This window comes from Juglans microcarpa x Juglans regia, chromosome 3S (assembly GCF_004785595.1).
Source record: "Juglans microcarpa x Juglans regia isolate MS1-56 chromosome 3S, Jm3101_v1.0, whole genome shotgun sequence".
NCBI classification, from domain to species: domain Eukaryota; kingdom Viridiplantae; phylum Streptophyta; class Magnoliopsida; order Fagales; family Juglandaceae; genus Juglans; species Juglans microcarpa x Juglans regia.
In genome coordinates, this window is record NC_054599.1 from 8633218 (window position 1) to 8705306 (window position 72089).

Genomic DNA, 72089 nt, shown 5'->3' on the forward strand with positions numbered 1-72089 from the left:
TATACTAGTAATCATTATTATGTAAGTAAATTACAGTGAAATCCTAGGGCTTTTTCTTCGATGCTCATGTTTCATCTGTTCCTAACTTTCCAAGATTTTTTTAATCATTTTTTTCCCTTTTATTGATTAGGTTAATTTAGGTACATCTCCACCACATTCCTCATCATCTTTCATAGCACTCTTATAGCTTTCATTTATAATTTATTAACTTACTTATAAGAACAAATATATATATATATATATATATAAAACACTTCTCCAGAAACAATTGTGCCACTTTTCTCACTCTTCCTTTTTGCTTAACCCAAAAATTAGTTTGCAACAATATCAACCAAAATTATAATGACTTAAAGCTCAAACAAATTGGGATTCTTGGGACCAATTATGAATTTCAGAGACTGTTTTTTGTTTATATGGGAATGTAACATTAAGGTTCTGTTTGGATAGTGAGATAGAATAAGATGATTTTAGATAAAAGTTAAAAATTGAATAAAATATTGTTAGAATATTATTTTTTAATATTATTACTGTTTTGAGATTTTAAAAAGTTGAATTATTTATTATATTTTGTATGGAAATTTGATAAAGTTATAATGATGAGATGAGATGAGATGAAACCATTTATATATCCAAACAGGGCCTAAGTGTAATTTTTTTTTCAAACAGTTTATATCTTGTGGATATATTGTATAATTATGTGGAAAAATCTTGTCCTAATTTGCAAAGACAATTAGTACTTAGACAATAAAGTAGATTTGTTGTAACCTTAATGAACTACATAGGTTTATAAGTCATTGCATGTCTGCGAACAATTTCTAGAAAATATTTTCCTTGGAATAATCTATAAGCTGGCTTGTCTATAACGAAGTGAACTCCCATACTCCCATGCTAAGTCAAAGCGGAGAATTTTGGTAAAATTGATTTAGAAAAATATTAAATTAAATGAGTCTTATAATATTTATTAAATATTTATATTTGTCAAAGGAATCTGTATGTATGAAGAAAAATAAATGAAAAAGGATTTTTTTTTTTTTTTTTAATATCAGGAACCACTTCAAGGCAGAACTTGTTTTGTGTGTGTGTGTATATATATATATATATATAATTCTATATGTAGTCACTTTTACGTATTTTTTACGCATTTCATTAATGTAATTGGCTGTATCATTTTTTTAATATAAAATAAATATTCTGACCAATTATATTAGTAGAGTGCAGAATGAATACGTAAAAATAAATATATGTAGTAGAACTCTATATAATATATCTCATTAACTTCGGATAATATAATCAATCAAAATCATAAAAATTACTAATCCGTAGTTTGTTGTTACCGATCTTTGTAAGGTTTTTAGAGAGCTCACGATATATTGCGAGATTGTCCTTCAAATATATTATCTTTTCTTTATTTTTCTCAAATTATATGTTCCGCTTGTTTGGTTTCATTTTTTTTTTCAATTTTTTCTTTTAAGTTTTTTTAACTTGAGTTCAAACACTTTCTAAATTATCAAAATTATACTTTTGGGAAAAAACATTATGTAATCATTTGTATAGATTTTTGCAATAAAGTTAAGATCTAAAACAACTTTGCACAAAACCTAAAGAATCTTATACAAGCAACCAACTCTTCAAACCTCCATACATACTTTTATAAATCTTAATACAAAGTATATATCAAAATGCTTTGAGTAGTGATACACGTATTACAATTTTACTTATAAAATTTATTTTATCAATTTTCTTTTAAATTAAAATTTGAAATTTGAAATTTTACAATTTTCAATATATCAATAATTGATACGTTATCACGTATTATTATATGAGCAAAAATTGTAAATACAAATATTATTTTCTAAATAATTTTAATAAAATAATCTCCAATCTTTCTATCTATTTCATGATAAAATTTTAATGTGATTTGTTTGTAAAATTAATTTTATTATAAAATAAATTTAATAAATTACATAAAATTACATTAATTTATAAAATTATTTTTATATAATCACTTTGTAATTATAATAATGATAAAAAAAAAAATACGTATCAAAGATTTTTTTTTTAAATAATTTTTTTTGTAAAAGAAAAAAGCCTTCTCAAAAGTGTTAAGACTTTTTCTTCACTCTTTTTGGCGGTGCATGCCTTTCCTGTCGCTTGTCATACAATCACATCGTGTAGACTTGCAGTGGATACAAATGTAGTTGAAGTGCGGAATGATTACTACCGTATAAAGGAATGGTATTCACCCATCCACGAATGTGAGATGCTGTCATACGGCGGCCACCTAATTAAATAAGAGTCAACACTTTTTCCCCCCTTTGATTATTTTTTAAGACCTTTTAATGCCCTTTTTATTATTGATGTGTATGCCTTGGAGATAATTCCCAATAATTTTCAGTTTTAAAGATTTTTTACAATAAAAATTCTAAAGTGAAAGAGGCACAATATATGAAACTCAATCATACTTATAAATGTCATCTAGAAATAATATAAATTAAATAAAGTCTTTTTATTGATATATTAAACATATATATATCACTGATATGATACACTTTTTTATGAATATAAATAGATCTCATGATATACTTTGTGTTAAGACATATTACATTTACAAAATATTTTATAAAAATAAATTTATAAATTGACATAATTTTATATAATACATTAAATTTAAACTACATCAAATTATATATTTACTTTTATAAAATTTTTTTATAATTAAAACATTTCTCAATCTGGACGTGATATAACTAATATAAATGTACGTATTAATAGCAATTAATATATTACAGTTAGACCTGTCAGATTGCAACAAAGTTTCGAATAAGGTCTAATTTGGATAGCAATAGTATCTCATCTCATTTTATCTCATCTCATTTTATTTCAATATCTAAACATCACAAACACAAATACTTTTCAATTTCAATTTTTCACTTTTTCATCTAATCATCATAACTTTTTTTCAAACTTCCAAATAAAATACAAAATATAATTTAAATTTTCAAATCTCAAATAAAAATTATATTAAAAAATTATCTTTTAAAAATATTTTAATTTTATAATATTTTTATTCAATTTTTTTTATCATTTTTTAAAATTTCATAAAACATCGTAACTCAAATCATTTCATAATTATTTATAAATTATTTTATTATTATTTATAAACCTTCTCATTTTACTATTTAACCTCCACATCTGCAACCCTATATATATATATATATATATATATATATATATATATAATAATGAAACTCACCTAGAATTCAAGGTGGATGAATGATTAACAAAGACAAACCAGTACACAACGTGTGGAGTCGTCGGAATTAATTACCAGCCAACAATCTATAGTTCACGTATTGAATGTATGCCTGCCTGACACATTATCAAGCCTGACTCTTTATTCAATGTGATCAGGTTTGGGATCCCAACCCCACTACCTTTTTGGAAAATCATTAACTAATTAATTAAATCTCCTTACTTTATTCACACCAATATGTATTTCTCACTATTACCATCAATTGAATTTGATGGGTCAAAATTTTTTTTTAAAAAAAAAAAAAATATATATATATATATATGCCATAATAAGTAATTAAAAAAATTATTATTTTTTTTAATACTAGTTGTATTAAATTTATATTCATTTTTATTTAAAAAATATGCGAGATATTTCTCGTTTGGTTACGCAGTTAGATGAAATATTTTGTTAAAAGTTAAATAAAATATTATTATAATATAATTTTTATTTAGAGATTTGATAAATTCCATATAAATATATGATATCATGTATTTCTCTCCAAATTGGATGAGTCATAAAAATAATTACATAACATAATTTGATTTGAAAGATAAATTTTTAAATTTAAATCTTACAAATCACATCTTACTATTTAAGTAATATGAATTGTGTGCTTTACGCACAATTTTCAGAATAGAATAACTCTTCAAATTTTGAAATGTAAAACAAGGAAAGAGCCCTTTGCATAACCCAATACTACTGCAATGTAGTAGTAGAGGGCCCTTAATTTGAAGGACTCATAACTTCTTTAAGTATGAAGCAGGCTGGAATAAGGAGGTGAGATGCAGTGATGTTGTTTCTGAAGCTTGGAAGGGTAGAAGTAGGGGGGGTCAGTCATATGCATAGTGTGCTGTTTAAGTTGGAAGCAACCAAGAAGGGACTAAAACAATGGAGTAAAAACATAGTAAGGTACAAAACCAAAACCATTCGGGACAAGACCAAATTGTTAAGCAAGCTGCAGAATGAAGAAGGACGTGGAAATATGACTCAACAAAAAAGGCTATAACAAGAATTAGACTTCCTTTTAGACCAAGAAAACACATGGTGGAGACAAAGAGTAAAGAGACATTGGTTGTTAGGCAGGGATAGAAATACAAAATTTTATTATGCATGTGTGAACCAGATGAGGAAAAAGAACTCGATTAACAGAGTCTTTGATATGAATAGGGCAGTTTTAATTGGGAAACCTGAGATAGCAGATGGCTTTAAGAGATACTTCTTGTCAATTTTTCAGTCTACACAACCAAACTCAGATTGTGTGGATCAGTGCCTTAAGAGGATCAATACAAGGATGTCATCTGAAATGCAACAACAATTGGAGAAGGACTTTACAGAGAAAGAGGTGAAAGAGGACCTAATGCAAATGTCACCCTTTAAGTCTCCTCGGCCTGATAGATTCAGTGCAAGCTTTTACCAAGAACACTGGAAACTAGTGGGGATCGAAGTGACTCAGGCAATTTAAGAATTTCTCAAAATAGGGACGATGCCAAAGGACTTAAACCACACCCATCTAGTGCTAATCCCCAAGGTCAACTCCCCCAACTCAATGCATGAAAATAGGCCTATCTCCCTCTGTAATGTTGTTTATAAATGATTTCCAAAGTCTTGGCAAATAGAATGAAATGTATGTTGGAAAATGTGATATCTTGGAACCAAAGTGCCTTCATCTCCAATAAATTGATTACATATAACATAATGGTGGCTTATGAACTACTCCATACCATGAATTATAAACAGAAAGGCAGGGAAGGCTTTATGGCTATCAAGTTAGATATGTCAAAAGCATACGACAGAGTGGAGTGGGTTTTTCTAGAAAAAATGATGCTCAAGCTTGGGTTTGGAAAGAAATGGACTGATCTAGTGATGGAGTGTATAAAGATAGTCTCTTAAGCTGTCATGACTAATGGGGAACCTGGTGAAATTATTTTACTATCCAGAGGCTTACGTCAAGGTGACCCATTGTCACCTTATTTGTTCTAAATTTGTGTTGAAGGCCTCAACTCTCTATTACACAATGTGAAATCTAAGGGTCTCATCAAGGGGGTGGCAATGACAAGGGGTGGTCAGAGGATAAACAATCTCCTTTTTGCTGATGACTGTGTAATCTTTTGTAGTGCAAGGTTAGTTGAATGGTACCTTATCTGTGACTTACTACTTCTATACGAGAAAGCATCAGGCCAAACTCTAAACAAAGACAAAACTAGTGTCTTTTTTAGCTCGAATACTAGGGTAGAAGCTAAGGAATTTATCTTGCAACAAGTGAATGGATTAAGATGCAATGACTATAACAGATACCTTAGTCTCCCAACTATGGTAGGGAGATCCAAGTATAACACTTTCAGAGTTTTGAAGGAAAAGGTATGGAAAAGGATCAACAGCTAGAAAACCAAACTCTTGTCCTCAGCAGAGAAAGAGATCCTTATAAAGAGTGTGCTACAGGCTATCCCAGCATATACCATGAGTGTATTCAAACTGCCTGGGTTGCTTCTCAAAGAAATAGAAGTTCTCTTGGCTAGATTATGGTGGTGTAATAAATGTGAGGGGAAAGGCATTCATTAGAAATCATGAAGGTCTTTGGGAGAGGTTAAAAAGCAAGGGGGCCTGAGGTTCAGAGACCTGAGTAGTTTCAACAAAGTTCTCATAGCCAAGCAAATATGGAGAATGATCAAAGATCCTAACTCGCTGGTCTCTCTAATTTTTGAGCAGAAATACTTCCAGAGTGTGACCTAATGGAGGCTAAATTGAGAGGTACTTCCTCTTTTATTTGGAGAAGTCTATGGTCAGCCTTGGAGCTGATTAAGCAGGGGGCTGTGTGGAGGGTTGGTAATGGAAATAGCATAAAGATCTAGAAGGATAAATGGCAACCTAGACCTGTGACATATCAGATTCAGTCTCCCATCAATATACTGGACCCTGAGGCCAGAGTAGATGAATTGATAGAAGATGACAACTGTTTTTGGAAGAAAGAATTGGTGGCAGCAGTTTTCAATGAAGGTGAAGCTCAAGTTATTTGCTCCATTCCAATTAGCAGTAGAGGTTCCAGAGATAAGTTGATTTGGGTGGAGTCTGAAAAAGGAATCTTCACTATTAAGAGTGCCTACTTTTTGGAAACTATGATTTTGAATAGGAAAGTAAGAGAAGCCTCGACAAGGGGGGAGAATCAAGTGATGTGGAGAGATGTATGGAATCTAGAAGTACCTAGTAAGGTTAAAATATTTATTTGAAAGTGTCTTAATAATATTCTTCCTACAAAAGACAATCTTTATAGGAAGAACATTATTAAGAACAACCTTTGTCCATGATGTACATGAGAAGTGGAAACAGTAGTACATGTTATGTGGGATTGCCCTGCTACAACAGATGTATGGCGAGGAGAGACTAGCACTTTCTGCAAATGGAAGAGATATCATTTTGATTTCCAGCTACTGTGGGTTGAGATGAGCAAAGAGAGTTTAGAGTTGGCATCAGTCATGTGTTACCAGCTATGGGTAAGAAGAAATGCCTTCATTTTTCAAAATCAGTTTTATGCATCCTGGTATACTGGCTAAAAAGGCTCAAGTTGATTTATCCTTTTTTAAAAAGACCAAACAAAACTGTTTAAAGAGTATAGAAGGGACTCACGAGAGAGGATCAACCCAAAGATGGAAACCACTTGCATGGCCATATGTCAAAGTGAATTTCGATGCAACTTTTGAAAACGCTAATGGCAGGATGGGTATGGTAGTAATCATCAGAGATTCAGAAGGCAAATTGCTAGCTGTGGTGACAGCCTCTAAGGACCACATCTCTTCATAGAGCTATGGACCTTTGCACTGAGCTTGGTCTAAAGCAAGGTTGTTTTGAAGGGGATGCCAAGGTAGTTGTGGATGCAGTGAACTCCAAAAATAAAGATAACTCGTGGCTTGGAAAAATGACGGAGGATTTGCAGCTGCTGATGAAAAGCAACCAAGCATGGAGCCTTAATTTTGTACATAGGTCTGCAAACAAAGCTGCTCACACGGCAGCAAAGCTAGCTATTAGGGATGTTTGTGAAAAAGTCTGGCTAGAGGATGGCCCTCTTGAGGTCTTAAACTCAATCCTGAGGGAGGCAATTATGCATGATGTAATTTTACCTGGTTAATGAAATCATTACCTTTCAAATAAAAAGAAGAAGAAGATAGAGTTGCATCACATGGCGTGCTGGATAAAAAGCATGCAGATGTTGAAAACATTAGCTAGCATCACATGGTAGCTAGTTAATCCGTAAATCAAAATGGCACGTACGAGGTGGGTCTCAACCACTGACAACTAAATTGAAATACTCTTCTAAATACATCAAACCATTGATGCAATATTAAATGTTTATATAAGAGCGACACAAAATCTCTTTATTTTCATAATTAAATTATCTAATCCGATTAAGCAGGTAGATCTCTATTTTAAATGGGTAATGCCAATCTTTCCAAAAGAACTTCATCTACGTGAATTGATTCTAAGAATGCATTTCATATGCTTCTTTGTATTTGCTACAAAGTAATGGCTATAGGTGAAGGGGTCAAATCAGCAGCTTACAATTTAATTTTGAGATAAAACTCAAAATCAAGCTAAGAGATAAAATCATGAAAATATAGAATAAGTTGACTCAAACTCCTAAGAGGAAAGACATATAGACTCCTAAAAGGAAAGAGACTCTAAAAGAAAAATGTTTCACGAGGCAAGTTAGATTTAATCACTCAAAGGAAATAGACATCTATATATATGAGGAGATCTCCCATAAAACGAATACACTCTCCACAAGCTCTCTACACAAAAGCTCCTTACGCCCAAACTCCACCACATACAACGACTCCAAAGGATCTTCTCTAAATTTCTCTATTATATTGTGAGATATGTTAGGCCATGAGAGATTCTAAAACCACCCATTATAATGGATTTCTCCCCCAAACAACCCGTGAATGTAGGTATTATGCTGAACCACGTAGATTCATGTGTCTCTCTTTATTTACTTTTATTCTCTTATTTATTATTTATCATATGGATAAATGCGGAGAGCATCGTATTAAAGCTCGAATCACTGTTGTGAGTTAGGATGATTCCTTCCTCCCTTCCAGTCTGTTGTACAATTTTTGACATTAACAGTGGCAACATCTGTGGGATTCGACTTTTTCATTATTTTCGGTAATGGTTGGAGGATGATTCTCCGGCTGAAGAGATATTCTCTCGAAAATATCAGATAAGTTCCTCAAACTTGAACTTATTATTTTATTTCGTCAATACTATTACTCTATTAGAATAGATATAAATATATACATATGGAAGGACCCAAGAAAAGGGGGCGTGCACTGTGAACGTGCACTGTGAAGGACGTCCATGACGTATGCCATACAAGCACATAATGTGCATGGTCTCAAGTGCCAGCTCGCGAAAGACAAGACATGATCCCTCACTATGCATGGTGGGCTTGTTGCCCACGACCTCTGTGAGTAGCGCGGCACATTTCCGGCCACTAAGCCAAGCATTAGAATTGAGCCGATGAGGGTCTCCTCGTAGATATCTCGCTGCTAGGAACCCAGGAGCATGGGGAAAACCACCCATCAGCCGCCCCAAGGACTTTCAAAGACCACCGATGCCCACAATTGAGCCCATCGATGTTTTTTGTCTTGGGGAGGTGATTCCCGCTAGGTGGTATGGCCGAATCTGAAAAACAGAGGCATGGATCAGTACACACTACGGGCAGTGCCACCCGCCTGCAACTCGCTAGCCAGCGAGCCAGTCAGCAACTACCACACTGCTCGCCAATGGCCTCTGTCCCTAGCACAGTGGCTCTCTTCCACGTAGCTCCAGCCGCCATGTCACCCCACAAGTTGTCATTGACCGCACCATGCATGCTGCCAAAAGTGAGAAGCCAAGTGTTTGTGTGCTAGCAGAACCGTCGCTAGCCATGACCTGAGATGCCGGCTTCTTCTATCTTTGACATGGTGGTTCTCGACCACAGCGATGTTCCTCGCCACTGATCCTCACTACAGTAGCACATTGTGCACGCTGTGCACCATGTGAGCACCTCGAGAGAACAAGCTCAAGCACACCTAGCTCACCGGCTTATTTTGTCACCGGCATGGTGGTCCGTAATAGGGGTGTAACCGGTCTGGTCCAATTTTGGACAAAATCTAGGACCGAACCGGTATGTAGCAGTTACCCTCCTAAACTGGTACTTCCGGTTTTACCGGTTTCTGATCTGGTTTGGTCCGGCTTTTTGATTTTTTTAAAATGTAAATTTGACAGTTTGTCATTAAAAATCTGTTTATAGAAAAGAAAAAAAAATCTTTTTTACTAAAAACTACTTGAATAAAAAATCTGCTTTACTAAAAAAAATCTGATTTACTAAAGTCTGCTTTACTAATAACTGATTTTCCAAAAAGCTACTTTACTAAAAAAAATCTACTACAAGCTTATAAATATAACTAATACAAAAGCTAAAAAAAAAAATCTGCAATAAAAAGAAAAATCTGCTATGAGCCTGTGGAATAAAATAAGTTCAAAAGTCTAAATTAGAAGTCCAAAAATCCAACATATTACAAGTCCAAAAGTCTAAGTTACAAGTCTAAAAGTCCAAAAAATTACAGGCCCAAACACTAAAAGTCTAAATTACAAGTCTAAAAGTCCAAAAAATTACAGGTCTAAATTACAAATCCAAATTAGAAGTCCAAATTATAATAACTTAAAACATCCAACAAAAAACTTTACAACTAGAACCAATAGCTATGCACCAAGCCACCAACTCCAATAGTCCATTCAACAAAACAAATTTTGCAATTGTATGAAAATAAATCAAGCAATTAATTCCAATAAAAAGTTAGTAATTACATTAAATAGAAAAAAAAAAAAACTTAAGAAAAGATGTTATACAAGTGACCTACCTACCTTAAATTTAATTATCTCCAACCAAAGAAGTAGGTCTTGAAAAACTCTCTAGGTCTTCCATGAGCTCTACACAAAAGGGAAAAAAATAAACATAATAATTAAAACAAAGTACTAATATGATTTATACTTTAGAGATAGTTAAAGAAAATGTGAATAATGCTACATACATGTATCAATTTTCTCAAACTCCTCAATATCATCCATTAAAGTGGAATGTTAAATGGGGCAGAAGAATAGAGTCAATTTTGTGTATAAATAAGTGCTTCCACCATAAGTAGAGATAGACTACTACAGAAAGGATCAAGTACTCTACCTGTTGTGCTAAAAGCGCACTCAGAGGCCACTATAGATATCGAAACTGCAAGAACATCCCACACAACTCTTGAAAGTACGTGGTATCTAATGGAGTTAACCTTCTACCAAGTCAACAAGTCGAATTTCACATCATCTTTTTCACATTTTTCACATAAATATCTCTCTAGTTTAAATTTACTCTCCAAAGAGTTATTTGACTCCAAACGCTTCTTCATTTGTGCACAATGAAATCACCTTGACCTACCCCAATAGTTGAACTTGTACTACTAGCCCCTCTCTCGCTTGATTGGCCCATAGTTTGATCTTGTGCCCCAACATCACTTCCATCATTTTCACAATAACTATTGTATAAACGAGTCAAGGCAGCTTTAACTCGATCCACCAACATAAGAACTTTTGAACTATCATCCTCATATATTCCTTCAAAAATAAATGTTAGACAACGCATTTTATATCGAGAATCAAGAACTAATCCAACATACAACAAAAGATTCATTTTTTCAAAATTTCTCCAATACTTCTCACATTTAGATTTCATATTAAATGTCATTGTCCTCAAATTAGGAGGCCCTTCCACACACTCCAAATTAATTGCAGCTTGAATTGTCACTAGCTCAAATACAAAACTATTGCAAGTGACATAATTGGTCCCCAAGAAACGCAAAGTTGCATCGTAAAAAGATTTTAGAAATTTTACAAACAACCTACTCTTAACCCAATCATCCATGATTGGAGGCCCTAACTTGGATGCCCCTCATTTACCCAACTCACTAACACCATTATCATCCTCACTATCATTCTCCCCAACGCTCTTAACATATCCCGAATCTTCATCCTCTAGCTGTTGAATGATTTTTTAAAACTTTTTAGCCCTATCCAACATCATATAAGTGGAGTTTCAACGAGTTGCTACATCTAAGCATACACTACTTTTACAAGTAATATCCTCACAATCACAACATTACTTAAATGCGTTCAACCTATGTGGAGATGATTTCACATACTTCATAGTCCCTCTAATTCATGCAATTGATTGATCATATTCTTTCAACCCATCCCGAACAATTAAGTTCAAGATATGAGTACAACATCTCATATACAAGAACTCATGTTCCAAAATCGTATCCTTTCTATTCCTTGTCTTTCTTTTGATATACGAAATTGTCACATTATTTGAACTTGCATTATTGAGTATAATTGTCAATATTTTGGGCCTCCCCCATTCAAGCAAACACACTTCAATTTTTTTATCTAGTGTCTTACCCTTATAGTTTTCAACCTTACAAAAATTGATTATTCTTTTGTGCATTTTCTAATTTTCATCAATAAAATGTGTGGTGAGACATATGTAGTTAAAATTCTGCATGAATGTCCATGTATCTGTGGTTAGACAAATGTGCTGCCCTTAAGAGCACTTTTCAACTTGTCTTTCTCTCTCAAATAAAGTTTAAAAATATATTTTACAACTGTTACACGTGATGGAATCCCATTTTATCTAGGTTGCACAACAAGCATAAATTTCTTAAACCCCTCCCCTTCCACATGTCTAAAAGGAAGCTGATCAACAACCAACATTTCTTCTAAGACTTCTCTACAAGTCTCAACACTAAAAACAATAGGCACAAGCCCCCTACTGCTTCATCCAAACTGGAAACCCAATATAGATTGGTTTTTATCTACTTTCCTAAGTAGGGACTTCTTATATATTTTTTCTAAGTGCCACAACATTGATTTTGTGCTATTTGTATTAGAATCACAAGTATAAGTCATCCTACAAAGGTTACATGCAGTCCTAGGTTTCGACTTATCCTCAATATTAATCTTTGTAAAATAATCCCAAGCTACAGATCTTGTCCTACCACTCCCAGGACCAGTAGATGGCTTACTCACATTAGATTTGGGAGAAAGCGGATTATTAATTGCTGTTGATTCCATGATCCTTTGACTCATTTCCATTGAAAGTTGAACATCGTCGGGTATTTCATTTGAATGATTTATCTTTAGTAACAAAAATAAAATTAATAAAAGTAGATATAACTATATATATTAATGATCACACTGGCCATCATTCCAAAACCAAACCTTTAATATTTTTGTTCTTAGAGAAGCAAAAAACGTGAGGCAAACCAGATGCAATTATCCAATTTTCTTAAAGTTATAAACTCAATCATAAAACACTAGTAACACAAACCCAATCACAAAACCCAAATAACACAAACACAATCACAAAAATCCAAAATTTCGGATTCAAAAATTCTAATAAAACAAATACCAGCTACCAGATTTGAGATTTCAAAATAATTTAAAAAACACAAAAACAAATTACTGTGAGGAATCAGAGATAGAGAGAGTGAGGTGAGGCTGAGGGTCTGTGTGTGTAGCACTAGTAGGCTGCAGCTAAGTTATGTGCGACAGAGAGTGAGGCTGAGGGACGAGAGAGTGGGGCAAATTGCAGAGAGACAAAGACGAGAGAGAGGCACAGACGTTTGCTTTTGGAGACTTCAAGACTTTAGGGTTTATTCGAGAGAAAACAGAGTGTTGTAGATTGGAGAGGAAACGACACCGTTTCCCCGATGTGGTTCTGTTTTTCTTTTTCAAATGATAATTAAAAATTTTTTTGATGGTTTGAGAAATTGATAATTATAATTTATATATATTTGTAATACATTTAATAGACTTTACTGATTTAGTTATAGTGATAAGTATTAGTATAATTATATTAGTATAAATATAACTATAGTCTATATTAGACAATTAGTATTAGTTATAAACTTATAGTGATTTAGTATAACTATATTAGTATAAGTATAACTATAGTCTATATTAGACTATATAATAGTATTAATATTATACTATTAGTATAATTATATATTAGTATTAGTTATAAACTTATATATTAGTATAACTATATAATATATTAGACTATATATTTTTATCTTTAAAGCATATGATCAATTAAATTCTCATCTTTAAGATTAAACTTTTAGTTCATAAATTATATAACATTATCCTATATATAATTATATTAATGACATATGATCATACAAATTACAAATATTCATATTTAAGATTAACATTTTATATTATAATTTATAAATTATAATATGAAATTATTTCATATATGATATATATATATATATATTATATAAACAACTTTCACATATAATTATATATTATATATAAAACTTATATATAAAAAATATTTTGTATACTATTAATTTTGTATAAAATTTATATATAAAATATTAATTTATATATATATATATATTCCCAACCGGTCTAGTCCAGGAAATTGTAGAATCGAAACTGGAACGAACCGGTTCTGGTCGGTTTCCCTAATACAAGAACCGATCCCAGACCGGACTGGTTCAAAACCGAAAAAACCAGTCCGGTCCGGTTTTCTAGTTTAAATTTACACCCCTAGTCCTCAACCACAGTACTCACCACTACAATTTCCTCGCCCACGTGATGTTCCTCACCATTCCCTCATCGCCAAGCGCAGTTCTATAAGAGACCTGTGATGACCGTGAGTTGATGAGGTCAACGACGATCATCACCTTGCTTGCCGGCTTATTTTGCCATCGGTGTGATGGTTCTCGACCACGGTGACGTCCCTTTCAAACAACACAGACGCTTTACCCTCTAAAGAAGATCTTCGCAACACCGTAGAAACTTTGCACATCCTAGATCTTCATCGCCACCCTCACCAATCTTGTACATCCTGGATGCTTCATCACCCACGGAGACAATCTCTAGCAACCCATGGGGGTGGTCAACCAAGAGGAGGAGAGCAAAAATACATTGACAGATCACGCAATTGAATGTGGCAAGCAAAGGTGGCGAGCAAACAACCTTGGTGAACCGAAAGGAGGCGAGCAAAAACACACTGACATACCACGCAACTGAATGTGGCAAGCGAAGGTGGCGAGCAACAACACATGCGTATAGGGACAAACGACTAGCTCCATGGCGAGCAAAGGTGGCAAGCAAACAACCTTGGCGAGAAAGAGTTCAGATGTGAGATTTATTATTTGATGGAGCATGGCGAGCAATAAACAGGTGGACAACCATTCCATGACAGGCAACTGATTGAAAGCAATCAAGGAACCAACCCAGTCAAGGAACAATTGAAAGCAGCAACTAAATTACTCTGGTTTGTCTCTTTAAAAATTGCTATTTTAAACTTATTTTTACTAACAAATTTAGTTTTTAAAGATTTTCCCAACCGAAACTTCTCAAGGTTCCATGAGAATCGGAGTGGCTACATGCTTGGGAAATATATTTCGCGGGAAATCGCCAGCGTGACACGGAACACTGGCTGCAAAGCCCCTCCCAAGCGCCGTATAGGCATCTTAATCTGTTTGCTTCAGAATAGACTGCTCAATATCACAGGCATCTCGAGCATCCTGGGCCTTCATCAATGCTAAAGTATGGCTACGCACATGCATCACCCATGTTTCACCAGCCGTCACCATACTCTAATGGAATGACTCAGGTTTACAAATCTCAAACTTGTAATTTGTATTACACTAACCTATTTAGTTTTTGGTGAAAACCTCTTAGGGTGGTCAAACTCAACCTCCCACCAAAACAGTGTAGTCCAGCATCCCCCCCAAACACCAATGACGAGTACAAAAACTCACGGTGCCAAGGAAAGAGGACTCAAAAGTCAACAAATTATGTGACCCTTAGACACCAATGATGAATACAAAGACTCGTGGTGCCAAGGAAAAAAGGGCGCGGACGTCAACAGACCACGTGACTCTTAAACACCAATGACAAGTACAAAAACTCACGGTGCCAGGAAAAAAAGGCGTGGAAGTCAACAAACCACGCGATCCTTAAAACCAATGACGAATCTAAAGACTCGCAGTGCCCATGAGAAAGGGAAAGGTCAGGGACTGCTTGACCCGGCTCATCTCTCGTCGAGGGCCAACAGGCAGGACAAGTTATCAGACTGCCCGAACTCTCTCATGACAAGCTAACAGGTAGGAAAGGTCAAGGACCGCTAGACCTCCCAAGCGCAAACGCCGAGTATTTATGCTCGAGCCACAACCGCCGTCAATAGGTTACCTTCGAGAACAAGCCACAATGATCCACAGCCGCATCATGCGGGTTTCCTTTGGGAATGAGTCGACGGGCTCAGCAACGGCCTAATGTGGACCCAGGGAGTCAACATGTTTCCTGACCACTTAAGCGCGGGTTATTACCAACAAACAACAAAACGAGAACACCAACAACAATTTACACCAAGGGGCAGAAAATCCACTACTACCAACAAAAGTAAAAATGATCACAAAAATACATACAAAATACCAATCATGAAAATATGCACTCTTTGCCAACAATAAACAATCTCTCATGGCAAACATATATACATATAAACAAACTTAAAACGCGATCGAGTACATCTCCCGCCAAAATCAAGCTTCGCTCTCGCCTCTGACGTTGTCCAGTACATCTCCTGCCAAAATCGAGCTTCGCACTCACCCCTAATGCGGTCAAGTACACCTCCCGCCAAAGCAGAGTTCCATACTTGGACCTAATGCAATCGAGTACATCTCTCGCCTATCTCTCTAAGCTAGGTTGTTCACCATTTAGCAGAAAACCCAAAACCAAATAGGAAACTAGGGACCAGTTTTCAAAAATTTATTCTGCAAATTATTAAGTTGAAGATTTTCAAGACCTTCTTGATCAACAAATAGCCTTTAAGAATAGCGGGCATATGTAGGAGTCAAATTAGCAGCCTATAATTTAGCTTCGAGATAAGGTCGAAAATCAATTTAAGAGATAAAGTTATGAAAAGATAAGACAAGTTGACTCAGACTCCTAAGAGGAAAGACACACATACTCCTAAAAGGAAAGAGATTCAGACTTCTAAAAGGAAAATGCTTCACAAAATAAGTTAGACTCAATCACTCCAGGAAATAGACCTCTATATATATGAGGAGATCCCCCACAAAACAAATAGACTCTCCTCAAGCTCTCTACACAGAAGTTCTCTATGCCCAAACTCCACCACACACAGCGACTCCAAATGATCTTCCCTAAATTTCTCTATTTTATTATGAGATATGTGAGACAATGAGAGATTGTAAAATCACTCATTATAGTGGATTTCTCTCCCAAACAACCCGTGGACATAGACATTATGCCGAACTACATAGATCACTGTATCTCTCTTTATTTACTTTTATTTGTTTATTTATTATTTATCATATAGATGAACATGAAGAGTAAGAGTATTGTATCTAAGCCTGAATCACCATTGTAAGCCGAAGATGATTCTTTCCTTTCTTCCGGTCGGTTGTGCAGTTTTTGGCATTAACAATAGGTAATAAGTAGTGATGCGATGTTTATCCACGTTCTAGTAGATAAATATCCACTCCAAAAACATAAATTATTTTTAAAGAAAGTGAAAATCGACTTGATTGAATCACACACACGTACTTTACAAAAGGGCCTTATTTATATGGAGCCCAATAAAATAGCATACAAAGCATGTGGGACTTGATGGACTAGTTTAAGAAGCCCCTCAAATTTAAGGTGGAGTGTGAAACACCAACTTGAATTTGGTAACAAGATCGTGAAATCTTCCCAAAGGATATGACTCGGTAAAAACATCTGGGAGCTGATTATAGAAAGTAATGGAATGAAGTTGCAGCGAGCCTTGAAAAAGATGGTGACGGATAAAGTGACAATTAGTTTTAATATGTTTGGTCAGTTCGTCAAAAACATTATTACGAACAATTTGAATAGTGCTCATGTTGTCACGATGTAGAAGAGTTGCAGATGAGAAAGAGACTCATATTTTGAAATAGCCACCGCAACCAAAGAAGCTCCGATGTAATGTTAGCAAGAGCATAGTATTCGGCCTTAGTGCTAGATGAAGCAATTGCAATTTGTTTCTTACTACACTAAGAGACGAGGGAATTGCCAACTAGAAAACAATAACTAGTTCTATAGCACTGTTTTATAGGATCACCTGCACAATTGGCACCAACATAAGCAAGCATTTGAAGAGTAAACTAAGAGGAGAGATGTAAACCATGGAACAATGTCCCCTTGAGGTAGGGAAGGATGGAGCATGAAGCATGGAGCAGCCATGAGTTGACTCGCTTGATGGACAACATATGAAATATTCGGTAGGGTAATATTAAGATAAGACAGAACTATTACCCAAATGCTTATACAAAGTGGGATCATGAAGACGTTCGCCCTTATCAAGATAGAGACGAGCATTGAGTTTAGTTAGTGTGTTAGTGACCGTACGATCTGTCATGTTGGCTTGTGAGAGGAGTTGATAAGTGTATTTGGCCTAACTCAAATAGGAACCACTAAAGGAAAAAGAAAACTCAAGACCATTAAAATAACCAAAGAGGCCCAAGGTCCTTCATCTCAAAATGTTGACTAAGGTATTGCTTTAGCTCCTAAAAACCTGATAAGATCGTCTCCAATGATAACCATGTCATCTACATATAGCAAAAGAAGAATGATACCTTTGGTTATGCGAGGAATAAACAAGGCTAAGTCATAGGAGCTAATGAAGTAGTCAAGACTAGAGATAGTGGTGCTGAATTTTGCAAACTAAGCCCTAGGTTGAGAAATCCAAGAGGCGATTGCATATATACTTCTTCACTCATATTGCTATTAAGGAAGATATATTTTACATCCATTTGAAAAAGGAACCAATGACAAGAGACATGAACATCCAAAAAAGCATGGACAGAAGAGAGACAAGCAATAAGAGCAAGGGTCTCTCCACAATCTATATTGTACTCTTGAGTAGATCTTTTGGCCAAAGACGAACGTTGTACCTATCAATAGTACACCATCAAAGCAACTCTTAATTTTAAAGGCCCATTTAGACCCTAGAATAGAATTTCTTGGATGTCAGTCAAGTATGGCCCAAATATGATTCTTTGACAATATATCAAATTTATCTTTCATCGCAGCCTGCCATAAAGGGTAAGTGGAAGTCTCATGATAGGATGAGGTTGGTGCAAGTCAGTTAAAGCATGAAAATAATGAAAATCACGGAGATGTGATGGGAGAGGTCTTACCCGAGTGGAACAACAAAGGTTTGAAAATGGATGGTCGATTGGATCCTTGGATTGGACAAAACCTAAGGACTTAAACAAAGCATGATCATCAAGATCATCAAATGTGTGTGGTTCAAGTGAGTTGGAGTCTAGAAAGATAGGAGTAAGACGGTGGAGAAGAAATGTGTGGTAATGGAAAATTGTGGAAGAGATGGCATGTGAAACTTGCCAACCTCGTGGAACAATCGATGTTCTCAGATGACTACATGACTGGAAATTAGGAGACCTTGACACAGAATCATAATACTTATAGCTTTTTGCACTGCCCCACAATCGAGAACGGGGCTCAAGTTTGCTGCACTCATGCTGTTCGAGTAAAACAAACAAGTAGAATCAAAGATGTGTTGGTGATGGTAAGTAGGAAAGGAGCCAGATAGCTTGTCATAAGAAGTACTATTATCAATAATAGGACAAGGAAACTTGTTGATGATGTAGTCGGCCGTGAGAGATGCTTCACTCCAAAATGATGTCGGCGCAGACAATGATAAGAGTAGAGCACAAACAGTATCTGGAATGTGTCCAAGTTAACATTCAGCCTTCTATTTTGCTGTGAGGTACTTAGACATGAAAGTTGAGAAATAGTGCCAAAATGTCAAAGGGTCTCTTGAAATGTAAGTTGAGTGTATTCTAGGGCATTATCAGAACGAAGAAAATTTAAACACTTTAAAATTGTTTAAAGTATAAACACTATGGAAAAAACTACTTTACCTCCCTATTGTACTGCTCCATTTGACCACTTGACAGATTTTTTTTTTTTTTTTACTTAGTGATTAAGGAAGTGATTTTAAATGTATTGGGACATTTTTTTTTATTTTTTTAAAATATTTCAATTATTAAAAAAATGCGAAAAGAAAAATGAAAAAAAAAAAAAAAAACCAAAAAACAAAGTTGGTCAACTTGAGCAGGCTACACTGGGCGACAGAGTAGCCTGACTCAAACACTATACATGTGACGCATCCACATAATCAATTACATTATCGACGACTTTTCATCAAATGAATGTGGCCTCTAAAAATGATTTATGCCCAATTGTTCGAATCTTGAACTTGAGAGAGCATACCCCAAAACTAAGTCTCTTACTTCTTAGAAATTCATATTTTTGTTACATTTACGACACGTCGACATATTTTGATGAGATGAAATTAATGGGTTAGAGTAAGCCGTATTGTTTACATTAAAAGACATCTTATTATTTTCATAAATGAGAAAAATGATTAAAAGACATCTTCAAAACTCATGAAGACACCACCCAACTATGATGGATCAAAGATTATTTTTTTTAGGGGTAGATGAATAGAATTTTGTTATGATTATCTTAATGGAATTAATATTAAAAATGGGATAATTTTGCAAAATCTATGAAAATTTGCACATTATAAGAAGTTGGAGCATGATTCCCAGGCAGCACAAATGCACAATACAAAATAATAGACTTTATTACAAGGTTAAAAGAGTGATTGTTGTATAAACTATAAAGGCATATGCATGAATGCCAATAAAAACTGACTCGAATTAAATATTAAAAACAAAAACTTAATGGATATAAGCAATTCATATGGACGAGGATCATAGAAGAAGAAATGGATTCGCTGCTCCTTGGCAAGCTAGAAAACGAATAAGCAAACACTACAAATGGGAACCACTTAACAGAGGCATGCACTACTCATTGGCGGAGGCATGAGAGGGAAAGGATAAAAGCTTTTAAGTTTGAAGTTACTTCGCAATTCATGAGAGGCATGATGATGTGTTGAAATCATTTGATAATCTTGTCTTTAATGTTGATCTATAATGTAGGAATTGACAAAACATGGAGAGATTTGGAACAATACTTATAATTAAGATAATAGAATAGATGAGAAGTTCGATTAGACCTTTTTTTTTTTTTTAAATAAGTAGAACCTTTATTAAAAAAACCCTCACTGAGGTGGAAGAATATCCATATACAAGCAATCAAGACACTAGAACTTACCTACATAAATAAGACAATTCCAAATAGTCCTTTTGGAAAAATCCCCGCAACCGTCCAATAATACTATAAGACCTATTCACCATTCACCACCACAAAGTCTAGTCCTTAGTTTCATAGATGGGTTTAGCTCTAATAATACTATTCTTTCTTTCCTTTTCTTTTTCCTCCGGCACTCTAACATCCTCTCTTCTTCATTGTTACACGGCTTCGAATACAAAGAAGAAATCAATTTAAAGGAACACTTGGATCTTTCTAATGTTTGCATTATATGTTGTCATTGAAGCTGTTACAAGGACCAGTGTTCAGAATCAAATTCTATAAATTCAGCCTATTTCACATGCATACAATGCTACAGATCTGACAAAATTTGTACCATTTTAGCAGGCGATTCCTCTAGGTTCATAGCTCATAAATTAATTGATCCATACACTCAACAAGTTCCATAGTCAAGATTTTCTAATATCGAGATGATTTTCCAAGCAAGCTTCTCATCTGCTATCGACCAAGTGCAGCAAAAAAACACTGCTTCACATTTATTTGGAGGACTGTCAACTATTCTGTAAGGGCACCTGTCCTTCAGACAGAGTGATACACTAAATGACTCTACTTGAATTTGTTCCCCAAAGAATTGGATGTTTCCTCCAGAAAGTTCGTCTGAAAGTTTAATGTACAACATGGGAAGCCAAGAGCATCTGCCAGACATGGAAAGTGCATTACTTGATGTAGATACATCTGTGCTCTTGGTGTCTTCTAAATTGTCAGTATTTATGGGGAAACAGTAAGCAAACCGAATGTCGTGCTTCTTTTCTCCCAACATAAGAAGAAGCTCGTCTTGGTGAACAATCTTTGCTCTTTTACTCTTTTCCTCAACCAAGATCCCTTCAGCTGCCCTTTCATCTTTTATCTGCAGCCATGGCATGAACTTTCCATCTTTTAAATGCGAATCGGATTCATCTTCTGAACTGATTTTAGAAAAACTGAAGTTTGGATTCAAGCTACTTCGAATAAAAGTGTTTGAGGCTCCTACTTCCACATGATGAGTAGAAGGAATGCAAACTGTCTCGTTGTTTGCAGGGTCATCACATCGAATTCCCAATTCTGAATATATTCGTCCTTTAAGAGTAGCCATCTTAGGTTTCTCACCATGTACTAGGATAACATGTTTGGGGGAGAGAAACTTGACAAGATCCATAATCCCTTTGGCATCTGTATGAGGACTGAAAGACAATTGATGAATCTGGCAACATAAGACATGTTGAGGTGAACTTTGGATCAAATGGGAAAGATATTGAAGATGGAAAAGAAATTCAGTTTGTACATGGGTGTGTGTGTGTGTGTGAGAGAGAGAGAGAGAGAGAGAGAATTAGTTTCAGAATGACTAAGCATTTTATCCAATTTAATGCGGAAAATAGAATTTTGATAGGCAGACACACTTGCACATCTTTGACAGGAAATTTACTGTTACTTCTTCCTGTTTCTGTTTTCTGGAAAGAGATAATATTAAGCATATAAAGAGCACACTGTCTTATTCTGGTTTTGAAATCAATTTATTTCAAATCTGACTTTGCCCTTCCAGACTATTAATCAAGATGCTAATATTAACTTGGACATTAGCACGGTGAGCACTCCTTAAGAAAGAAAAGAATGGAATCCTGGTTTTCTATTTTGGGTGATGTGTATATCCTAAACAATGCTGTCATTGTTAATGTAGAAAGAAACTCGTTTGTAAAAAATTTCCTAAAAGAGAACCAGAAAAATTTAAAAGCGAATACCTGATTTCATTAATCTAGCAGAAACACAAACAGTTAGAAAGAAGATTGAATAGGAGAACTCTTAAATGATAATCAGCAAAGCTCAGACAAAAAACATCCAAATGAAGGGAAAAAGACAATAAGATTTATAAGATAATTAAATGTAGACATGAACTGACTTCCTGCCAACCCTTTTTTTGGTAAGTCTTAACCTTTGTGGGGTTAAGATTGTACAGGAATCTAAACTGTGTTTCCTAAGAATTACTGACATAGCTATCCCATACTTGTAATTACCATGTAAAAGACTGTACACACCTAACCTCTGACTCTTTAAACCATTTCAACCTTTCATATTTTGGAAGGCTTTACTTTTCTTTCAAATGACATGAGTTTTCAATGTCCAGAACTCGTCAATGAAAGCAGCTTAAGAGGCATTCATCACACAAAGTCAACTACAGGTAAATTCAATCATATATCCATATATAAAGATTGTAGACATTCATGGAGGGAAAACTTACTTCATTGATTGATGTACAACAATATATATAATGCATACAATTGATGATTATACCCTCACAAGTTACACATATCACAACCATGTCCTCTAACACTCCCCCTCAAGCTGGGGCATAATATCATATAAACCCAACTTGAAACAAATTAGTTTTAACCGACTACAACACAATGACTTAGTAAACATAACAGCGAATTGATCTGTAGACTTCACAAAAGGTGTAGAAATGTCACCACTTAGTATCTTATCTTGAACAAAATGACCATCAATCTCTATGTGTTTAGTTCTCACATGGAACACAGGATTAGAGGCAATATGCACTGTAGCTTTATCACAAAATAACTGAAGAGGGACAAGAGCTGGAAACCCAATCTCTTGAAGGAAGTGTTGCAATCATGTCAGCTCAATGGTAGTGTGAGCCATTGCCCTATATTCATCAGCTTCTGCACTAGAGCGAGTTACTACTACTTATTTCTTACTCTTTCATGTAACCAAGTTATCTCTCACAAAGGGTATGAGTGGGGACCAAGTATTTGGACGTAGAACCCGATTTCTTTTTCAGTTTTGTGCTGTGGTTGTTGTAATGGGGTGTTTGTTAGGGAACCCCACTCCCCCCTCATGTATCTCGTTTTCCGTTTCTTAATAAAATATTTGCTTGCTTAGAAAAAAAAAAGTTACCTCTCACAAAAGTACAATATCCTATAGTAGATCTTCTATCTGAAAGGGATCCTACCCAATTAGCGTCTAAAAAGGCTTCAACCCTAAGATGTCCATTTGGTCGATTCAATAATCCAAGGCCAGGAGCTCACTTAAGATAATGAAAAATATGAATTACAACATCCCAATGTGAGACCCTGGGCGTTTGTAAGAATTGACTCAGTACACTCACTACATAAGAGATGTCTGATCTAGTGATAGTGAGATAATTCAATTTCCCAACAAGTCTTTGATACCTACCTGGATCTCCAAATAACTCTCATTCCTCTTTCAAGAATTTACAATTTGGGTCCATAGGAATGTCAATAGGTCATGCACCCAACATGCCAATTTCTTTCAGAAGGTCAAGTATATATTTTCTCTAAGATAGGTTGATACCCTTTTTAGATCTACTAACTTCAATTCCGAGGAAATATCTAAGCTTACCCAAGTCTTTGTCTAAAACTAATCGTGTAAAAACTATTTCAGCCTAGCAATTCCAACAGTCACTCCTAGTAATTACAATGTCATCCACATATACAACCAACAAAATGTGACATGCATCACTATGTAGGTGAAATACCAAATGGTCTGTTTGGCATCTATGAAGACCAAATACCAATACAAAATCAGAAAACCTCACAAACCATGCTCGAGGAAATTGTTTCAAACCATATAATATATTTTTTTAACTTGCATACAGAACCCCGATACTCCCTCTGAGCAACAAATCCAGGTGGTTGCTCCATATAAACTTCTTCATGCAAATTGCCATGTAGAAATGCATTTTTAACATCCACTTGAAATAAGGGCTAGTCTAAATTAGCAGCAAGAGAGATCAGCACTTGAATAGAGGAGATTTTGGCGATCGGGGAGAAAGTCTCCTCGTAATCAATGCCATATGTTTGAGTGTAACCCTTAGCAACTAAGCGGGCTTTCAAACGTTCCACAGAACCATCAGGATGAAATTTGATTGTATATACCCATTTACAGCCAACAAGTTGTTTACCAGGTGGTAGTGGAACAAGATCCCATGTTCCATTATGATGAAGAGCATCCATTTCATTTTTCATAGCTGTCATCCATCCCGAATCAGATAAAGCATCTTGAACAATCTTAGGAACATAAAGTTTTGAAAGTTGAGAACTAAAACATGAGAATGAAGGAGATATTGCATGATATGAGACAAATTGGCTAATCAGATGTTGAGTAACACAAGAACAAGTACCTTTGTGGAGAGCAAAAGGTGGAAGAGTTTGAAGTACTAGGTAACTCAAGATTTGAAGATGGAGACACGGTTGGTGGAGGCATAGGAGCTAGTGGTGGCAAGCAATGCAAGTAAACCTATAAAGGAACTGGGGAACACACTAAGGAGGGTTGCATAAGATTGGCTGAGAATGCAGAAGAAAGTGGAACAGTAGGTAATGGTAGAGGATCACACTCAACACTCGAAGATGTGTTCGAGAAATAGGATATGGATTCAAAGAAGGTAACATCAGCACCTGTGAAGTAACGTCTAAGAACAAGACTATAGTAGTGATATCCTTTTTGAGTCCGGGAATAACCAACAAAAAAACACTTGGTAGAATGTGGATCAAGCTTATCAAAGCATGAGCCAAGGTTATGAACATAGCAAACACACCCAATGATTTTTGGAGGGAGAGAAAATAGCAGAGATGAAGGGAACAAAATGGAGAAGCAAGAAGAACCATCGAGGCATCAAGAACTGATGAAGGCAGACAATTAATAAGGTGACAAGCAGTAAGAACATCATCACCCCAAAAAGTTTAGGAACATGCATGTGCAGTAAAAGAGCTCAGGTTACATCTAACAAATGACGATTTTTGCGTTCAGCCACCCCATTCTGTTGGGGTGTATAGGAACATGAAGTTTGATGAACAATTCCTTTATTACAAGTAGCAAAGGCACTAGATTAATATTCTCTAGCATTATCAAAACGCAAAACTTGAACCTTATTGTTAAATTGGGTTTCAAATTTTTAATTTCTTTCCAAAACACTTTGAATATGGAAAGAAGTTCAGATCTTGCCTTCATAAAAAACAACTATGTCACATGAAGGTAGTCATCAACAAATGTGACAAAATACTAAAACTTGTATGATTCAATGTTGATTGGTCCCCCTATATCAGAGTGAACAAATTCAAAAGGACTCGATGCTCGTTTATCAACACAAGGTACAAAAGACAAGATGATATTTACTAAGCTGACATGCTTCACAAGGTAAGGGAGACACATTTCCTAGATTCCTAACTTGACGCTTCAAAAGGGAAAGAGAGGGTGACCAAGGTGACAATGTCATTCATAAGCAGATGATGTGGAGGATGTAAGGGATCAAGTGGGTGATTGTTTAACATCAAGATAATACAAACCACTAGCTTCATGCCCCATACCAATCTTGTTCCCCCCCATCTTGAGATCATGAAAGATACATGAAGAGAGATAAAAGGTTACTGAACATTGAAGACTTTGACTAATCTTACTAATGGACATCAAACTAAAGGGAAAACTAGGAGCATATAAAATAGATAACAAGGATATAGAGTCAGCGAGCTTAGTGGATCCAATGCTTGTAACTTTAGTAAGAGAACCATTAGCAAGAGTAACACTTTTTGGAGATGTCACAGTATCTAACTTATAAAAGGCAGAGGACAAACAGGTCAAATGTTCATTAGCTCCTGAATCAATGATCCATGGATCTTGCATGGACGAGACTAGGGCTGAGCAATGATCCATGGATCTTGCGTGGATGAGACTAGGGCTAAGCAAAAATCCAAAAATCTAACACTGAATCTAGCTCCGCTCCGACTCGCTCCGGCTCCGCTCGACTCTGACAAAACAAAGTCGGAGTCCATTTTTTTTTTTAATTTTTCAATCGAAGTCGGAGGTGTCGCTAGACCGACTTCGACTCCGACTCTGACTTTACGATAATATAAATAGACTAATGATAGTTTTGTATATATAAACATTATAGTATTACTACCATGCATAATCAAGTATAAAAATAAATTAGACAATAATATTTAAATAAGTCTAATATAATAAATTAATAACACATATACTAATTTACTAAAGTATAATAACATACATTTAGACACTAGAAAGTTTAGTATATAATTAAGCCAGAAATAAGTTGGACATTAGTATAATAACATGTAATACTAATGTATAATAACATATAATTAGACACTAAAAATAATATGTAATACTATAGTATGATAACATGTGGGGCTGCTCGGCCCAAGATACAGAGGGGCTCATCCTCTTCAGCAGGGGCTGGGCCGTCCCAACCCAAGGCCTAAGCTAGTGGGAGAGGATCCGTTTCCCTGCCCAGTGAAGATCCAGCCCAGCGACGCGATACCCAACACAGCGGCGCGATGTCCAGCCTCGGCTTCGAGCCGGAAAGTTTATCGACAGCGGCGGTAGCACAGAAACGGCCGACGGATGCAGTAGAGGTCGCCGACGAGGTATCGCCGGCGTTCTGTGCACAAAAAGAGATCGAAATGCGTGAATCTTCGTCAAAGGCGACCCAGAATTCGCCGACAACTGTGGGAGGCATGGGTTTGGCTCCGGCGGATTTATCTGTCAGACCATTTGAGGGTTTTGAGTTGGAGGAAGGGGATGAGGAGTTCGATGATCTCATGCACTCGGTGGAGGACGAAATAGTTCTCTTTGAGGCGTGCGATCAGTTGGGTCTAGAGGAGTTCTCTGTGGGGGAAGATTTTCAGAACTTCCAAAGTAGCAATATCGGTGATCCAATCCCTTTGAACTTTTGTTTTCCAGATCAAGTTTCAAACTGGGTATTACATAAGGTGAAAGAGATTCAACATTTTGTAGGGATTAATTGTGAGGGGTATGAAGAGCAGTTCATAGCTTTGTTAATTGCTATGGAAGCTGGGTATCAACAGAAAAGGAAGAGAGACTTGAAGAAGAATCGAGAGCTTAAAAGGTTGATGTGGTCGATGAATTCGGAGGGTAGTTCTAGTAGGAGTAGGGTAAAAGGGAAGGGGCTGGTTGTTCATAAATGAAGCCAAAAATTGTGTCTTGGAATGTCCGTGGTCTTAACGAGGTAGAAAAGCGTCTTCGGATTCGGCACCTGCTTCGTGAGTGAAAAGTGGACATTGTTTGTTTACAAGAGACAAAGCTGAAGTTAATCAATAGGAGGATTGTGAGGAGTATATGGAGCAGTAATTATGTAGATTGGGTGTACTTGGCTTCTTCAGGGGCATCGGGAGTTGTAATGATGTGGGATAGGCGGGTGGTGGAGAAAGTAGAGGACTATATAGGGAGATATATGGTAGCGTGCTCTTTTAGAAGTGTGGCAGATGGTTTCTTGTGGGCTTTTGCAGGTGTTTATGGGCCCAATTTAAACGTGGATAGAAGATTATTGTGGGATGAGCTAGCTGGGGTTCACTGTTGGTGGGAGCTTCCTTGGTGTATTGGGGGTTATTTCAATGTTGCTCGTTTCCAAAGTGAAAGTTTTGGAAATAGAAGATTGAGGCCAGCAAGCTTAGAATTCTCAGAGTTCTCAAATGCCAGCAGTCTTTTGGCAATGTGGAAGAGAACAAAAATACCAAGTGGATGGAAATACAGGGGTTAGAGAGACTACAGGAGGGGAGGCCTCTTACTGAGGAAGAACAAGCACAGAAAACTTCGTTGGACGCAGATCTTGAGAGGATAATCTTGCAGGAGGAAATGTCTTGGCGACAAAAGTCAAGAGCATTATGGTTAAAGGAAAGGGATCGGAGTACGAAGTTTTTCCATAGTATTGCAAATTCTCATAGAAGAAACAATAACATTGAGGTGTTGAAAATTGAGGGGGTGGAGTGTAGAGAAGAAGAGGTTATCAAAGATCATGTGGTTGATTTTTTTGAGAAGATCCTTACTGAGCAGGAGGGGTGGAGGCCCACTCTTGATGGGTTGGTGTTTAACATTCTTGAACCGGGGGATGTTGCCAGGATGGAGAGGGCTTTTGACAAGGAAGAGGTATTTAATGTAGTAAGGAAGATAGTAAAAGACAAGGCTCTCGAACCTGATGGTTTCTCTATGGGCTTTTTCCAAGAATGCTGGGAGGTGATTAAAGAAGATCTTTTGAAGGTGTTTCAGGAGTTGTTCTCGTTTGGAAAATTTGAGAAAAGTCTTAACTCCACTTTCCTTGCCTTAATACCTAAAAAGGCCGGGGCTATTGAGATCACAGATTTTCGGCCTATCAGCTTAGTGAATGGAGTATACAAGATTATCTCAAAAGTGCTTGCCAATCGCTTAAGTGAGGTTTTGGGAAAGATTGTGACTAAGCCTCAAAATGCTTTTGTTAAGGGAAGACAAATCCTCGATGCGGTTCTAATTGCCAATGAATGTTTGGATAGCAGATTGAAGGCTGGAAACCCAGGAATTATGTGTAAGCTGGATATGGAAAAGGCGTATGACCATGTAAATTGGGACTTCCTCCTATATCTATTGGGTAGGTGTGGTTTTGGTGAAAGGTGGAGGTCTTGGATTAGGAGGTGTATCTTAACGGTACGGTTCTCTATGTTGATTAATGGCAACCCTGAGGGTTTCTTTCAGAGTTCTCATAGTTTGAGGCAAGGGGATCCATTATCTCCTTTACTTTTTGTTGTTGTGATGGAGGCACTAAGCAGGATGATCTCGGCTTTGGTGGCTAATGGTTTTGTTAGTGGCTTCCAAATTGGTTCTCCAAACAGGGGTATTACTACTGTCTCTCACTTGCTGTTCGCAGATGATACGCTGATTATGTGCGAAGCTGATCGGGACCAGTTGCGGGTTGTGAAGGCATGTCTACTGTGTTTTGAAGCAGTGTCGGGTCTAAAAGTGAACTATGATAAATCCGAGTTGGTGCCGACTGGAGAGGTGCAGAATATTAGGGAGTTGGCTAACACGTTGGGTTGTAAGATAGCTTATTTTCCTATGACGTACTGGGATTACCTTTGGGTATAGCCTCGAGGGCACGCTCGATTTGGGATACAATAATTGAAAAAATAGAAAGGAAACTAGCAGGGTGGAAGAGAATGTACTTGTCGAAAGGGGGTCGGATTACTCTGATTAAAAGCATACTTTCTAATCTACCCACTTATTTCTTATCCTTATTCCCTATTCCGGCAAGTGTGGCGAGTCGTCTCGAGAAGTTACAAAGAGATTTTTTGTGGAGTGGATTAGGAGAAGAGTTTAAATTTCATCTTGTCAAATGGGAGAAGGTGTGCCATCCTATTTCTAGTGGCAGTTTGGGCATTAGAAATTTGCGGTTGTTTAATCGGGCGTTACTTGGTAAATGGCTATGGCGATATATCAAGGAACCAGAAGCTCTATGGAGAATTGTAATCGAAAATAAATATGGTGGTTCAGGGGAGGGTTGGTGTACTAGAGAAGTGAGAGGGGCCCATGGTAGGGGGCTATGGAAGCACATTAGAAAAGGGTGGGAGGTATTTCATCGACACACTCGGTTTCAGGTGGGTACAAGTGCCAGGATCAGACTTTGGAAGGATGCTTGGTGTGGTAACAGTGCGCTCCAAAAGTTGTTTCCTAGTCTATTCCTATTAGCAAGTGCCAAAGATGCTACAGTGGCGGAGGTTATGGGAATCTCAGGAAGGGGTTTTCACTGGAATATCAATTTCAACCAGGCAGCACAGGATTGGGAGATGGAGACTTTTGCAGAGTTTTATAGTTTTCTATACTCTTATCGTCCAAATATCCAGCATGAAGATGGTCTGTGGTGGATCCCTGCAGAGAAAGGGGTTTTCACTGTTCGTTCCTTTTATAAGGTCCTTGCACAAGTGTCAGAGGCACAGTTTCCCTGGAGAAGGCTCTGGCGACACAAGGCCCCTCCCAAAGCTTCTTTCTTTGTGTGGACAGCGGCATTAGGCAAGATTTTTACTACAGATAATTTGAGAAAGAGGAGTATAATCATTGCAGATTGGTGTTGTATGTGTAAAGAAAGGGGTGAGTCGGTGAACCATTTACTTTTACATTGTGAGGTAGCCAGGATGCTCTGGAATGAGATGTTTAAAAGGATGGATCTAGCATGGGTTATGCCAGAATCCGTGGTGGATATATTGGCGTGTTGGACTTCTATCCGAGGTGTGCACCAGATCAAAGCGATTTGGAAGATGATTCCTATTTGTATCATGTGGTGCTTGTGGCAGGAGCGAAATGAGAGGATGTTTGAAGACAAGGAGAGATCGATGGCGGAGCTAAAAGTTTTCTTTTTTAGGACTCTTTGTACTTGGGCCATTGCTATGGTATTTAATGGCATGGAAGTTCATCATTTCTTAGTTTCTAACGTGCCTTCGTAAATAGGGCATACTTTTTTGTAACTGGCAGTTGTTGCCCATTCTTGTTAATAATACTTATTTTACTTATCAAAAAAAAAAAAAGTATGATAACATGTAAATAGACACTATAGTATAAGTCTATTATAAAAATAAGTTAGATATTAGTATAGAAGTAAATTAGCAGTGAATGATTTAGTTTTAGTTTTAATTTTTTTTGAAAAAATTCCAATTTGAAAGAAAGGCCAAAAAAAATTCTTTTTTAAAATGGGCAAAATATGAAGCAAAAAAAAAAAAAACCCAAAATTGAAAGCCCAAATCCGACTCCGCTCCAACTCGGATCGGATTCTACATAAGTTAGAGTCGGAGTTCAGATTTAAACTCCGACAAAGTCAGAGTTAGAGTCAGATTTAGGGGAATCCGACTCCGACTAAGTCGGTGCTCATCCCTAGATGAGACATGTGAACGATGTACTTGAGTGTGATCAGATCCTACAAAGTCAGAGTTAGAGTCAAATTTAAGCTTGTATGCCACCCAAAAGCTAATCATACTCATCCCTTGATATGCTAATCAAATTTGGAGTCGGGTTGTAGCACGGTGATTGTGATGTGGCATCTTGGCAAATAGCCTGATTAGCGGACCTAGATGGTCTACCATGTAGATCCAAACAATAGTCCACCAAATGGTTAGTGCGACTACAATGGGTGACTTACGAGATTCTCAACCTCGAGTGCGATTACCTTTGGCATCACATCCCTCACGTGGACCGCTACCCCCACGTGGACCTCGAGTGGCATCAGGCGAATGTGGCTAAAACTTCGTCACCATGGACGCAGGAAAATGTCACAATTCAACTTGGAGATAGAAAATTCACACAAAATATTAAGCATGGATAACAAAACCAAAGAATACAATCTGGAAAACAAGAAATCCAGCTCAAGTACCCGAAAAATCAACTTGAAAAACCAAATTCGGCTTTAGATCGGTTGAAATCAGTCTGTATCAGCTGGAACAGTCACGTATTGGCTCGGAACTGGCCTGTATTGGGTCGAAATTGGCCTATCTCAGCCCATATCGGGTTTGAACGGGGTTTGTACAGGTACCGGCTTCAAACATTCCTTAAACCTGGACTATGTTATCCTAAACGAGAATAAGTGATCTGGGTATCACCTTATCCTTGTTACCAAACAGACATTATTCCGAATAGGAACACGATCTTACTCCAGGTTGGGGGTAGCCACACTCAAGCTTGAATAGCTTACACCTGAAACTAAACACTCCAAGCCTTTTGGCGTTGCCGACGATACCCTACCCTTCCGGCGGTTGATGATGATGGGAAACTCGCCGGACTTCATAGAAAATGACGGCAAGCTCGAATGTGGTGCCCAGTACCAAAGATGACCGAAAAAGTGCCAAAAACAGTTTGAAACTCCTATTAGCACCGACGACGGAGGGAGAAGCCACCAGGATGCACAAAGGACGATAGTGACCTCGAATCCGGCAGCCGAAGATACTAGTGAGCTTTGATCCGGTGACAAATACCAACTTAGATTCGAAAGTACCAACTCAAATCTGGAAACTATGATGGACTTCGAAAATACAAACTCAAATCCAAAAATACCAACATAGTACATCAACTTAGTAACTAACAAACAACGGCACCACCAACGAGTACTCAAACCTCTGATACCATGTAGACATTCATGGAGGGAAAACTTATTTCATTCATTGATGTACAACAATATATATACTACATATAATTGATGATTATACCCTTACAAGTTACGCTTATTACAACCATGTCCTCTAACAAAGATAAAGGACAAAATTTGATACATGGTAACACAATAAAACGTCCAAGGAGGTGGCAAGACACATAACAAGGATCACCAAAGGAGGTCGATAACCCAACAAGCATGTATTCTTTTTGAATCTCTGAACCACCAAATACAGGACGCCTAGTGATGGCAATGGTAAAAAATGAGATAGTAAGTGTGAAGGGAAAAAATGTATTTTCTCTCAAGTTTTTGGCAGGGAACTTCAGGTCACATATCACGAACAAACGGGTTGCAGAAACAGTTAACCTGAACTCCACTTTCATGGCATGATCAAAATTTTAAACCATCAAGCAAAGCATTCCTTATAAAAGTTAATAATGAAAGCAGAAAAACAAAGGAGTGGAAAACTCAAAAAAGAGAACTTATAAGTCATTGTTTTTTATAATTTCTTAAAAGTCATGTTCTAATAATGGACTAACATACTTTTTTTTATAAGTCAACGGACTAAAATACTTAAATGGCATGATTTTGTATTCAATATTATTAATTCCAATCAACACCATCAATTACATGATTTTTTATTCCTTTTTTAACATCGTTATACAAAATTTTTAATTTCATTGAATTTGGATTATACTGCTGGCCAGGGGAGAAAAAACTATATCTATCTGCAGAAGGATTACAAGTTCATATTTTTCTGCAGTAATGAAGAAACATAAAGTTGATATTTGCCCCAGTAAAAGTTAATTATGACATATATACCATAAAAGGAACAAAAATGCATGGAGAAGATGAGCTCATTTTTTCTTCTCCTAAAGAAGCTCTGCAACAAGGATGTGGTACCATCACTACCTTCAGCATCTGTCAGTATCCAGTGGGGGGAACTTTGATTTTCATACAAAACACAGAGGAGGGGAGAGTTGAAATAGGGTTATACTGCAGTGTGCTTAGATGTTTCTCAAAGCAAAGGGGGACTGTCATGCAAACAAAATTTCTCTCGTCCACAACATAGATGCCAAGATAGATTGTTATGTGTGATCTATGGCATGTATACTATGCAATCTTATACATTATGGACACTGGAAGAAAGTAAATCATACTAAACTATACTAGCTGGCAATGTGCAACACAAATAAGTTGCACCAAGAAATTTTCATGTTAACGTGACAAATTATGAAGCAGATTATATATAAAAACATTCATATAAGAATTAGAGTGATAGTAGCATTCTTGTTTTAAAAAATGCTGTAACTTTGCGGTTTTTTTGTGAACTTTTAGACTATTATCCATTCTTGCATACGATATGTGGATCATAATTCACATGTATTGTTTTGTGGTGACATGGGATATGGCTTTCTGCGGCCTCAACGTGGCTCTGCTACAAAACAATTAACTTCAAAAGAGGACATGTATGCCTTTAGGAAAATATAACTATCCAGTTTAAGACTTGACATTCCTTTCAGCCGAGTAACCAAAACTAAACAAAAAAGAATAAAGATGTGATAAGATAAGGAAAAATAAAATAAAAAGGATAAAATGCAGAAAGTACAAGAGGTAGACAATAATTATGAACCTGGCATCGCACATCGAGTTGAGTATCTTTGTCCAGATCAATTTTGGTGCGTTTACCCGACATCAATTTATGTCCTATGGTTCCAGCCGCACAGTACCTACAGTACCATTGTTTTTTGGAGATTTTTAGCAGTTTCAAAAAATCAGTTTTTAATGGAAACTTATAGCATTTTTCTTGTAATTTGTAATATCGTTGAGTGACCAATCAGTTGTGAATGGGGCTTGGCATGTGTGAATAGGACCACCGGTTTCGTGTAATGTGCCATCTGTCTTGTTTGATGTGCACAGGGTGGGTATGGCACATAAACACAGCTGGCTCTCAACAGAAACTGAATATCAGTTGTCCACTAGGAGAAAATGTCCAGAGTACTAGCTATATTATGTACTAAGAAATTGACTATAGTATCTGGATACTTGCTAGTAGAGGTGAATTTCTCCATTCAATAAGAATATGATGGTACGAGGTTAATTCTATTCTACATTCCAAATTCAGCTTATCACATAAGAATATCAGAGCAAGATGCATGAGGTAGGTATACAGAAATGTTCATTCCCATTTGCCTATTCAAACTGAGGTATCAATTACACTATATATCTTAAAACAAGTGACATGATATTACCAATTGACATCAACACTGAGCGATCAACATAGAATGACTAGCAATAGGCACATTCAATTTGTTACATCTTCTGATGCACATAAAAACAGTTTCAACAACCCAATAAAACTAACTATATGGCACTAAAATGGGCATTTGACCAAGATTTTGTGTATCAGCATCATATATTTACCAGGTTGCTAGCTACTATATCAAAGGGTTGGAAGTGGGATTGTAATAATAATAACTTTCTCCCAAACTATGTAAAGTAATTCTTAATCAATATGCAAGTCACAAGATTGGTACCCAGGCAAGGTGATAAGATTCATTTCAGATGGAGCCCACTGCTTGAAAACCTCAAGCGAAAAACCACCACTAATCCAGCCAGGTGTAGCAAAAAGAACACAAGGTCCAGGGGCAGATATCATAGAACGGTCAAAATGGAGAACTGCATCATCCAAACACAATCAGTAAGTCGTAGTATATTAAAATGATGATAGTTCTATAGGGTTCATATATCAATTGATTTACATTCAGTACTGGGACATTTCTTTGTGGAATGGACTCAATATAACAAAACTAGACAAAAGATACTTATTTTGCATATCCCATTTATCATTATTCAGAGAGAGAGAGAATATGTGAATGAAGGCCATCTTAATATATGCCTGATGTGGAACTCAATGCATGCCTCTGCAATGTCCTCACACAGATGCACTACAGCTAAAAAATAAAATAGCATAGGATCTCACTTAAATCCCTGACAATCTCATCAGAGGAATCTGCATTGCACCTACTGCATTGGGACACATTGTATTTTCCTCCAGATTTTCAAACAAGGCAGAGTGATAAGATTTGTCTTTTTCTAAAACTTCTCTTTGGTAACTGTAAAATCCATGGGTGTGTTTTATTTATCACAGGAAACATTATGAGAACATGACCTTTATTTGATTTTAAGTATCTCATGAGAACTTGACAATGTAATGCAGATTACGATTTTATCAATTTAAAAAAAAGAACTGTCACCAAACTGAAGTGTACAAGACCATAGAAAGGCGCATGGAAGAGAGAGGTCCGGGGAGAAATTCGAGATCTAAAAGGAGAAAAATAGAACAGTAAGAATCACATGTGCTAGCATGATCCATAGATGTGTTAGTCACATCTCTATGGCATCGAAAGGACAAATTACTATAAGGGCTATGCATAATTGGTTATGTAGTTCAATTCTTCCTAGTACAGAACCCAATATGGGACTGGTTGTGTACTAGGAAACTGGACTGTATGAGTAATTATAGGGAGCTGTAATTGTGACTAATTTGGCATATCTTGCAAATGTAGCTTGCATGTTGTGGATAACAACATTTCAACCGAGTGGGGAGGAACGGAATTTTTTCTTAATAGGAACAAAATATTTTTTGCAGTTGCAGTCATATAAATGAGAATACTCATCCAATCTGCAAGTATGTGCATATGCTACACAGTTGCAGTGATCAAGTGGTGCTACGTAAAGACCAAAATGAATAGCTATTGCCACTCCTAAATGTAATCTCTTTGAAAACATAATTAATAAGTACAAATGGCATTATTCAAAGGAAAAACAATTTATTCCATGAACGTATAACGTGTTCAAGTCAAGCACAAATCTAACAAGTACAACTTCCAGCGAGGGCATGTGGCTAAATTCTCAGTAGTCTTTTCACATGGAAAAGAAACCCTCTCTAAAAACCCTTGTAAGTAAAAGGTTTGGCACAGGAAACTCGAAGTAAATTAAAATAACTAGAGTAAAAGATAAATAGATTTTGTTGAAATAGCATAGAAGATGAGAGAATATGAAATTGCCAAGAAAAACTTCCATAGCTTTAGTTCCCCGTTGATGTATTCTACTGTTATACAAGTGCCATAGAATCAAAACAAATATGTTGAGATCTTAGACTAACGATAAAATCATCAAATAACAGGAGAGCTAATCTTCCAAGGCAATCATACGACAATTGAGCCTCAAATCTGTCACCAATCCAGCGCCAAATCTATCACCGTTTATTATGCACAAAGTCTGTCAACACTTCCCTCAAGCTGAGGGATAGATATCTTGCATGGCCAGCTTATCCAAGATTGTGTGGAAATTATTATTTGTGACTCCCTTTGTCAAGACTTTTGCAAGCTGTTATCCAGTCTTCACGAGAAGTGTGGAGATGATGCCTACGAAGTTCCTTTTTCGCAAAGTGTCTATCTATCTCATATTGGACGGGGTTGTGTGCAATACTAAATAGCAGCCTTTAGCTATGTTTGGAACACAAACTCTCAACCCATCTCAAACCAATTATTGATGGAACTCACTACTTTTTCAACTTCCTATAAAAAAGTTAAACTCTTCTCAACCTATTTCATACATATAAACACATATCTCAACCTATTTACATTCAAACACATCTCAATGGGACCTAGAAAATATTATTATTCTCAGATCATCTCAACATCCAAACACAGCTTACTGTCACAAAGCAACCTTATGGGATATTTGGTGACACACACCAATTCCTTCAAAACTATCTCCGGTCATAATATTTTCATGAGTCTTAGAGCAACTCAGCCTCTGCACTGGATCTAGCAACAACAGATTGCTTCCTGCTATGCCCAGTTACTAGATCTCCCCAACAAATGTGCATTATCATGAGGTAGATCACATATCGGTGACTGAACCTGCCCAATTAGTAGTAGTGTAGGCATCTTTTTTCAGGTAACCATGTCAAGTAAACATCAAAGCTTTACCAGGTGAAGAATTCAAATGATTAAGGATTATATAGACAGCTCACATGGAAATTCCATGTGATGAGTGCATAAATTTGCATACCACACTTATTGCATATGCAACGTCTGCTCTGCAGGATTGTCAATGGGTTTACAACCTAGCATTCCTCTTTCCTTGATAAATAAAATACTCCATGTCTTGATCTTGCCACCTCAATGTCCAGAAAGTACTTCGAATTTCCCAGGTCTTAAATATCAAATTCCTTGGCAAGAGATTGCTTTAGTTTTTGCGCCGCCTCCTCATCATTTCTAGTCAACACAATGTCATCGACATATATAATGAGAGCAGTTACTCATCCATGAGGAGAATGCTTAATGAGTAGTGTTTGGTCCGCCTGACTTTGTTTTTAACTACACTTATGCATAGCTCTGAAAAATATTTCAAACCATGCCCTCAGTAACTATTGTAGACCATACAGTGCTTTTTTGAGTTTACTCACTTACCTTTACAACTCAAAAACTAAAGACTGTGAGAACTTCCAATATACTTCTTCTAGGTTGCCATGAAGAAATACGTTCTTTACATCAAACTGATGAATGACCAGTCCAAATTTGCAGCTAGTGAAAGTAAAACGCTAATGGAATTCACCTTGAATATTGGTGCGAATGTTTCTTCATAATTTATCCCTTGAGTTTGCGGGTATCCTTTTGTAATCAATCTGACCATGTATCTTTCTACAGATCCATCGGCTTTGTGCATAATGGCAAACACCCATTCACATTCCACTGCCCCTTTTCCAATAGGAAACTCAAATAAATCCCATGTATTGTTTTTATTGAAGGCTTTCATATTCTATCACATTGCTTCTAATCACTAAGTGCTTCCTGTAAACTTTAAGGAGCAGGCATAGAGGACCATTTCGATATAATGACTGAAATGAGGGTGAAAGATGCTGGAAAAACACAAACTTAGATATGGCATGTTGAGTACAAACCTCACTACTTTGCATCGTGCAATAGGAAGATCAAAATCATTAGCAGTAGGTATTAGAGGATCTACATCAGAGTTATTAGTAGAAACACCCATGTCAGATGGTTGGCTAGGAGCTTCACTCATGGCCTTACATTTGGAGTAAACCCTTAGTTCCTTCACAAGTGCCTCGTCAGGCCTTCATCAGCAATAGGTATTTCTACATCCATCAGCAAAAAGTGTTTGGGAGCTGGAGGATGGTAACACCTGTAGCCTTTTTGAGGACCCAAGAAGAGACATTTAAGGGCGCAAGGATCTAGTTTACTCCAATGAAGATGGACAAAGCAAACACATCCAAAGACATAGGGAGGAATACAAATTTTGGGAGATATGGATGTGGACAAAATTCCAATTGGTGTCATAGTTATTAGGTTGATACCCCGTTCCCATGTATTCCAATTAGGTTGATACCTTGGTACTTCTGTTGGTACTAGAAGGAATGACATGCGATGGTGTTTTTCAAGTTCACAAGTTTCACATTGAAACTTAGAAACATTATTATGCACAAATAAGGAAATATTCGATGCAATAGAGAAAAGGAACAATAACGAAAGTGTGGCATTGATGCCAAAGTCAACTCATTCCTCCTGAATAGTATGACCGCACCACATGATATGCTTGTTGAAGTACACCTTGTGCTGTTAGCTAAGGGTCCAGATAACAAAGACTATCCCAGTAGGCTACCACTACCAAGTCTGAAATGGTCCAAGTAGGGAATGCCAACAACTTAAGGAGCTTGGCTAACTTGTGGGATTACAAGGTATCTTCGAATGAATTGATCGAGAAGATTGTATTGGTTGGCAAGTTGGAAGAGGTTGTACTTGTCAAAAGGAATTGGAACCACCTTAAACAGGAGCATGCTCTCAATTTGCCTACTTAGAGCATTGGCTTCATCAAAAGCCTAACCAAATGCAAAATATGATGAATTTCATCAAAATAGAGCTGCATTGGATTAACCAAAGAGATAAGTGGGAAACTTTGAGTTACAGTAAATGGATGGGTTTCTTCAAATTTGAAGGGCTACTATTCACTCATCAAATCTATTTTTTATTCACGTTTAATCTCCAACCGTCTTGTAATAATAACGTAAGAATCAAATTAAATTATTAATTAACATATGATTAGTGTAATTGTAAAATATGAAAAAAAAAATTAAAATATTTTTATTAAAAAAATAATATTATATTATTATTTTGATGAATTCAATGGCTAATTCAATGTGGAGTTATGGCTAGGGAGGTTTTGGATTTATAAAAATCATGTACTTTTCATCAAATTTTAGAGATAATTTTGATGAAGCCAATGTCAATGCTCTTATTATCTCTCAATGTTTCCTCCTCCGGCCGATGTAGTGAATCGCATTAAGAAGATCCAATGTGACCTTTTTGGAGTAGACTGCATGAAGAATTTCAATTTCACCTGGTCAACTACGATAAGGTATGCTCCCCGATCTTAGGTGGTGGTGGGTTGGGGATTCAATGATAGACTTCAAATAATGGTGCTCTCTAGAGGCATAAGGTGCTTATGTTGTGGGCTTGTGAAAAAATATTAGACAGGGTTGGGGAATATTTGTTCAACAAATTAGATTTGTGGTGGGGGATGGTTCGAGGATAAGTTTTGGCATGATATTTGGTGTGACAATACAGTGCTTAAGGACACTTTTACTACTGCATATCCGATTGCATGCAAGCAAAAACTATTCGTGGCAGAGCTATTGGAGTTTCCAGGTGGCTCTTCTCAATGGAACATTAACTTCCTCAGGACGGCGCATGACTAGGAAGTTAGTGCTGTTACATAATTTTTCAGCTTACTACTCCACCAAAATAGGGAATCAAGAAGTAGACCAGATGTTTTGGAGTCCCTCCAAGAAAGGAAAGTCTTTGTACACTCCTTTTAGAGTACCATCATCAATCATGGTAACAAACACTTCCCTTCGAGGACCATTTGGAGGAGTAAGGCGCCTCTAAAGGCTGCCTTTTTTATATGATCTGCATCATTAGGGAAGATTCTGACCATGGACAAATTACGAAAAGGCCAAGTCATTGTATTTGATTGGTTCTGTATGTGCAGGAAAAGTGGTTAAACTGTGGATCACTTGTTACTCCATTGTGAGGCTGCCAAGGCCCTGTGGGATGATTTCTTTGCAGAATTAGGGTAGCGTGGGTTATGCCTAGGAGGGTGGTCAATATTATAGCTAGTTGGAGAACTTTTTTAGTATCCCTCAAATTGCATCAATATGAACCATCATATCTGGAGGGAAAGAAACAACCAGAACTTCAATATTAAGGAATGTTCACTAGAGGAACTCAGAAGCTTCTTTTAAACAAGTTATTTCTTTGGGAAATAGCCTTATATTATAATGGGCTCACTTTTCACGATTTGCTTGTATCTATTTTTTCTTCCTAGTTAGGTGTTTCTCTTGTATACATTCCATGTACTTGGGCTATGCCTACTGACATTAATAAAAATTTTATTTATAAAAAAATCTAAGAGGTTTTAACAAAAAGATTAGCAAGCCTTGCCATATATATCTTATGAAACTGATCTAGTTAGAAAGGCAGCTGATAGTAGCAGAATCAGAAGCTTCAAAAAAACTTTTAGTTCAATAATTTCTTTCTTACCTGTGAATATATATTAGAGGGAATTGCATCTCTAAATCCTACAGAGCAATATTAAATCATACAGAATTAACAGATAGCAATGTTAACTTACCGTGTTTAAAATCAAATGCATTACGTGTGGAATATGTCTCTTTAACCTTCTGGCTGGTCCAACTGATAAGCATTTTATAATACATATTGGCTTGCATGGTCAGACCTAAAAAACAAATATCTTAATCACCAATTCAGGGGAAACACTTATAGGAAGAGAGCTATTGAAAAACTTGGCACATTAGTAAAATGCTTGGCCACATTTCAATCAAAGATAATTGAAAAAGGAGCAAAATCCCAACATGGGGATAAATAAATACATACAAGAAAGATCCAGGAAAAAGCCTGTTAAAAGACAATTTCATTCAGCTGGTGATTATCACCTTAGCATTTGATGAATCACCCAGTAAATTGTGGCCAAGCGTCAAGCATGCAATTAAATGAGAGAACATCCAACAAAGCAAACCTGATGAAAAGTAAATGGGAATCTTTAAATTCATTCGCTCCCAGTAATCCTCCAACAAGATGCAGAGCTCCTAATTGATAATGGATTTGATTGTCAAAAATAGTACTAGAGACTAGTTCACAAGAAACCCACATAATGTAAATATTGAGCTGACAGGTGAGATATCTAAGATGTATCAAAAACTTGATAAAAAGTATCAGAATGCAGTAAGGCACTAGACAAAGATAGGGATGATCTTACATGACATATAATAGAAAACAGAAAACAAAGGTTACAAAAACAATATAATAAAATAGCATCTTACATGATATGGTATCTTTGTATCAAACCTAGAGAATAAGTGTAACTACAGAAGATGATCAAGCACTCACCACTACACTTAAATGCAACACCAATCCAACAGAAATACATTCCTTTAATCAGGTAAGACATCTCTCCGTAATAGGCGAAATTTCATATGAATAAAGTACAGACTTAAAACTTAAAGTTCAATTGGAATTTAGAAAAAAATATAAATTAACAGCTAAACTAATGACAACACCTGAGCTCTTCCGAGAGCAAATGTAGGAATAAGCACCTTTCCTCCTCCCAGAACACATTTATGAACCTACATTTGTTTGTTATGGAAAGAAAAGAGAAAAGAATTATTGGAGGCCATATATGTTAAACCTTTAACTATGAGTCAAACAAACAAACACATGCATAATATTACTCTTGACCCCAGTATTCGCGTGTTCAAAAAAAATACTATAGTAAGATCACCAATTGTAATAACGCGGATTGAATATAGGAAAGTGGTAAATGAAATCCCACTTGCTTACGGGAGAGAAGTTCTTGTCCTTTATAATGATTCCAATGCACTTCAACTGTAACCTTGACTGGTCCTTTAGAGCATAAACCCGGATGTGACTTGGGCTTTCCTTGGGTTGTTACAATAATACAATCAACTAAGAAAGTATATGTAGACACATGCATATCAAAATAAAGCAATCAAGAAAGAAAAGAAACTATGAATTTGTAATGCGAAGCATAACTAGAAAGAAACTCCGTAGCTAATTTGGTCTATACTCTTTTGGATCCCCTTTTCAATAATTTTTTCATTCATAAAGTAACAATATATTAGTGCACAATAAATAGAAAATACTCATAACACTTGCTTGGGAGGGAGGTGACATTTCATTTGATATGCAAGGTTACAATTGAAATCCCTTGGAATCATTATAAAGATCAAGAACTTCTCCTACTACAAGTAGGATTTCATTTACCACCTTCCTATATTCAATCCGCACCATGACAATTGGTGATCTTACTATAAGCCCGGATGTGACTTGGGCTTTCCTTGGGTTGTTACAATAATAAAAGCAACTAATAAAGTATATGTAGACACATGCATATCTAAAGAAAGCAATCATTGAGAAAGAAAATAAAATATGAATTTTTAATGAAACATATACTAGAGAGAAAAAAACTCGGTACTTAATTTGGTCCATACTCATTTGGATCCTCTTTTCCATAATTTTTTTCTTCCATAACATAGCAATATATTAGTGCACAATAATCAGAAAATACTCAAAATTTTGATTCTTAAAATAAGTGGTGTCCAATTTACAACGCGACAAGTACCATACAATGAGAGACCTTTTTATCATGTGTCCAAAATCATACTGAAAAATTGACAGTACAAAAAGAATTATCATATTTAAGAACTAGCATTTTGACTGCCTTGATTATTTCAACATTCGTTAAAACTAAAAGTACTTGATTAGAGGCATGATTTACAAAGGAATCAATGTCAAGAAGTTGGAAGCACAAGTGTCGTACCTTGTACATCCAAAAATTATAAACATTGGAGACAAGAATGAAGCAAAAAAAAGAAAAACAAAAATAGTATGTGCAAAAATATTTGAGATTTAGTAGTGCTGTTATTTTCATACAGCTTTAAGAAATTCCGCCTCCCGACTGTATTTCGAGTCACGTATAGTCGTTGCATATGTGGACCTGTAATGAGAATAGAGAGAACATAATATTCTATCATAAACCATTCACCAAAATTTACTCGATTATGGTCCTGAAAGTCTCCCTAATCCATGTGGAAACATACATATCGTGGCTCAAAAAGTAGAGAGACTAAAGGCAGACATATTGCCCTAATATTGTAGATAGGAAACATGAAAAACAATAGATGAGCACATAATAATCTAAACATGCATATGTTGCATACTCTGTGATTAGAAGGTCCAGCTGTAGTCGATCAATTTGAGCTGCTCCCAGATGTCTATCTGGTGTCATATTATAGTCTCCCGTGTAGACTATAGCAGAATCTCCCACCTTTGTGTAAAACATTGCTGCTCCAAGAACCTTACGGACATAATAAACAAGGAGATCTCAATGAACAACATGGGATGGACCCATAATATGGACTGAAAAAAAAAGACTGCTTTCTCCAAGTTATTTATGCAAACCATTGAAAGCTGCTTGCTATCGGAGATGATTATGTTAAAGTTCTTCTGATGAAAACCAGGTCAGTCAGATGCTCAAAAATGGAAAATCATTAAATGCATCCTTTGTGGGCACACAGGAATGTGTTGCATCAACTAATACAATCACTTGGGGTAAGTCAGATGAAGTAAAGTTTTGTCTGCCACTTCAAGTAGGCAAGAGAAAGGTGAACAATCAAGCTTAAAAATCCACAGGCCACAAGCCGATGGTAACACCTCCATCGTTAGCCTCGGGCTTCAATCCAGCCAATGGTAACACCTCCAAGTGCACTGAGGATGTCGGCCGTGCCATCCAAAACACCACCCGACGCCAAGCAATGCATTGCTGCGCTGCCAAGCCATGTACCCAATTATTTCCATCACCCAATTAGAGACACCGCTGCACCATCAACCCTCCCACCTTTTTGGTTTTCCATCTCCCTGGCAAGCCACCGTAAGTCTCTCTCTCTCTCTCTCTCTCTCTCATGCACGTTATCTGTTGGTATTCTAGTGCCAACAGTGGTATGTTCATAGTTGGTTTCCATAGATGCTACCGGTTAGTGCATGCATTATGGGTTCATATGGTAGCTACCATCTAGGTTATGAGTTGGTTATATGGGTCAATGAATAGTTACAGGTTGTAGACCTAGGAATAAGTGGGTTGTATTTCATGAGTTAAGTGCTTTGAGTGGATGGAATCCAGTGGATCATGGATTTTTTTTTTTTTTTTCTTTTAATAGAAGGGGGTGGGGGGTTTCGAACCCAGGTTTTCCATTTAGAGAACCAGGCCATATCCCATCAGGCCATCAGGCTCTTGGCAGATCATGGATTTGTTTTAATCATGAGTTGGATAAGTATATTTCATGTTTAGGCGTCATAATATCTTCAGGGTCTAATCGCATGATTATTTGGAGAAATGGCGTGGATAGCAATTATTTGCAGAGTGATGATATTTTAGGATTATGAGGATTTAGATATTAGGGAAACACATGTTATTTACGTATTTCGGATTTTAATTACAAAGTACGTGCTTAATTAGAGATTTATGCACGGTTAACAATTTATGTAAGTTAAGTGCCTATTTTATACGTGATCGATCACGTGTCGGAAATATTGGATTTACGCTATGAGGTAAGTAGCATGATCATACCCTTACACAGTTGTACGGTAAATGACGTATTTTCTGAAAATAGTATGTATGTGCACCCTTTATTGGAAGCCCCTTTTTATATACCCAAGTCATGAAGGAAGTGATTTTTTACTACCATGATAAATTTATAAATGCCATGATTTCATGCATAAGTTCCTGTTAATTTACACATGCATCACGATATTTTATAAAAAGTCACGATTTTATGCGAGGACGCCGAGGAGTCATGCATCAAAATACTTATGAAAATTCATGATTATTTGTAAGGAATTATGCATCAAAATATTTTATGGAAAGTCATGATGAGGAACATGTATCACGACATTTATGAAAGCTTATGATTTCATTATGAATCCATTATACGACAAGATATGATATGGCAAGATATGACAAAAAAATGTGCATGTATGATTATGATGAGGTATGACAGTTAAGATACGTAATGGCCTATGCTACGACAGTGAAGACACCATGTGATTAAGGTGCATATTGCATTGCCAGGATGGACACACTGGTAGTGCACTCAGTGTTGTCATCCTTATATATGGGTTCCCAACCTATGACCACGGATGAAATCAGAATCTTCGAGATTTGCTAACCCTAACTCACGGGAGTCAACAATGGATACTAACCAATGAAGGAAAGTGAAAGACAAGTTAAGGCATTTCATGCACAGTTCAAGTCTATGCTCGTGTTATTTATGTATATAATTATGAGTATGCACACTTTTCAAAAAAAACCCATGTTTATATTATGTCTACTATATGATGTGTTGCTTCCTAAGTATTCAACCCATTTTTGTATGTTTTTATTTTTTAACCACCCTAGGTGAGGATCTTTATGAGAATAGAATTACAAGACAAGAATTGGCTCAAGTAGGCGAGGCAGAGGTCTAGACAGGTATGACCTGTCAATTGAGTCGGTAACCCACACAAGTATGCTTGCCAATTGAGAATGTAATTTATAGGTAAAGTTCAGAAGCCTTACATGTCCTGCATAGTAGGCACGAATCATAAGATCTTTATCAACCTGTACCGTCTGCTTTACATCCACTGCTATAACTGCAATGAGGAACCAAATCAAGAAAACAAAAGCAAAATCTATGTGGAAAGAAGTAGCAGATGTTGGATTTAGACTGTTGGGCAGCATAGATATGTCCAGAAAAGAAGAATCTTTGTTTACATATGTATCCATGTTAGCAAAAGTGCTTCATTCTCAGTATACTGCCTAGCATAAGATAAATGAGGGGGGAAAGACAGACATTATTTCAGAGACCAAGCAATTGTTTGTGTGTGTTTTTTTTTATCTTTTTTGTGAGTGGATGGATGGGTGGGCAGGCCCCCTTTTTCTGACAAGAAAAAAATTTATTGAAATAAGTAAATTGGCATAGCACAAGTACACAGGAAGTATACAAAATCAAAAACCTAATTACAAGTTAAGAACTCAAGAAAATAGTGAGCGCTAGTTCCATAGAATACAATAGCCAAAGCCCAAAGAAATAAGGTATGGAAAAAGAAACATCTAAGTTCATCCAATGAGTGTTCATGATCTTCAAAACTTTGGCCGTTCCTCTCAATTCCAATGCACCACATGAGACATAATGGGATCAAGTTCCATACAACAACGATTTGAGAGTTACCCCAAAAGCCTCTCCAACAAGTAAAAAGATCCACCACCCTCCTAGGTATCATCCACGCTATTCCAATCCTATTAAAGACCTCGTCCCATAAAACCCTTGCCACCTCACAGTGAAGTAATAAATGATACACCGATGCGCCACATTTTTTACGCATGAAATATCAATCCATAACAGTGAAGTAACAATTAGTTCACACTTCCTCAAGATATCCATGGTCAATATTTTCCCAAGAGATGCAGTCCAACCAAAGAAAGTGACCTTGGAAGGCATGTTGCTCTTCCATACGCACTTCCAAGGAAAAGAATGTGCAATGTTCAGACACGACAAAACCTTGTACATAATTGAACAATGAACTTCTTATTTCCAGAATGAATCCAAATCATCCTACCTATCTCAACCCTACCAACACTCGTGGCATACAACAAGCTAAACAAATTGGAAATTGCACCAGTTTCCCAATCTTGCTTAGCTCTAATAAAACACACATTCCACTGAAGGGAACCACTAGAGATGTCCAAAAGGTGGTCTACCATCGAAGCATCATGTATGAGCAATCCAAAAAAGAGAGGGAAATGGCCAAGGTCCAAGGGCACAAACAAATGAAAGTAACGCTTGAAAAAAAGGTAATGTATCGTTTGCAAACAGTAGAATAGAGACATTAACAAAACCATTGTTAGTAGACCCCACCAAAAATCCTACAAGGAAACCTCCTCCAGCTGCCGCCCCCAACATCCGACTAAGTGCATCCATAACTATAGCAAAGAGGAAAGGAGACAACAGGTCCTATTGTCTCAATCCATGGGTACTATTGAAGAAGCCAACTACAATGGCATTCACCACAACCGAGAATCGGGCCGTGGAAACACAATACCTGACCCAATTGCACCACCTCTCCCAAAAGCCACATCTCCCAAGTAAGTAAAATAGAAAGTCTAAATCAACATGATCATAAGCTTTCTCCATATCAAGCTTGCAGCAAATACCTAGCACTCTCGATTTAATTCTATTCTCCAAACAATCATTGGCAATTAACATTGATTTAGAATTTGTCTTCCTTTGACAAAAGCGTTCTAAGATTTCAAGATTATCATCTCCATAACCATAGTCATGGGGCAGGAAATAACTTTGGATATGATTTTATAAACCCCATTAACAAGACTAATGGGGCAAAAATCCATCACATCTGAGTCCCCACCCGCTTTGGGATAAGTGCTATGAAAGTCGCGTTAAGAATTTTTTCTACTTACCATAAGAATATAATTTGTGAAAAACCTTCATAATATCTCCCCGTACAATATAACAACAAACATGAAAAATGCAATGGTAAATCCATCCGGACCAAGAGCTTTATCTTTGGTCATCCCTCTTACTATTTATAGAACTTCATTCTCTTCTAATGGTCGTTCCAGCCAATTAGTACTCGAACATCAAGTTTAGGCCTTCAAGCAAACTGCTCCGTAAGAAGTCTCTCATAAAAGTGGCTTATGTGGTCCTCAATCTCATAAAGCTCCGAAAGGCGACACCATCAACCTCAATCATCTCGATAGCATTGTTCTCCCGATGAGAATTGGCCACCTAATGGAAAAACTATGCACACTTATCCCTTTCTTTCAGCCAAAGATCCCTCGATTTTTGCTTCCATGAAATCTCATTCATCAAGCTCACCCTCTCGAGTATAGGATCAATATTAACTTTCCTCAAAGTCTCCTCTTCCGAAAGAGCACTACCCTCCACCCTATTCTCCAAACCCTACAACTCCTCAATAAGAGACTTCTTCCGACAGTCATCATTCCCATAAACTTGCACATTCCATGTCTTCAAAGCCATTGATTTGCCTGCTAATATAAAACTCGGGATGTCCTGAAAGATGATCATCATTGTTTCAGCATGTCCACAAAACCATCAGCTTGAAGCCACATGTTTTCAAACTTGAAGTATACTTTTTTATTGGCACTAGGTGTCTAGTTTAAAGCCCTGATTAATCACAAGGGTGAATAGGCCATCGGCAAGGAGTTTCTCACAAGTGCACCTAGGGCAATTTAAGAGGAAACTCCCCTTGTCCGATGGCCCCAAGAAATTGTTTGCACCCAAGGATTCAAAGCATAAATGGAACATACCACCAAGACTAAAGCTCTTACCACTTTAGCTAACCCCTAGGTGTTAACTTGAAGTATCATTGACCCCCATGAATGTCTCCATAATCCAATAGAAAGGAAAAATGACCGAGCTGATCCGAGATAATCTCTTCTGATATGCCTCTGGGAAATGTGCATCCCAAGAAGAAGATACCAGCAATCTATCCAATCAAGACAAAATCCGATTATTGGACCACGTGAGCGCACCCCCTGGAAGAGGTAAATCCAGGAGGTCCATGTCAAATATAAACTTTGGGAATTTTTTTTTTTTTTATAAGTAAAAGTATTATATATATCAATAGAAATAACCAAGTACACTGGACGTATACAAAAAAACACCTAACTCATACTAGAGAGCTCTTAAAGACCCAAAAAGCCCGTGAAAAACTACCCAAAATACACCAAGCCCAAATTGGAATAAAAACACACCTCCCCAACCCTAACCCCAACCCCAACCCCTTGTTTCCTGTAAGACTAAGGCCTCGTTTGTTTTCAGGAAACTTCTCAACTCATCTCATTTTATCTCATCTAATCATTACAATTTTCTCAAGTCCTCATACAAAATAAAATAAACAATTTAACTTTTTCAAATCTCAAAACAAAAATAATATTAAAAAAATATATTCTAATAATATTTTATTTAACTTTCAACTTTTATCTCAACTCATCTCATCTGTAAAAACAAATGAGGCCTAATACTCCCTCCGAAACTCCCTCTACGAGAATGTCTTCATGATGCCTTCCCTCCTCGACTTGAGCTACCACCCTTAGCATCGTAGTTGATTGCCCAAGAAAGACGCTTTAACTCCCTGCTTTTCTTAAAACTTGATTTGGTTTTAAGCAAGTGGCTTGCCTCTATCGCAGTGAGTAGTGCTTTAAATTGATCTCACATCCTCCATGTGAGAGCCCCACGATATGTTGAATATCCTTGACCTTAGGCAGAACCCAATCCAATGGTGAACTCGCTATATTTTTTATAGGAGGGAGAGAAACCAGGGGGACAACATGATCCCCAGACACAATATCCAACTGCACTCCCAACCCTAAACATTCATCCTTACAAGGCACTAACGACAAAGCCATAATTTCCTCCCCACCATATCCTGCATTCAAAGCCCGAACCTCCTCAATAGCTAAATGGTTGCTATCCATTGTTGTTGTCACCATTAAGGGTTCCTCCCCTCCATTGACAAGGACAATGCTTGTATGTGCTCCACCCCCTGACGATCCTTTTTGTGCCACTTTGTCAGACCTTACTGCTCCCTCAGGAATAGAACAGGTAGGGGAAGCACTACCTTTTGTCACCCCATTTTCATCTTCCAAAGTACTCAAGACCAGAGGACCCCCCATCTTCAACTGAAAAAGAACCAACCTTATTAGCAACTGGTGACTAAGGGCAATCAGACGACAATCTACCGATATCCCAAGTGACACCGGTGAGAACAGTGATGCCGGCGTCCACCGACCCTATCTGTGACGGCATCAAAACGCCCTTTGCCGGTGCACTTGAGGACTTCAAACTCGTAGGATCTACCCCCCGCCCCCCCTTGTCCGTTTTCAACCCACCACCCAAACCCACGACTAGGTCCAGTCCCTTATCCACTTTAGTCATGAGATCACTCACATACTCCATAACTTTCGTTAATTGAGCTTTCACTGCCTCCTCCACTTCTCCCAATGTCACCTAACAGCTTTTGTCCCCTACAAGCGTCTTACCCTTTCCTTCTGCCACAAAGCTATTCTCGGCTGGACTACCAGCCAATGACCTCAAAACCGAAGCGTATGAGGTAGGGGTGCTACCCGCCCTCGCATGGGCAGGGTCTTTGTTTTGCTCCCCGCCCCTGCATGGGGCGGGGTCTTTGTTTTGCTCCCCGCCCCTGGCATGCAGGGGCGGGGTACCCCATCCCAGATAACAAGGCGCGAGGGGGGGGGGGGGAGGCAGGGGCGAGGTACCCCATCCCAGATAACGAGGTGCGAGTAGGGGTGTCAATCCCCCCTCCTGCGCCCTTACTGGCCCAGAAACAACTTCTATGCCATTTTAGGCACATAAAATTAAAAGTTAAAAAAAAAAAAGGTTAAAAAACCAAATTAAAAAAAAAAAGTTGCATGATTAAAAAAAATAATATATACATGATACAAATTTACTAATTTAGACTCTAATGAAATACTAGTACGGGCTACAAGTCTACTACCTAATAAATAATAATAATAATTAAACTATTACAAAAATAAAATTGAAAGTCTAAACAATTACAAACATAAAAGTGTCCAAAGACATTGTATCAACATTATAAATCAAATACATACAAATAATTCAAATTTCAATATTCTAAGAAATTAAGAATCTAAAGATAGAGGCATAGAGCTGTTTAAGTCTTTGACTGTGACATTTAGGGCGGCCCAGATGCGTAGTCTTTTGAGACTTGAGCACATATTCATATTGCAGTGGAGATAGACATCGTCTGAGTCGTCTCATGTATTGCTACAACAATGAATACTAAAATTAATACCGATGAAATCGAAATGAATATAAATAAATCAAAATAATAAAATAAAAACAACAATTACCAGATGGTCCAGATCCAGACTGATCACCACCCTCTTCGTCGGTCTTCGTAAAATCTAAAACATCCAAAACATAAATATCATTTCCCATCGTCCAACTCTATGTGCATATCAATGTCTCCACAGTTGTAGGAGACAATGAACTACAGAAAGGATCCAATATGCGCCCTCCGGTACTAAAGGCTGACTCCGAGGCAACGATGTTAATAAGGATGGCCAAAATACAACAGGACATCTCAGAAAAGATGAGATATTTCTTTGTTGTCACCTTCCACCATCCTAACATGTCGAAACCATCATCATCTTGAATAAGATCCCCTGATAAATAGTTGTCTAACTCCGAAACCACCCCCGTAGATTGATAGACTAGTGTGGGATTATGTGCGAGAGTCTTAGTCCACGTCAATCTACGCTTCTTTGTTGCCCCGGTGTCTAGAGGAAATGTTGAGGTAGAGGTAGGTGTAGGTGTAGGTGTAGGTGTAGGTGATGCAGTACCACCCTTAATTGCATTAAACTCATCATATAATTTAGCCAGGATATCTCAAGCCATCTCACTAATAAGATCATTCCATGCCTAATCGTGTGTAGGTCCCAAACCATATAACATGCCTGAGATTTTCAGACGGGGATCAAGAATAACAGTCACATAACAAAATATTTAGTCTACTCAAATCTCCCCGATACTTGTCATATTTTACCCTCATGGTCAATGCCATCCCCCTCATCCTTAGATTGGAACTCTTATACATGTCTAATTCTTTTTTCACCCTACATATTTGTTGACAAAATTCTTGGGATGTAGGGTACAAAAAACAAGATAACTTCAATGTGACATCATAAAAAAGCCCGAGAAAATCAACAGAAGTTGAAACTACCTCCCAATCATCACCATTAGGCTTTCCTAATCCCCCGTGCTCATCAAAGTATTTGACATATTGAATGTTTTCATCACCCAATAATTGAAAGGCTACCTTCCTCTTTGTTTGCATGCTTCAGAATAGCGGCTTTGGACCCAATAACGCTTTGAATGGACTGCAGAATTTCCCCTCGAATGCACTAAGGCACATCCCACCAACCATGCAAAACAACTATCTCTTCCCACAAAACTCTCCTACTACTATCCAAATTTGGTTTGTATATTCCTCCACAAGCCCACAAATTCATCTTCCACATTTTTAAAATGACAGCCACCGAATACTCCCCCATACACTCCTTCAAGTTCACCACTACCCTCTTATCACATATCACCAGGACACCACCTGAGGCCCATTTAGAGGCAAGAGAAGCCATCCCACATACAAACAACCCCACAAACTTCTAATGATACTTCTATCAACCCATCTCAATCTAGTTTCATGCAAGCATATAGTATCAGCCTTCTAAAGGCTAAGCAAATTCTTAATATGGAGGCACTTGTTAAGGTCATTTTGCCCCAAGCATTCCAAGATTGGATCTAGGGCCTCATAAAAGCAAATTTGTCGCCCTACCCTTGGTTCTTCCTTGGCTTGTACTTCCCTCCTTAGCATCATAATTTTTGTACATGCAAGTCTCTTTAACTCCCTATCTTGTTTTGAGGCTAACTTTGAAGATAGAGAATGTCCCAACTCAATAGGTATGAACAATGCCCAAAATTGTTCTACAAAGCCCTCACAAGAAATTCCCACAAAATCTTGAATCTCTCTCACTTTATGGAACACCCATTCAGAAAGTGAAACCGCCATGTTGAGATGCAAAGGCAAGGAACATAAAGGTATTGGATCAAAACCAAGCTCCTCCCTCCCTTGATGATCACAAGTTTCGGCACAATCCCCATTCCTAAGCACCATCTACATGCACATCTAGACTACCCCCAACCTCCTCTGTTCATCGTCATAAGGCAAGGTGAATGAAACAAGAACCCTACTCCAAGGCACCACCTTCCACGGGAGAAGGCGATTGCAACAAGGCATCCAACACCACCAGTGGTCTCACTCTCCAAAGCACCACCTTGTTTCGATACACCATACTAAGGTTGAGTCTACAACTTTTGGCTTCGCCTACACTAGAGAAGCTAGAATCACCATTGATGGCGGTACAAAGAGGTAAATCCCGAGAGATTTCAACACTTTTGTCCCTTGCTGGAGAAGACATTGGCGACAGAGCACTATTCGAAGGCACCAAGACTGCCAGAGACTTATTCTAGCACCCTATTTATCCATATCCTAAAAATATATAGTTGCTAAGAAACCTGGGCATTGCAGAAAACTCAAGTATCCTTGTAACCACGACAAAGCACAGCAAAGATCTTGAACTCTGTTTTCGCAAGGGTAGGATCAAGAATCATAGAATTGCATATAGTCCTATCTTTAGAAGCACTAGTCAAAATGGTAAAAAAATGTTATAGTAGCAATAAAGATTGAATAAGCTGGTATAACATCATCAATTGTGGGAAACTAATATCTAGAAAAGCACGTCAAGCCTTCAACAAAGATAATTGCGGCAACAGAAAGGACTCATGGTTTTCTGCCAAAAAAATATAGGAGTCAAGTTCCCATCAGCCATGTTGGTGATCCAGATAGATCATAGCCATCCAACTAGGCCAAGCCAATTTCAATGCAAGACTCTTCAACTGGCCTTGATCTAAACTATATAAAAATTAATAGCACACATATTATATCACACCAGCATAAGAAATACAAGAAAAAAAAAATCCTTGTACCTTTCTTCATGCATTCCACAATATGCTCTGAGGTAAATTGTTCTTCTTCCCCTCTTCGTTCAACCATCACTTTTCGGTAATCCTCCAACATTGAAGGAGCCAATGCCTTTGTTGGATACTTCAATGCAACAAATTTCAACATATATATCCAAGTCAAATTCCCGATCATGAATATGGATGTCCACATAATACGGGAGAAATCAGAGTCCATAGAATCTAAGCTTACATGTTTAGATTATTTTCAAAAGTATATGTTATGATCTTCATCCCATTCAAAGAAAAAGAAAAAAAAAAAAAAAAGAACCTCAGACAAGCCATGAGACAAACATTTCATCAAACATGTATCAGACTCACCGTCATGTATATGGGTCCACGGTATCCGCAGACTTCAGTGAAGTAAGGAAGAGCACCGATGTGGTCCAAATGGCTTAACCCATTGCACAATAAAGTAAACCAAGCCAATAACTTTAATTAAACAGAATAAACGAACAAATAAATGATAACTGGAGGAGGTGGTTTGAAAGCACCACATACAAGTGGGTGATGACGACGCAAGTGAGGGCTTTGTCGAAGTCGCCGGACTTGGAGATGCGGGAGAAATCAGGGTGGCGACGGTGGTCGTGATATGCCATGTCCATCCCGCAATCGAACATTATCCGCTTACCATTCATCGATACTACCACGCAGCTCTTCCCGACTTGTTGCCCAGCGCCTGAGCCGAAAACGAGAATTACAGGTAATGAATACTAACAGAGACCCGTCAGATCAATAACGTGGAGACAGTGATGGAAAGGAGGGACTGGGATTACCGAGGACGAGACACTCGATCGCCATGCTGGGGAATTTTCTTTCTTTCTGGGATCCTCTTTGGCGCGCTTTCATTCAAATTGATCCCTTTGCATTGCCGTGTTGGCTTTTTAAACATGTTTTTGAGCTACAACGGTCCAAAGACTCCAAACTATATCTTTTTTTTTTTAACAAGTATTAAATTATTTAATTGATAAAGAAAATAGGCATTGCGCAGGTATACTGGAAGTCTAGAAGTATACATATGAATACACCTATTTAAGAGCTAGAAACGGTTACAAGGAGATCATAGAAGCTGAGGCCATTCAAATCTAAAGCAATGGCCCACAAAAACAGTCTTTCAAAAAAAACTTCTAAACTCTTCCATGGAGCGCTCATAATCTTCAAAAAACCTCTCGTTTCTTTCACACCAAATACACCAAAAATACAAATGGGAGTCATCTTCCACACAACCTCGATCTGTGGTGTTCCAATGATCCCTCTCCAGCTTGCTAACAGTTCCACCACCCTACCCGGCATTATCCAAGCTATTCCCACTCTACTGAAGAAGTAACTCCAAATATCTCGAGTAAGATCACAATGTAAGAGTAGATGGTCTGTTGTTTCACCACTATTTCTACACAAACAGCATCAATCTGTGATTATAAGGCCATGTCGTCTAAGATTATCTATGGTCATAATCTTCCCTAGAGCTGTTGTCCAAACAAAGAATGCAGCCTTGGTTGGTGTTTTATTCCTCCATATGGTCTTCCATGGAAAATTATGCATTTGTTGCATAGTAATAGAGTCATAGAAGGAGCATACTAAGAACTTCCCTTTCTTAGAGGGTCTCCATTCCAGCGAATCTTCAATTGTGGCTGCAATAGGAGTGTTGTACAGCAAGTTCAGAAACTCCACCAAACTAGTCACTTCCCAATCATGCGCATCCCAAGTAAGGCTAATATTCCACTCTTGTGAACCTTAGTTAATTACCCGCAAATCAGCCACCATAACTTGATTCTCCCTTGCAATACTGAAAATCGTGGAATAAGCATCCTTCAAGGCCGCTTCCACTCACACATCCTTCCAAAAGCTAATCCTACTCCTATCCCCAAAACACAACCGAGTATTACTAGCAAAGGAGCACCAACCTTTCCATATATACTTCCATAACCCCACTCCATAAGACCCCCTACCTTCTTTAGAACACCAACCCCTCGTTTACAACCATACTTCATGTTAATCACCCATTTCCATAAGGCTCTCCTCTTATTGTTATAACGCCACAACCATTTACCTAACAAGGCCTTATTAAAATCCCTCACATTCCTAACCCCAAGCCACCATCCCTCAGAGGAGAACATACCTTGTCCCACCCCACCAAGTGGAATTTAAATTCATCTCCTATTCTACTCCATAAAAAGTCCTATTGAATTTTCTCCATTATAGTTGCAATGCTTGCAGGAAGAGGAAATAAAAATAAGTAGTATGTGGAAAGGTTGGATAAAGTACTTTTGATAAGAGTGATACGCCCTCCTTTAGATAAATACAATCTTTTCCACCCGGCCAGCCTCCGCTTAAATTTTTCCAGCACCACCTCCCAAATTGTCTTAGCTTTGAAGGAAGCCCCCAACAGAAGTCCAAGGTACTTCAATGGCAATAAAGAAACCACACAACCCAATATGTCAGCCAACCCTCTAATATTGTTTACATCACCAACCGCGACCATCTCCATCTTAGCAAGATTAATCTTCAACCTAGATACCATTTCGAAACAAAGTATAATGGCCTTCAAAGATTGAATATACCCTGCATTTGCCTCACAAAATAGCAAGGTGTTATCTGCAAACAAAATGTGATAAATAATGGTAGAGTCGTGGATATCTCCTACTGAGAAGCCAGAGAAAAAACCACCCCTACTACTGCCGACACCATTCTACTTAGCGCCTCCATAACTAGAACAAACAAGAGGGGTGACAATGGATCACCTTAACATAGTCCTCTCGAACTATTGAAGAACCCCACGGGGTCCCCATTTACCAAGACTGAGGAGCGAGCCGTTGACACACAATGCCTCATCCATTTCCTCCATTTTCCCCAAAACCATATCTCCCCAACATATAAATCAGGAAATCTCAATTAACATAATCATAGGCATTTTTCATATCTAATTTGCATATAATACATGGAACTCTCGACTTGATCTTGCTGTCCAAACATTCATTAGTTATGAGGATCGAGATGAGGACCGAGATGAGATGAGATGGGATGGGATGAGATGAGATGATTTTAGATAAAAATTAAAAGTTAAATAAAATATTATTGGAATATTATTTTTTAATATTATTATTATTTTGAGATTTGAAAAAACTGAATTGAGATTTGAAAAGGTTGAATTGTTTATTATATTTTATGTAAGAATTTAAGAAAGTTGTAATGATAAGATGAGATGAAATGAGTTAAAATGACTTCTCAATCCAAACAGGGTCTATATCTTTTATCCTAATCTTATCTCACTATAATAAGGTAGAATATGGCATCAATTTTTAAAATTTTCTTTTAAAAATATCAAGAATGATCTAAAGGTGATGAAAAGTACTACATTTTACAGTTTGATAAAAGTGGGATAAAATATGATTTGTAGCATCACTTGGGAAGATAAAAAAATGAAACCTATCATTTATGATTTTCATGCAATCCAACTAGTGGGCTATGTTATCATGATTAGGAGTTGTGGCAGTTAGAGGTGTGTTGCATCTTTGTTGTTTTGAGTTGATGAAAAACTCCATTGGTTGTCTCTATGTTTGGAGATGGGGAGCATTGGTCTATGCTCGACCCAGAAATGGAGGCGCGCACTTTCCGTTGCACTTGGCTTAGATCAGTGGCAGTGTCCTCAGTCGAGTTGCCCCACCCGTTTCAAACTACAAAGGCATTTTTTTGGGCACGTACAACATGTTTTAAGCCCACGTGATGTTGGGATTAGAAAAGGTTTCTATACAGTCAAAATAATTTTTTTGATGGTTTGTGTCCAACACTTGGTCAGATGACTCGTATATTGTCATGACCGAGATTTTTAATTTTTATACAACCTTTAAATATTTTCTTATATATATGGCCATCCAAAACCTAAATATTTGTTATAATCTCTCTCAAAATATTCTATCATTTTACCAAAAGAAATAATTAAGTAAATATCAAAATATTAGTCCTAACCTAAAATACTCCACATGTCCATCACAAATCCTTCTTTCATTTTCCCGTCCTATTTGAATTTTTTCATCCTATTTCATATTTCCATTATATCTTCAATTTTTCATTGTATTGCATTTTTCTATTCTATATTCTTTTTGTCATCGAGATGCTCGCCCAGTAGCAAGCGCATTCTCTCTCTAAGTCTATTGCCAAGGTGGCGGGCTCTTTTCTTTTCAAAGTGTTCACCTGAGATACGAGCACTTTGTTTCTGTTGTGCTATTGCTCACCAAGTGGCAAGCAATTGTACCTTGTAATGCTCACCTAGTGGCAGGTACTTTGCATGCAGTATTGCTCGCCTACCATCCAAGCCCAATCTCTCTTTATATTCCTCGTCGAGATAGCAAGTACTATCCCTCGCTACGTCACTCGCCGAGTGGCGAGCAATTGGATTATGTAATGTGCTTGGTGGTGAGTAGTAAGCACTTTGCACGAGTGGTTATTGGCTAATGGAAGAAAATATGCCAAGAAAATGGTGACAGATAAAAGTGATGTATTAAACAGTAAAAGTGAATTGTTCTTTACATAGCAAAATGATTGAAAAAAAAGGTTACAAAATGTTCTTGAACGTAAGAGAATTATAATAGATAGAAAAATTTCCTCTTTTGGACAAACATCATACTAAACTCATCCTTCCTAAAGATAAACTCCACTCAGATTGCCATCGTCACGAGACATGTCCTCTATAGGAAAGTTGGGAAACTCATTTCTTGGTGGAGGGGTGGGAATCACTGCAACAGATGCTACCGAGGGCTGGTATATCTCAACTATCAGGAGGTTAGAGGGAAAACAAGGATTTTTCCATATGTTCTGTCATTGGTAATTAATTATTCTTGGATAAAAGCTTGTCTAGGAACATACTCGCAAATTTCCGTTGGGCATTTGAATATAATTTTCTAAAATGATAGTAACTGTAATAACCGCTAGAAATTCAATAGTAGAATTTCTATAAGTTTTAGGAGCCTCGAGAAAACTCCGTAAGTTTAAAAAATGTACCAATTGCGAAAGTTTTAATCTGTTAGCATAGTCAGTGTTACCACTTACTATGGTGTCAGAAGTGCAATTTTTAATTATTTAAAATAGTTAGAAGTACCAGAATGTGATATGGTCTGCGCCATTTTTATGGCGCAATAAACTCATTTTTAGTTTTCAGATAAAATGCTTGTTTGAATACTTGTTTTGGTTATTTTGAGGCACTTCAGAGTTGAATTTCGATAAATGAATTACACAGTTAAGTTAGTGTGTATATTTAAGATTTTGCAGTGTAAAGTTTATTTTACTTTTCCCAAAGTAAATAGTAACCTCGATAGCAGTACAAGTGCAGTGTTTTCAAAATCACAATATGAAATGTCCAAATTAGGTTGGAGAAGTTTTATTTTAACACTTGGTAAAATCTTAGCCACACTTGGTGAATAGTATTGGACACTTGGCACCAAGATGAACCATGAGATAGAAATGTGAAGGAAATTAATGTGTGAGTTCATGCCACCTAAGTAAAACTCTATTCTATCCAACCAACAAATTTGTGCCAAAATAAAGAGGGTTTCAACCCTAGTAAAACCCTTAACATTTGGAATCCAATTGAAAGCCCAAAAAGTTTGGAGGAAACCGAAACCCTAAACTGTTATCCTAAACCCCAAACTTGATTTTAAAACCCTATTGGATATGATTTATAGCACTGTATTTAATCACTTGAATAAATAATTTCTACATGCACTTAAATTCATATTATGACATCATTATTTAACCCTTTAAATCCTAAAAATTTCATTGGACCAAGAAAAATTAAGTTTGGACTTGATAGCATTTCAAACTCTAACCAAACCCTCTTTAAGCCCAAAAATGAAGTCCACTTGTTTAAGGCCTATTAGTCCTACGAATTTTAGCCACTTTGGCAAAGTTTCTTGAAAAATTTCCACCCTCTCAAGGCTGACCATCCATTACTCATGACAGTCCCAGATAATCACTTGATGTGAGAGGAAAATCCACATTACCACCTCCCTTCTACACTGCAGCAGCAGCAACCCATTCACACTTACTATTTGTACCTTTTTGTAACCTAATCACCATCCATCAAGGTGTCACTCAAGTCTATACTTCACTCTTCAGAAGTGTATTAGGTGTCCAGGTCATCATTTCACCCATTTTTATTTTTTTTCATGAAGATAACACTTAGAGTCCTCTCTCGGACGGTTTTTTGAGCTTTCTTACCTTCAAATTTCGATGCCCTTGTAAGCATTATCTCACTAAGAATCCTTCATGAAATTTGTTCTTATTTGAGTCTACTTTTTGTGGGTACCTTTTTGTTTGATTTTATGATAATTTGATAGATAAAAAGTTATTTTAACCATGAAAATTTCTGTCTAGGCGATAAACTGGATATTATATTGTATTTTGGAGTTTTTGACCAAGTTAATGGACAGATCTTGGTCCAAAATTTTTATGTAGTGTTTTCAACATGTTTATATGAATTTTTTTTAAGGATTCATTTCTTTATAAAAACTTTTGATGAAAAATTTTCTCAGATTTAGAAACTTAGAAACTAGAAGGAGAGAAACAGTTTCTGTTTTAAGAAAATTTTGATATTTTGTGGTTTAATCTTATTTTAATGACTTTGATATTTTTATTTAATGATCATAAGCCTTTGATCCACATATTAGGATGTTGGTTTGAAGAGTTTAGGTGTTTATTTGAAAATATATGATTTTTGTGCATAGGATACTCTGTTAAGTAAAAAATGTGAAGTTTTTGGATAGATCCATGTTTTGGTTCAATTTTGGCTATGTAATTTTAAGTTTAATACTTGAATCTACTTTAGGAAATATTTTGAAACCATATGATGTTGTCGGTTTGAATATTTCATCATGGTATGTCTAAGATCATATGTTTGATCAAAGCAAAGTTGAGAAAACAATACAGTTTTTGACAAAATGTTGGAACCGAGTACTTCAAGTGAGATTTTGTGATTTTTGGTTACTTTTATATATTGATTCAAAGCATGATAATTTCTAGGAATGTGTTATGGACACATCAGAAGAAAATTTTGAATTTTTGGAGTTCTTGGAGATATTTATTTTTAAAAAAGTCAAAATCTTGAGATTTAAGAGTTTGTATTTTAGTTAAAAAGTTTAGATCTTTTTACTAGAAAGTTTTGCATTTATGTGAAGTGAATTTTTGTTGGTCTTTTTAAGCATGCTTCTAAGTATATGATGTATGATCTATGTTGTAATATTTTGGTTTAAGTATGACTGTTGAAGTTGGATAAAATTGCAATAAAAATTAAAGAGAAATGGCCTAAGGGAGTTTCATCCTTGGTATGATTTTTATGGTTGTGAATTGTTTTAAATTTTTCTGAGTTGATATTTGAGTTTAAGACAAAATTTACATGAAGAATATAAATTTTGGTGATTTTTAAAATTAGAATGTGAAATCCTTAAGTTATGAGTAAAATTGTCATTTTTCACATGTGGAAGGTAAAATAGTCATTTTAATCTAAGTTAGCATTTTTTATATTACTAAGTTATTAGTGATAAAGTTTTTAACTTTTAGATTTCCTACTTACAGTTTCTCGTATTTCGTGTTTAATCCCCGTAACGCGACAATCACTGTAAGTTAGCTTTTAACTTATTGTTAGATTACTATGTATGTATAATGGATAAGGGAACTATTATTTATTTGATTATGTTATCATCTATGCCATGTCACTACATGTTTATCTGTTACAGATAATATTCTGTCTCAAAATATTTATCTGTTATACGATATATTCTATCACACAATATTTATCTATTACGCTATATATATATATATATATATTATGTTATGTAATGTTATTTGTTATATGTTATGACATGTCCCGTAATGTTATCTATTAACTGTTATACCATATCATGTAATGTTATTTGTTACACATTATGTCATATCATGTATTGTTTGTCTGTTTCATGTTACGTCAAGTCATGCATCTTATGTAAATGTCACATTATGTTACGTCAAGTCATCAATCCTTTCGTTTTTATGTCAGATTATGTCTCGAGTATAATTTATATATCTCGAAACTAGTATTTCCACGTCAGTCAAGTCTGTTTACGTTTATCATGATCCTAAATGTTAAGATAAGGTAATATCCTAGTGGAATTCATTTATTCATGCTAGATTGTCTAATCTAGTGTGAAATCCCCTGAGTTGACAAAGTAAAATTCAACGGGTTTCGAATGGGGTCTAAGTAACTAGTTACCAGAGAGAAGAATGGCACCAATGCTGATGGTGCCCCCATACATTTCAATTTCATTTTATACGTACTCGTGCTGGTGCAAATACCTGACATGAGATATGTACATTACGTGTTCCACAGAGGTGCAGATACCCGTGAACTGGCACGTATATTAACGCACTCACAACTGGTACAGATACATGTGTTGTGATGCAGATACCCGTGTAACACTCACATTTCACTTCTATTAATCACGCTTAATTAGTGAACAAGATTCCAAGTTTATATATTTCAAGTTTATGCTCATGTTATTTAACGTTTAGTTCAGTTCATGTTCAATTTCAGTTAGTTCACGTTCAGCTTTATGTCATGTTTAAGTTCACGTAAGTTCAATTCTTCTCGTGTCAATTCACGTCATGTCGAGTTTCAAGTTCAGAATGTGTTTTATTTAAGTTTATCAGTTCATGATATGCTACATGTCAAGTCACGTAATGCTTATTTATGATTGTCATGTATACATTCATGCTTTTATTTTCATGCATGCATATTTAAACTGTATGTTAAGTTTCATGTTAACTTGCTGAGATTTATAATCAAATCTCACTATGGTAGTCTCAAGTATCATTCCCTCTGGAATGGTAGATCATGTGCCAGGATCAGGAGACGTGGTAGATGATCGGCTAGAAACAGTCGACTAGACAGCAACAGCATGACACGGAGCTCATCACTTCGACGCTCTGTTTCCTTGATAGTATTATGGCATCCTTGACTGAGTTGCGAGAGCTACTCGATGGATTAGCCTAGCAGTTACCGTAGTTTTGCATGTATTTAGGAAGCTCTGTCTCCAATACTAACTATGTTACAGACATGTTGGATAAGTACTGTAACCTTTTGGATATTAGTTATATTATGAATTTCATAAAGTATGTTTATGTTTTTGTGATATATTAATTATGGTATATAGTATTGCTCAGAGAAAACAATTATCCATTGTGAATATTGCATGTTGTTATTTGCATGGTAGGTGCATTGCATCTTTAATTGTTATGAACGGAAGCAGGTAACCTTGTGTTGTATGTCCCAACACTTTATATGTTCGTTCGATCCCAAGCGAAATCTGGGGGCGTCACAATGACGGTCATACTTGAAAAAATTTCGGTTGTAATTCTGCTATAATGTGTCACCTATAAAAGAATGAAAGGGAAGTGTTGAGTTCAACAACTCAATAAGTGGAAGATCCAATGTCAAGAGTGTGAACAAAATGATCATAATGTAGATATTAGTGCACAAATAACATTCATTTGATAAAAATGGGCATGCAACAATGAATAGATAAACATTTAATATGTACAAGTCATCTTGGTTCCAAATAAAAATAATACAAATAATTGCAATAATTATTAATAGGGAATTGACCATAATCACATGAAGAAAATACTAAATAATACAACATTTATCAACAATCTCATTTTTCACCTTTATCTTACCTTATCATAAATTTTCACATTTATCATTATTCACTATTCACATCATCATGTAACCTGCACGCATGGTTTCCTCCAAGTAAGTTGAGTGCCCTTTACTCCCCTTCATTATCTAATATTGTCCTCTCATATGACTTGGTAGTCTCCTGCCATGGGGTATGCACTCCCTAAAGACTACATCTACTATTGAATGTATTGCAATGTCTTATAATCAGATCTGGTACCAATCTCAAGAATGGAACATATCTAGTTGAATTCTTTCATTATAAAAGTTGACTAACATTATCTTCATAATAACTTTGCATTTGAATAGTGAGAATATTAAGAAGTGTTGAGAATGTTTATAAATAGTAATGAAAAAGTAATAATAGAATATTAAAAAGTAGATAAAAAGTAATTAATATTATAAAAAATAAGTGAAAAATAATAATAAAGTAAAGAATAGTAGTGAGAGTGTCTGAGAGTAGCTGAGATACTCTTGGCTGCCAAACCCAAAAATTTAATCATTTTCAATTAATTGAATAAATAATACTAGACAAATACCAGAATGACATCAAATAAACAAACATTATTTAAACTTTTAGTTGTGAATCCAAAACAAAAGTCGAGATCCATAACATAATAACTAATAATGAACAAATAATCCACATGTTCTTTTATAAGATTAGCACCAATTCTCACTTACATTGATCAATAAATCTTAACACTATTGAAATATACTGTATTTTTAATAGACCCCTCTTCTTTTTTCTCCTTTCATTTTGTTCTCTTCTTCTTACACTATTCATTTTTCACTATTTCTCTCCTGCGGACACCTATTCTTTCTTTTCCTCACCCTCTTTCCACAAGTCACCCAATGGTTCTCCCTATTTCTAACGCTAGGCGCCTCACTGCTCAAGTAAGAAGTCTAAAGTCGGTTAAGTAGACATAGCTAGTTAGGTAAAGGCTAGTTTAGCCAGTAAAAAGTGTAAAAGTGGGTTAAATTCATCTCCAGCCGGCTAGCGGTAATAACTTTTGGAATTACCGAGTTACTATTTTATTTTTCACAAGTTAAACAAAGCATAAATAAATTACACGATTATAAAGATATAAGATTTAGTAGAGTGGGAGTTCCTGACAATCTTTTCAAAATAAACAAAAAGCAGCACTAAAATAAAAAGAAAATAAAAAAAATTAGGTAAGTCAAAAGCTTGACTCCAACCCAGTCCCACAAGGGATTGCCGCTCAAAAGTAATTTTAATATAGTCTGATAAACAAACTATAAACCTACGATTAAATGCCGTAGTCGAGAGGGATACACTGCATTTTGTTGATCTGGTCCAACTAGAAGAAACTATCATGACCATATCATCTTGAATGCTGGTTAGGGAAAACATGAACATAAAGGAATAGCAACTAGAAGACCCGATACACCGGCAAAAAACCGCCATCAACGGCAGGCGGATTCGAAAGATCCGAGGCCATTGGCCATTGTGGTGTCGAGCGTGGCAGTTGGAAACCCAATCTGAAGTGGAGGCACGTGAGGCATACACGCACTGTAAGCCGCGCGTGAGCCCTACGCGCCACTGATCCGGACAGTTTTTTTCTTCCGTCCAACAGATCGGCGGCTGGGGAGACCATTGGAGAGGAGCGTGGCAGTCGAAAAATGCCAACAAGCAACAGATCGGAGCAACTTGTTACTATTGCTGGAAAAAGTTTAAAAAAAATTAGAAATAAACCTATGAACTAAGGCTAGGCGATCGGAGAGGAGGAGGAGACGAAGCTCCACACCCACCCCCCCCCCCCCCCCCCTCTGAGTGGCGATGCTGTGATAGCTGGAAACAAGAAAGACGGGAAAAAATGAGAGAGAAACAAGAGAGAGAGGAAAAAAAGTCTTAAATTACAGAGTTAATATAGTGCTAGCAAAAGATTGCTAGCACTATTCACTCAATAAATAAATAGATGTAATTAAAATAATCAATTTTTTATTAAATCAAAGCCAACTCAATTTCATAAATAGAGATGGGTAGTGATAGAGTTACTATCTATTTACTACTTATATTTTATTAGAAGTTTTTAATTTTTTATCATTTTCTTTTAAGTATATTTTTAACATTCTTAATCATTAACCATTAAGTAAAATAAAAAATTAAAAAAAAATTAAATATAAAAAGAATAGTAAATAAATAATAAGAAGATAATAACCTTATCAACTTCCAACCGAGACCCCCAAATTTCTCTTTGACTCTTTTCTCTTTTTTCATTTTCACAAAAAGGGACTTGCAAACATTAGCTTCAATATGCGATTTTTCTCTCTGCAGTTTTTTTTCTGGGCTTTCCATACAGCCAAGCAAATCACGGAGTTGTGAACGTTTTAGCTTCAATAAGAATATAATCCCCAATTGAAGGTAAGTTTTTAACTTTAATTTTCAAATTCAGTTTTAGTGATTATACAAATTTCCAACAGATTTGGTAACTTTTTCTGTGGATTTTGTCTCTAGCCATGTTATTTTTTCTTCTTTTAACTATGGTTTGTCGAGTAATTTTTTTCATGAAGCTAATATTGTTTGAGAGGAGTTTATCAGCTCTACTTTCGTTCTTAATGGTGTGTTCGTTGCCTATCCATGATTTGATGAGATAACTAAATAGTTGAAGTTATAAGAAATAAATTTGGACGCTGCTATTTGAATCGATCGATAGACCGAACAGATAAATTGGATCAATCATTGCATTTTTAATTTTCTTTTTCTTTTTCTTTTTTTTAAACATTTTTTAAATATCTTTAAATATTTTTATTTTTTTTTTAAATACACACAATCACTAATAGTCATTTTTTTAATTATTAAATAAATAAAAAATAAATAAAACATTGGCCTATTGCATCGGTTTATTCCATCCGTTGGAATAGCATTTTCCAATAAATTTTATGTGGTTCAGTGTTGTTTGAATTTAACAAGGTCAAAACCGGTGCGTTAGAACGTCGAGTTCAGTCAATTCTTTATGAACAGTAATAAATTGAGTAGTAAAAAAATTATGTAAAATTTATCTAAATTAAGTTTAAAATATGTTAAAATGTTAAAATAAATTTAATACTTTTTAGAAAAAATTGAAAAGAGTTGAGTCACACGTATAAAGATATGTTAAGTTAAAAAATATTGAAAAGGGTTGTGAATCTTACATATAAAAATATGTTAAAATTAAAAAAAATTATAAATTTTACGTATAAGAAAATTTTAAATTAAAATAAATTAAATAATTTAAAAATTAAATATTTAGATATTAAATTCAATTTGAACTCAATTCAGTCAAACTGAAATCTCACATCTCAAATCGAAAGTAAAAACAAAATCACATGTAAATAATTTCTTTAATTTCTCTTGATGGTTGTTCTTAGCTAGTCATGACGGCATGAGAAAGACAACTGAGAGGAGGATAGAAGGGGTCGGTAGATCAGGCAACAAATCATGACAGTCATTGCTGCGACTTTTCTTATCATGAAAATCATACTCGATCACCATGCGCACATGTGTTGCAGGCTAGGATTAACAACAGTACTGCATGCATGGGGCCGATGAGCTAGCTAGCTCAGGCAACAAATCAAAATTATTAAGCCTTTACCAGCTAATATTAGATAGATAGGTAGATAGATTTCTTTTGCCTGTCTAATCAATCTTTCAGATCATAGCGATGGATATATCTCATCTCCTTTGTCTCATTTATGCCTTTCTTGCGTCCAAACAACAGACAGGAGAGGCCACTCATTGTAGACTGCCAAACAGAAATTAAATCATGGCAATCGTGTACATATTTTGATCACCCAAAATATTCACCCGGCCTTGACTCATTATTTGGGAGTAACCTTAATTAATTTGCTTTCCAACTCAAATGTTGTTTGGTGTATTCACAATCCCGTTCTGATCTCTCTCTGTAATCGCTCTTAAAGAGATGAAGAGTGCCATATGACATGAACTATCATATCATATCATTTCTAGACAAATTGGTAGCTAACGCTCCAACAAGTTAAAAAATTATTTATTTGTAATTAATTATTTTTTATTAAAATAAATTATTTTTAATCGTAAATAGTTATTCTCACTATAAATAAACCGTCATATATATACTTATTTATTTTGTAATAGCGTAAGGTCTGAACATAAAGCAAAACTGCACATTGCCATATATGGCTAACTGGTCAGTAATTAATGGAAGCCTCGTATATACACCGATCATAGGGTTTAGTCAACGAAAGAAAGCCCATGCGAAACTTGCATGCGGACAACTTGATAAAAATGGAATGGGGCCAGATCAGGAAGGACTTAATTAATTTGCATATTTCATTCCCTTCTTTTGTACTACGTATCTGTATCTTTCTTTTTAATAAATTAAATAATTTTTTAAAATTTTGTTCAAATTAAAAAGATAAACACGTAAAGTAATCATATGTCTCTTACTCAACTATTCGGAGACGTCCTGACCCTTTTATTTAACTTATCGCCTGATAAAAGTTTGATGGAGCAACCCTACATATATATATATATATATATATATATATATAATGCTCTGTACCAAGCCTAGCCTCCATTGCTCATCTGATTTTGTGCTTTAGTACTTGATCGTGTCGTTTTTGTTCCCAGAAGTCAGAATTTTGGGGGATCATGATATTCATATTTTCCTTAAAGAAAACATGCAGTTGGCTGTAAAGCTAGGTCAATATATATGGGAGACTTCTTCTCAAGTTGCCCAATCTCACGTCAGACATGTCTTTCTTCAATCAGTACTTGATCAACATTCTGATCACCTCAGCCAGTCTTATGGCCGGAATGCCATTCATTCAAGATCTGTCCCTTGTTCAAACTACATAAACCTGGCAAACTCAATTAAACCTATCTTATTGAAAATACTTAAATGAATCATTTTGTTCTATCAATAATAATAATATCTGAAAGTCAACTATCCTATTCTTTACTAATTAATAAGGCTGGTTCAGATAATAATGTTAGCTAGGTTGTGGATGCGTGATGGGCATTCTATACTTACAAGCCTTGCAATATTCAGGTTGAAATTTTCAAATGGTGTGATATATATATATATATATATATATATCTCTATTTTATTATAATAAATGACTACCTAACTATAAATAATCATTTTTATTTTTTTCATTAACTTTTCTTATTTTTTCGTTAAGTCCGTTAAGTCATGTTTTATCAAAAGGCCTTTAAAACATTTGATCATTTGACGTGTAGCTCATTTGTAGAATTTAATAAATGATCATGTTTTACCAAAAGGTCCTTAAAACTCTTGATCATTTGACGTGTAGCTCCCTTGTAAAATTTAATGAATGATCATGTTTTATCAAAATGTCCTTAATAGCCTCGCGGCGCACATGAATTGACGTATCTTTTCATGTCCTTTTTGTTCTGACAGTGTACTCATTTTCCTTTCTTTTTGTTTCAATTTTTTTAAATAAAAACTTAATAGTATTTTATCATTATATAGAGAGTAAATAAATAATTCAATATGGATGCAGACCAATGCTCATACTTTGTTGAAGTTTAGATTTTTTTTTTTAATCTTGATTTTTTGTCTTTCTTTAACCTTGTATTTTCTTTTCTCAGATAAATAAACTATTACCTTTTTTATTTTTTTTATTTAAATCATTATGTCAGGTTCACCTCAGGACTAACGCACTCAAGATCATTTCCTAGTATATATGTGTATATATATATAATAATAATAATAAAAGAGAAAATTTAGGAAATAAAAGAAATACAACTTTTTTTTCTCAATTTCCTAATAAAAGAAAGATAGACATTGATCGATGTCAAATATAAATCATTATAGATAAGGCTCCACATGCGAGGCTAATTATGCTCTATTACTAAATGAAAAAAAGAAAAATAAAAGGAAGTACCATGTTTAACCTTCTGGGTTAGAGGGAAAAAAAAAAATAACTATATTCACAAGTTTAGGAAGGAGTACTTCGACTAATGTCTACTTGTACAAATCTTATAACAGAAATGCTAGATGATCTATATATAGAGATATTACAAAATTAAGTGTTTGTGTTGATGTTGCTTAAAGTGATACGTTAGATATATTTTATAACTTAACATATCATGTCAAACTACGTCAGTTTGTAAGATGTTTTATTTTAGTATAGATCAAACATTTGTCATTTTATAGAAGGGCGTATGTTGTAAAAATACTGAATACTTCTTCTTCTTTTTTATAGGGAAAACCAATCTTCATTCATATAATAAACAAATTACAAAGAAGAATCAATCCAAAGGAAATTAGCAATTACATCCGGGTAAGAACCACACCATAAACTAATTTCCAAGACGCTCAAACCAAGTTTGGCAAGAGTATGAGCTACTATATTACAGCTTCTGTTTGCATGTTTTAAAACACATGTTTGAACTCATTTACATGGTGGCCATAAACTATCCATTTCAATTGAACTCATTTACAACCAAGAGAGAATCTGATTCAATTAACATATGATGGATACCAAGATGAAGACACAATTGTAGCCCCCTAAGGATTGCAAGGCCTTCAAGCTCGATTACATTTAGACTTGCCTTTTCTCTTATTGTTGCCGCCATTATAACTTCACCCTTTAAATCTCTCAATATAGCGTCTATACCTACCACAAATCCATCTTGAGAAAAGGCTCCATCTACATTCACTTTGAAAGTGCCAGGTGGTGGGAAGTCCCCTCTGCAATGATGCCTAATTGCAGATAGAGGTTTGTTCCTCAATTCACGAAAGCCTTTCTGCATAGCCAAGGCACTTCCCAATATAGCATTAGCCTGTACATCTTTTTCCTCAAAAATCTTCATGTTTCTTCTATACCAGCAGCTCCAGCATATTAAAAAGAACAACTCCAACAACTCAGCACAATTATAATGTAGCAGTTTAAGAGCAACATCAATAAACAAGCCGGACTCATTAATCTGTAACTGCTTTGGGAAGTTTTTAATCCAGACTTCTCTAATTGATGGGGAGGAGAGTAATACATGCAAAGTATCTTCTCTACTATCATCACAGAAAACACAATTTTCTGCAATATTAAAATGTTTCTTCCGAAGGTTATGCTTAGTAGGTAATACTCCTTTAACAGCCTTCTATGCAAACACTTTTATTTTAGAAGGGAGTTTCATAACCTAGATAGATTTCCACAATTTCTTGATAAGAACAGTATTTGATGCTTCACCACTTTATGTCACCATATTTGTTGATCTGAAAAGTCTATAGCCACTCTTGACTGTGTATCTCTCATGAGCTTCAAGCATCCAGCAAATCACATCTGAATTTCCTTGACTAAACACGATCTTAATGATCTATAGTGCCACTACAAGAGGGAACATGGTTGTAGTTTTGTTAACATCCCATTCTGTCTGCTCAGGGACAAATAATGAATTCATAGTAGCTTCCTCTGCACCTATAACAAACACAGAGTTCATATCAACAATCCTTTTAAACCCTGGTACCCATACATCAGTCCATACTTTCACTGTGTTCCCCAAACCAATTCTCCATTTGCACTCATCATTCAGCTTTGAAATTGTGCCCCAAATTCCTCTCCATACATAGGAAGGATTACTTCCTAAACCAGCATCTAGAAAATGGTTCTTTGGAAAATATTTAGCCTTAAACAAACTGTGTAGTAACGAGTTTGTATTTGACATTATTCGCCATCTCTGCTTGGGCAAAAGAGCATCATTAAAGATCCTCAAATCCTTGAATCTCATCCCACCTTCCTTTTTTATTGCACACATCTTTGGTCAACTCATCCAATAAATTTTTTTCTCTTCATTTTTTTGCCCCCACCAGAATTTTGCCATCATTTGTTCAAGATCATGACACAAGGAAGATGGAAGCTTGAAACAGCTCATAGAATAGGTAGGAATATCTTGGGCTACAGCTTTAATCAAAACTTCATTTCCACCAGCCGAGTGTACATTTTCTTTCCATTCTTGCAACTTTCTCCACACTCGATGCTTTATTTCAGAAAAAACTCT

The 72089-nt window shown here is 36.3% G+C and overlaps 1 protein-coding gene and 1 long non-coding RNA gene across 3 annotated transcripts in view; one reads left to right on the forward strand and one right to left on the reverse strand.

Moving 5' to 3' along the window:
- The window catches only part of LOC121257197, a 12108-nt gene extending 11314 nt beyond the window's left edge, over positions 1-794 (forward strand). Inside the window, exon 3 of the long non-coding RNA XR_005939172.1 lies at positions 783-794. This is a non-coding gene — a long non-coding RNA (uncharacterized LOC121257197). The remainder of the gene's footprint in view (positions 1-782) is intronic.
- Positions 795-20828: 20034 nt separating this feature from the next.
- Positions 20829-55281, reverse strand: LOC121257195 (cleavage and polyadenylation specificity factor subunit 3-II). 2 transcript variants are annotated; one of them, XM_041158132.1, is made up of 14 exons: positions 55161-55281; positions 54886-55063; positions 54706-54778; positions 54352-54469; positions 46302-46375; positions 43909-44045; positions 43622-43685; positions 42229-42294; positions 41688-41757; positions 41283-41387; positions 35099-35240; positions 34195-34291; positions 21609-21818; positions 20829-21485 (listed from the first exon to the last, which is right to left on the reverse strand). In XM_041158132.1, the coding sequence occupies exons 1-14, from the start codon at positions 55231-55233 to the stop codon at positions 21012-21014; spliced, it is 1881 nt and encodes a 626-aa protein (XP_041014066.1). In that variant the 5' UTR covers positions 55234-55281; the 3' UTR covers positions 20829-21011. The 2 variants fall into 2 exon arrangements, with proteins under 2 accessions (XP_041014066.1, XP_041014065.1); XM_041158131.1 differs by having other exon boundaries at positions 20829-21818.
- Positions 55282-72089: the final 16808 nt, after the last annotated feature.

Bases quoted from the DNA above. Each gene is read 5' to 3' on its own strand.
- LOC121257195 (XM_041158131.1), bottom strand. From the start codon at position 55,233: ATGAAAGCGCGCCAAAGAGGATCCCAGAAAGAAAGAAAATTCCCCAGC. The intron at 41,758-42,228 runs GTGTTGTCATTA...ATTATCAATTAG, and splicing joins TTGCTCTCGGAAGAGCTCAG to GAGCTCTGCATCTTGTTGGA. The intron at 41,388-41,687 runs GTTTGCTTTGTT...TTTGTTTTTTAG, and splicing joins TCCCATTTACTTTTCATCAG to GTCTGACCATGCAAGCCAAT.